General features: G+C 38.6%; 1 pseudogene; it reads left to right on the forward strand.

The window, feature by feature from the left end:
- Window positions 1-42790: 42790 nt before the first annotated feature.
- Window positions 42791-43361, forward strand: LOC142440174 (THO complex subunit 7 homolog pseudogene; annotated as a pseudogene).
- Window positions 43362-72089: the final 28728 nt, after the last annotated feature.

Raw genomic sequence — 72089 nt, forward strand, 5'->3', positions numbered from 1 at the left:
GGATTAGACCAGAACATGCACACTGCTACATATAAGTGCCCACAACGCAGGGAATCCAGGATACATCTAAATCCCTCAGGGCCAACAAAGAGAGTAGAGATACCAGGAGGACTAGGGGAGGGTGGGTGGGAAAAAAGGGGGAACCAATCACAAGAATTAAACTACAACCCCATCCAGGGGGACCAATGACGGAAAAGTGGGTAAGGGGCCACAGAGGAATATGTAAGATATGGAAAAATAATCTGCAACTTCATAAGGGTTCATATATCAGGGGCTCAAGTGAGAAGGGAATGCTTTGAAAATGATGATGATGGTGGCATATATGCAAAGGTGCTTGACATACTAGATGAATGTATGGATTGTGATCAGAGATGTAAGTGCCCCCAATAAAAGTATTTTTTAAAGCAGCATCTTTATATAAAATAGTAATTGTACCCCAAGAAAACATCCCAGACCAGTTCAAATCAAATCCATAAGTCCAATATTAGCCCATATGTCCAATACTAGTCTATAAATTCCTCTTTTTACTCACGCAGCCATGCATAATGCCGAATGCAGGAAGATCACAGGTGGAAAGGCTTGTGAAATCAGTGGCAGTAGAAGAAGCTCAGTGCTGGCAGGGGTCTCCATGTGTCTCCTCTAGCTCCCAGGGATCTATAGCTCCATGTCTTGTGAGGAGAAATGTCTCTCAGGGAGTGAGTATGTGTCCTGCCTCCAGAGAGCTATTTATCTCCTTAGCGCCTCCAAATGAGGTCATCAAGCTGCAACCTGATTGACAGGCTAAGTTCCACCCCTTCACTCTTAAATCTCAAATTGACAACAGATTAAGTTGCCACTTAATTTTGTTCTCTTTTGCCATCTACTTATACCATCATCAATTATTTAAAACGATTCTTTTCCCAATTGTTTAAAACATAATTTCTTTAGATACTAACTTTGCATAAGTAATTGTGTTCATTTCTTGATTTGTTTATTCTAGTCCATTTATCTCTTCATGCACCAATATTTTAGTGTTTCAAATTTTACAGACTTTATAGCAGATTTTTAAGAGCCCTTTTGGTGCAATGTGGCAGCTGCTAACTAAAAAGTTAGTAGTTAAAATTACCAGGAGTTCTGCAAGAGAATAATCTGGTGATCCACTCTCATAAAGATTTCAGTTTAGGAAATTATTTGGGACAAGTATATTCTATTGTTAATTGACTCTCCTGCACACTATAACAACATAGCACATTTTACAACTTAGTAATATAGCTCCTCTCTTTCCAAACATTTCCAGGCTAATCTTGCTTAGCAGTTACAAATGAACTGTATAATTAAATTGTCTAGCTAGGGGGAGGGGGATATTATTTTACTGAGATTACATTAAACTCATAAATTAACTGAAGAGTGAAATCAGAGTTTTATGATGGTGAGTCTTCCCACCTGAGAATATGAAGTTCATTAAATTGAATATTTATCTATTTACCTCTCAGAAGTGCTCTAAAGTTGTCTTGTAGAGCTGAATGGTATTATAGTCATATTTTACATAGTTTTTTTACTTTCTTTCTACTTATTGTAAATGGATTCTTTTCTGTTATTACATATCTTTGGAGCTTCCCTTTATGAAGGCATGTTCTTATCTAATTGCAGTAGCTACTAGATTTATTTGTTTTTCCTTTCTGTATATATTTAATAATTGTTTTATTGACATATAATTCACATGTCATGCATTTCAAAAGTTAGGTTATATTATAAATAGTTGCATAATCATCTCAACAATCAATTCCAGAACACAATAATCAGTTCCAGAACATTTTCTTCCTTCCTTCCTTTCTTCCTTCCTTCCTTCCTTCCTTCCTTCCTTCCTTCCTTCTTTCCTTCCTTCCTTCCTTCCTTCCTTCCTTCCTTCCTTCCTTCCTTCCTTCCTTCCTTCCTTCCAAAGCTCCCCATTACCTTCCAACCATCCCACACACATTCTCAGTAAGCCATTAACCTGGAGACTTTTTCTATAGGTCCAGCCATCCTGGATTTCATATGCTGGGAAACATTTTTTAATTAAAAAACAAGAGCAAATAACACAGAGGAAACCCCCAATTGAAAATAAAGCAGGAAAAGGTAAAAGTCACAATATATTTAAAATTCGCAAAAAGAAGATCAACAAACCGGTTTTAGGTTTTAATTTAAGTAGTTGTGCAACAATCTACTTTCCATTGCACTCTTCACACTAGCAAGGTAATTCACACACCTGAACCGTGGCCAAAGGGTATTCACCAGAAACTCAATCCATGTGTTATTTGTCCTGCACTTAAAAAAAAAAAATGAAGCAACGTTAAAATGGGTCAAAAAGGAGATCCAATAATAAGGTATTACCTTTTAACCTAACTACATCTGCCATCGTTGAGTTTTTAACACTCTCTGTCTGGTAGGAAGGTTATTTCCATCACTCTAGTATGGTCAGCGAGGATCCACTGGAGGTTTAACTTAGGTGGGGATCTTTCAAATGGATTTGGGGCTTCCACTGTCAACCATAGCCTTCTGCAAGCCAGGTGTTCACAATTTAAGCTCTGATATAATTTGCTCACTTGGATTTGAAACTTAGTAGTTATAATCCTTGGATCACACAGGCAGATAGGCTTCTTCCATGTGAACTTGGTTAGCACATCAGTTAGATGGCTCCTTAATAGAAAACAAGCCTTGATGTTATCAGATGCGATTCTTTTTGATAATTGGCACCATCTGATTCCTTACCACATGTTGCTGTAGCACTCATATCTTCAGTTAGCTCTACATAAGGGCATAGCTACATTTTTAAAAGTAATATTAACTGACAGTAAAATAACTGCCATCCATATCTTTTTTCTAACTTTATTGGGATCTCTCTGGTGTCCTTCTTACCAAATATTGCTTTTAAGGCTAAGTTGGTTAGAGAAGTGTGCTTTAATTTTAATTTTATTAATGTGTTTAACATTACTAGTTGCTATATTACTAATCTTTTTAGAGTTTATGTCTTTACTGAGGTCAATTTTCATAAGTTGTTTTCTTAAATTTACCTCTTAAGATATTCTTAAAATACAGTTGTGTGTGTCAGCTTCTCCTCGAAGTTTTTGTGGTTTCTGCTTTATGTTTAAATATTAAGAATGGATACAACTTTCTTATAAATGTAGCCTTCTCTAGTACTATAAAGTTCCCTCTTTTGTGTCTTTAACAATTTTAATTTTCTCCTGTCAGAAAACGACATCGTGACCCATTCTGTTCATTTGTGTTTGACTGATTCAGTCTTCTTTTTCATTTTCGTAGTGTCTCTGTTTTCAGAATGTCTATCTAGTATGTGTATTTCATTTAGGACGGTGCTGCATTTTAATTTGCTAACCAATCAGAGGATCCCTCCCCCACTTTAGTTGTTACTTTTTTATTCTCTTCAGTGTTATCGTTTGGTACACGAATCTACCTAGAATTTCATAGTGCCGTATATTTAATTTGCTCAATTTGTATTTGTTAGTATGTATTGGGAAGTGCTTATGACCATGCATTCTTATTTGAGTGCTCACCTGTATCCCTTTTTGGCTATACTTTTAAATAGTATTCTTAAACCTTTTGGGGGGTTCTATTCTATTGGTTTTCAACAATAAACAATCCTGAATAAGCTAGAAAGTTCGCTTTCCACTTCTCATCACTCGACCCTAGCATCTAATATGCAGAATACGCTTTCACTCCCAAAAAATAACTATAGGGAAGACAGCTAGCATAATTTTCATAATTGTCATATGCTCTGCACACTGCTCCTCCTATTGTTTATACTTTTACTATATCTATAATGATGTAAAAGAATAAAAATTATTAATAAGTATGGAATGCATTTTGCTAAACCCTTTACATAGATAAAATATTCTATTTCCAAAACATTATAGAGGAAGTTATTTTTATTTTTTATATTTATTATGTAGCTTTTATCGATGAGGAAACTTAAATAATTTGCCTAACATCATAGAGTTAGTAAGTGATACAACCAGGATTCCAATCTGATTCAATTCAAGTGTGACTTCAAAGCATAAATACAATTATGATGATAATTATAATAGTAATAAGATTAGTATCTATTGACCACTTACTACATGCCATTGTTCTAAGTGCTTTATGTTATTTAATTCATTATTTATATTTGTGAGAATATAATTAGATAATGTTAGTGTTCTCATAATCTTGAGGAGGGAACTGAGCATCAAAGATTTATTATAAAACCTAAAATGTCAAGTTATCCCTTGACAATGTTGAGCCTCACAGGAATACAAGTAAGATCTAACTGTAAGGGTTCCCCTGCTCTTAAAAGATATACCCCCACTACTAGAAAAACTTCCACGCCCAGATAATTGCTCCATAAGCAGCTTCACCTCACTCTGTCCTTTACACAGGCTTCATCTCCCTGCCAGCCTATGAAATTATTAAAGCAAGCTAATTATATCATTTCATGGGAATCAGAAAACAGCTCATCTTTAATAAACACAAAGCCTATTTTGCACAGAACCTGTTTGATCGTGTGAACCTAAGTTGCGTAGTGTCCTACTCCGTTGGGTGTAAACATATATGACTAACAAAATGCTGCCATTCTCATTTGTCCTGTCAAGTTTCAGGTGTTCAGCTACCTTACTATATAAAACAGCATATTCATCCTTCATCAGTGGGATGAATAGGAAGAAGTCATAACTGAGGCTCTAGACATTTTTGCACAATATTACACATCTAAGAAGTGTTAAAACTGTGATTTAAACTAAGCCAGATGGATTTGTAAACCTTTCCCCTAAACTGATTTGGGAGGGAATAATGAACAAAGCAAGGAGGTGTGCATTCCAGGGAAAAAGAGGCCATAATTGTCTAGATAGGGGTGTTAAAAAGACCAAGACAGACAGAAGGAATTGAGAGAATCATTGGAATGGCCGAACCTGACAGGAGAAAATTATGAAATATAGTTTAATATGCAATTTGAATACAAAACTGAAAGTTTGTAGGGCTTGTTATGGTGTTTTTAGTAAGTGGTTGGAGCATTTCAATGTTGATGAGAACAGCTCATAGGTTACCAGTTCCAGCTTAATTCCATTTTTGATGTGCGTAAGAAAATTATATTTCTGTAAGAAAGGCCAGATATGTGGGAGGTCCTAATATTTGTAAATTGGAGTTCATTTTCTGTGAGTTTAGATAGGAAAGTCATTCTTTTCTAACAATGTGGCTTTTGATTCTTTGGCTAATTCTGGTTGGCTAAGGATGCTCCCCTCTCTCCACACCTACTTCCCGAGAGAACATTGAGTGCCCAAGCGAAACACCAGCGTAGAAGAGAGAGTTCTCATGGAGAAAACGTGGAAGCAGAATGCTCCAGCTCCACGTGACAACACTAGGATGCTGTCAGCATGTGGTCCCTTGTTTTGTTTTGTAACTTTCTTTATGCAACATGTAAAAAAATGTAAGAGAGGACTAGCCTACAAGAGAACAACTGGGGAAAAGAAAATATGTTCTCCTTCATGGAATAGAATTCAAGATGACTTATTAAAAGGAGTAAGCAAATGTTTCAGCCTATGGGTGGTCTTAAGAGGCCCGGGTGGTTCTGTGGCTGGGTCTTGTGGTGCTAACCACAGGTCTGCAAGTTCAACCCAGCAGCTGCTCCCTGGGGCAAGATGAGACTTTCAGCCTCTAGAAGAACTAACAGCTTTCAAGACCCCGTGGAGCAGTTCTATTCTGTCCTATCATGTTTCTGTGAGTTGAAGGCAGCTCTATGGCAGAGGCAGCAGTGTGTGTGAGTATGTGTGTGTGAGTGTGTGTGTGTGTGTGTGTGTGTGTGTGTGTTTGATTGATTTTTCAAGGAGTGCAGGTTCTATTTCACTAAAGGTGAGGAACCATACACTCAATAAGGGATCAGGTAACATGGATTGTAATCCTGGAGCCCCTAGTAACCTGCTCAGTGATGTATGGAGAGTCACTTCTCTACTTTTGAAAATATCCAAATTTTCATTCCTTTGGGGGGGAAAAGGATTTATGTCTGATTCAGTATTCTTGCCCTCCTCCCAAGTGGGTAGCATTGCCAAACCTAAGAAAGTATCTTTAAGGTCAACCTCAGTTCTTCAGCTCAGTGAATCCCTTACAAGAAAGGAAACAGCATACAGCTGTCTGGGGAAGAAGAAAAGTTGGATCAAAGAGGGGAAAATTTTAACACATTGAATTACTGGGCATAGTACACACTATACATTCAATTAATTTATTTCTTATTTGGCTGCTTATTATAGACTCTTTATTGATAAACTGATTTCCCTTGAAGGGAGAATGAATCAAAGGTTAGTTTTAAAAATTAAAACTAGGGTATGCTCAGTTATCAACTCCGGTAAAGGTAGTGTGTCTCCCTACGTGATATGTAGCCACATTGAAGAAACAGGACGTGACAGAACTAGCTTGGGCCTACAGAAACCAGCTTATCTGTGATTAAGCAATCCTGATGGTGTAGTGAGTTGCATATTGGGCTGATTGGAACCGCCATGTTCTCCATGGGAGAAAGACAAAGTTTCTACTCCCATAAATAGTTACTGTCTCAGAAACCTACAGTAGGGTTCACTCTTTCCTAGAAGATCACTAAGAGTCTAAATCACCAAAATGTCAGTGAGAACTTTATAGGTGATACGTTTTCCTTTGGGAGACATAGATGAGTTGTCTTATTCCCAAGGTTCTATGGTGTCATGACCACCATTTGCCTGCTGGTTTCTTGTGCCGTGGTGGCTTGTGTGTTGTTGTTGTGATGCTGGAAGTGATGTCACTGGTATTTCAAATAAGAGCAGGGTCACCCAGAGTGAGCAGGTTTCAGAGGCGCTTGCAGACTAAGAACAAACTATAAAGAATGAACTTGCTCTCCACTTCAGAGAAATTATTTGCTGAAAGCCTATGCATAGTATCAAAACCATGTCAGATACCAAAGGCTTAAAAAATAGGAAAGAAATCATGAAAAATTCAAACATCTAGTTGCAATATTGAAAGATTCATTACATAAAACATTGATTGATGAAGAAAGCATCAAAAGAAGAAGGAAGAATACACAGAGTCACCGTACCAAATGGAGCTAGTTGGAATTGTGCCATTGCCGGAGGTAGCATATGAGCAAGAACCAATGGTGCTGAAGGAAGAGAGTCCAACTGCAAGGCTCCAGAAATCAACAAAATACCAATTGACATGTGTGAACAAACTGGCAACGCTACTGGAATCATCTATGCCAGCAAAGTTTGGACAGTTACTTTACCAGCTGACTGGAAGAGATCAATATTTGTACCCATTCCAAAAGGGAAAAAAAGTTGACCTAACAGTATCATTCATCACAGGGGAGTACAATTTTTCTGACAATTATGCAATGATAATTGTAGTCTTACATTGACCGAGAGCTGCCAGAGTGTCGGGCTGGATTCAGAAGAGGACATGGAACAAGGATCACCATTGCTGATGTCCACTGCATCTTGGACTAAACAGAGACTATCAATAAGATGTTTGCTTTTGTTTTACTGTCAATGCCAAGCCATTCAACTGTTTCAATCATTACAAATTATAGATAACCTTAAAAAGGATGGGGATTCCGGAACACTTCATTGTGCTTATGCAGAACTTATACATGTGAACAGAACAAGGGCATGCAGTATGGTTTACAATCAGGAAAGGTGTGTGTCTGGATTGTATCCTTTCCACAAACTCATTTGATCGGTATGCTGAGCAAATCCTCAGAGAAGATGTATTATATGAAAAAGAGTACGGAATTAAGATTGGAGGAAGGCTTATTAACAAGTGTGGTATGCAGATGACACAAGCTGACTTTCTGAAAATGAGCAGGACTTGAAGTAGTTGCTTCTGAAATTCAAGGATTGTAGTATGGATTACAATTCAATATAAAGAAGACCCAAATCCTCATGACCCTCACCAGTAGATAAATGGGGGAAATTGAACTAGTCAAAGGTTTCAGTTTGTTTAGATCCACAATCAAATCCCCTGAAGCCGCAGTTAAAAAGAGATCAAAGATCCATTTTATTGGGTAAATCTGTACAAGACCTCTTTACAGTGTTGAAATCAATCAATTTGTGAAGAGGTGGAGTCAATACTGTCAATCAGGTAGCAGCTTAATGACTTCATTTGGAGGCACAGAGAGATAAATAACTCACTAGAGGCCAGATACACTCAATCCCTGTGAAATATTCATGTTGACAAGTCACATGTAGCTATGCTGATAGAGCCAGAGCATGGAGCTGAAGGAGCCCCATGGAGACCCACACCAGTGCTGAGATGCTTCCACTACCACTGGATCCCATAATACTTTCTACCCACTGGCCTGTGATATTCCTGTATTTGGCATCAGTGCATAGCTGCGTGAGTCCAAAGAGGAATGTATAGACTGCTATTGACATATGGGGTAAAATCAAACTTAAGGACTTTATCTGGACTGGGATGTTTTCTTAATATATAATTGCTACTCAAAGGGGCAGTTCTATCTTGTCCCACAGGGTTACTCAGTTGGAACTGACTCATTGACAATGAATTCTGTTTTGGATTATCTGCTCAGCTATGCTTCTTGGCATTTTAAATATATCAGTATATAAAATAAGCAAGGAACCCTATTCTCACAGAGTTGAAATGATTGAGACTAAAAATAAAACATGCAATAAATATATCTAAATCTGCCAGAATGTTCCCAGCTCACTGCCATTGAGTTGATTTCAGGTTTGCAGGGTACATAGGTTTTCCCACGTTAGAGCATAGTAAATGCTGTCAATTAAGAAAAGGCTGTGTTAAAGGGGTTCTAGGGGAGGGGAATAAGATGGAATTTAGATAATTTGTAGCTGCTGCTACGGAATTTCCCTGTGACAATTAGAAGAGAGAGAGAGAGAATTGTGCAAAAAAAAAAAAATCTCTTCTCTTACAACTGTTGTCTTAATCTGGGGTCGACAAAGCCTAAAGCATGAGAATAGATACCCATTGCCTGAGAGAGATAAGCCCAGCAATCAGGAGTGGGAAGTATAAGATGGGAGAAGAAAATTTTAAAAGTAAAAAAATGTATGAATTATAGAGATTATTGATTTTAGGCAATAGGGGCTTAGTGCTTCCTTTGAGAAGCATACGGAATTGCTCTTGGAATTGTTCTGAACGTCTGTAGACTGGGGTAATTAGTCAAACCCTTCAGTTGAGTATTTTCTGCACATGCGCACATGCACTTACATCCTTTACTGTGCATGGATAAGTGGGCCCTGTGCCTTGGAAGAGAGCCCTGGGGCATAAAATGGCCAAGCACTTAAGGTGAGATACTTGGAAATCAAATGTGAACCAAGGGCTTGTGAGGAAAGATACCAAAGCCTTCTGCTATCTCCAACTTCCATCCAGGTTTATGACTCCATTTGACAAATCTAACAGGAAGTCAGAACAAAGTAATTTAGAAATTATACAGATCCCGAGTTCTAGAACTGATTTCACAGAGTGGAACTTTCAAGTGTACATTTGCAGCTGAGACTCAATAGATAAACTACTACCAGCACAAGGCCACCCAAGTGAAGATGTTGAGGAAGGATCTATAAATAAGGACCCCCCAAAAAAGTGAGTTAGACTGAGCTCTCTATATTGCTATGTGGACTAATTTGTCATTATATTCTTTTTTTGATATATAAACTTATCCTTTTATGTGTGTGTGTATGTGTGTGTGTGTGTATGTAGGGGAGGGTTCTGTTTCGTTAGAGAAACCTGTCTACCATTAAAATCTACATTCAGAATTATCAGAATGTAGATAGCTTCTAAATGAGAGGCAATTGGCAAAGAATCATGGGAAAACAGAATGATCAGAGTTTATGTATATGTATACCCCATAACTAAAAGGATAGAAAGAATGAACCAGCAAAGAATACTAAGGAATGTGTGAATCAAAAGAAAAACCAAGGGTAGATTGTGTCCTGTGATAAAATATGAAAGTTAATGAATTTAACCAAGTTATGTTTACCAAGGAGTCCCTGTATGTTATAGTTAACATGCTTGACGACTACTCAAAAATCAGGCATTACAAACACTATGGATCACAGTTTCCAAAACTCAAAGCCAAACTCACTGGCATCCAGCCAACTCTAGTTCATAGCAGGAGGGGTTAAAGGTGATTTAAGAGCAACTGAGTTTTGTCTTATTTTGGTGTTAACAAAGCCATAAGATTGGAGAAAGAAATCAAGGGAATAATTGTAATAATTGATATAAGGACTATGGTAAGAAGATAAGGTACACAGAGTGTGTTTGTCTGGGTAGCCTAGAGAAACACATACATAAACATACATATGTGTATAAGAGAGAGTTTAATATAAAGGGCAATTGCACATTAAGAAAATATCCCAACCCAGTACAGTCCAAGCCCATAAGTCCAATATTAGCCCATATGTCCGATACCAATATATAAAGTCCTCTTCAGACTCACAAAACACATGCAATGATGCTGACTGAATTCAGGACAACCACAGGCCAGTAGGTAGAAAGTCTTTGGATTCAGAGGCGTTTTAAGCATCTCAGCACTTGCATGAGTCTCCACATGGCTTCTCCAGCTTCAGGGCTACATCATAGTAGGTCCATGTGGCTTCTCCAGTTCCCAGGGCATAGCGCCATGTGTCTAGTCAGTGGAGCGTCTCCAAAGGGAGTGAAATCATGAGAAAGAGTCTCTCCAACCTCCAAGAAGGAAATACCAGAGTGTTCCCAGAATCGTCAGGGGAAGGCCATGCCCACTGAGGGCTCATTGCTATGACCTGATTGACAGACTAGACTCCACCCCTTCACTCTTAATCCTCTCAAGTCCCAAACTGACACCAGGTTATGTAACTACTACACTGAGAATTTGGTAACATACATAGATTAGAGGTCCTAGTAGGGGCAGAGGCAGTATGAGGGGAAGTGAGTTAGGAAGGGATAAGGACATGACTAGGAAGAGGAGGGATGAAATGGAAATAATGTAGGGTTTACAGCTATTGATCTTGAATTAAACTTGGAAGATCTGCCCCAGAAACCAACTCAGTGCATTTTTAATGTTTCTTTGACTTGAAGTTTAATAATAATTACCTCAATCTGCCTTAGGTTGACTTTGCCCACATTGACTTACCAAAAGTGAAACTTCTAACATACCTATTGGAAGTACATTAGATTGGAAGGTACAGAAGGCAGTCATATTTTTTTCTGTCCAGGGTCAAGCCTGAAGGGATTGCTTGCTGATTTCTACTTAATACCTCTTTTTGTCTCTGATGTCCTTGCACAATTGCCAAGGGAATTCTGTGGTTGCTATCTGAACCGTAATTTCAAAAAGAGGTTCAAAAATGTTTTCTTTGAAGAGGAAGTCAATTTCAAGGCTCCAAAAGGATAAGCATGCTGGTGCTTTTGCTAATTCTGGAACTTGAAGTTCTATTGCAAACTGGTGTTAAGTACGCTAAAGACTAAAAAGCAGATTTTACTGCCTCACTCTCCCACCCCCAATTCTTATTAAATCAGCCTCCTAGCTGGTTTCTCCTTCTGTTATGTCTTTCTTATTGCAAATCATAGAGATCAGATTTATTAAGGTGCAGTTCCACCACATGATTTCCTTCTGAAGCTTTTAATGACTTCCGGGGATTGAAGGATGAAATTAAATGTCTTAGTGTGTCGCTTAAAGTCATTTATTACCTAGAAATAGCTAATCACCTGCAATTCACACACACACACACACACACACACACACACACACACTTCTTTTTAAATCATTACTCACTTATCACTATCTAGATTTCAACCAAACTAACTACGTGACATATTCAAATGGTGGCCAAGATGTTTTGAAATTTGATGACTGCTCATATTTGTTGTTGTAGAGCAAAGTCATGGAGTAGGTGTTAGTGAAAGCAAAAGAGATTTATTCAAGGATAGAATGACTCATCAATCAGAAGGGCACAGACCTAGAAGAAATCCTTGACTATTTAAATTTCTTCTCGGGTTATCATGATGTTTACCTACTGGTCGAGCTGTTAAGAGTTTGGGCTTTTTTTACATTGAGTTGTAATCCATAATGACTGTAATCTTTCATCTTTATGAGTAAGTGCTTCAAACCTTCTTCACTTTCAGTAAGAAAGTTTGTACCACCTGCAGATCACAGGTTGTTAATAAACCTTCCTCCAACCCTATACTGCACTCTTTTTCACATAGCCCAGCCTCTCTGATGATTTGCTCAGCACACAGATTGAATAAGGATGGTGAGAGGATGCAAACCTGACGCACAGCTTTTCCTGATCTTCAACTATGTGCTTGTCTGTTGGCACAACTGTGTCTCGATCCATGAATAGGTTCTGTATGAACACAATGAAGTGCTTTGAAATTCCCGCTGTTCTCAAGGCTCTCCATAGCTTGTCATGGTCCACCCGATAATATGTCTGACAGCAAGAAATGTATAGAGTAAACTTCTAGTGGGTACACATTTAGGTACTAGCAGTAATGACAGCAATTGGAAACCATCAGCCACTCTACTGGAGAAAGATGAGGCTCTTTACTGCCGTAGAGAGTTAACCTGCCCTGTGGGATTGCTATGAATCAGAATTGATTGTGACAGAGTATTTGAGTTTATTTTGCTTAAAGTAAAAGCACAAAAAATTTTATTGACGGATAGAGTCATTTCAAAGACCTTTCTTCAATAACATAAATGACATCTATGCACATGGATTCCATGAAAAGGAATATAAAAGAATCAAATTGACTCCATCTGTGGAAGGAAATGATAGAGAAACTGCATATCATCAGCCAGAACAAGGCCAGTGGTCAACTGTAGAACAGACCATCAGTTGCTTAGATGAAAGTCAACTTAAAGCTGAAAAAATTTTAAAAGTCCATAAAATACAAATGTGAACTTTAGCATATACACCTGAATTTAGAGGCCTTTTCAAAATGCTCGTGGTCCAAATGAATTGTGCGATGACATCAAGAATATTATGCATTAAGAAAGCAAAAAGTCTAAGTGATCAAAATTAAGGGATATGAACAAGACACAAATGGATGTCAGAAGATATTCTGAAACTTGTTCTTGAATATAAAAAGACTAAAGTGACCAGAAGAAGAAAAAAATTAATAAACAATCCCAAAATATAGTTCTAAAACAAAGCATCTTTAACTCTGGGTGGCAGCTCCATACGTAGAGGTTAAAAAAAAAAGGCAACAGTCAAAGGCTTCTGAATGCACAATTACCAAAATATAATTTAGAATCAAATCTTAATGAGTCTGAAGTGCTTCTGGCAATGCTTGTCCCGGTTCTATGGACGGCTTCATTGCAGCCTTGATTCTGACATCCAATATGAGCAGTGGGCACTGTGCCTGTCCTCACATCACACAGCATCAAAGATCACTGCCAGAAACAGATCTGATCCTATTGTATGTTACATATGACAGTGTTTTTACTGTACATTCAAAGTTTTCTGTTCTTATGGAAGTATAACAATTTATCTATAGAAATTAAAGAAATTTTGTATTTTTCTAGTCATGACTCATCATGGAAGCATCAAATTAGTAGTTTGGTTATATTGCATTAGAATATAATCTGCTTTATCTCCTTTTTTACACAAATGTATTTAATTGCAATAAGTAAAGGCAATAGCCCTTTTGTAATTTTTCTCCACTATCATCACTGCACGTGTATGAAAGTGTGGATAATAATTGTTTTAATTAAGCACAAATGAATGTAATTCATAAACTAAAACTAACATTTATTTAAGAAATTATTATATAGCAATATTTGTATTTCAGGACAAAATATATTTGGGTTATGGATAAGTAGCTAAATTAAGACAGAAGAGGTAAAAATACTGGTGACAACGTGTCAGAGTCTTCACTACCAGGTTGTAGTGTGCTTCAATTGACAAGAAAAAGAAAATATGTTGAATAATGTTTGCAATATGGTTTTACTTCTAATAATGATGGTGATATGGAAAGACTTCTTCTGCTTATTTGTAATGAAATGTTACCTGCAGGGAGCATGAAACCAGTGAAACTAAAGTGACATCTTAATTCCAAGTATTCAATGTACTGGAACCAAAGGAATAGTTTGGATGATTTTTACGTGCTTCAAATAGAGAAAAAAGATGTTTTAAGAAATTTGTTACTGACCATGAAAAATATCTACATGCATCTTACAGAATTTATTTAATTTCCAAAACTTAAAATTCCTATGTGTTCAGAGAATATTGCAAGTTACCTACTGCTAAAATGTCAGAAAATACATATAAAATGGGAATGACATCTATAAAATTATTTAATTGAATGATACTGTTTCCAGAACTTTTTTTGAAATTAGTAATTCCCAATTTTCATAGCTTATTATCAGATTTAAGGGCAGCCTAAAATTTACAAGTCAAATGAAACAATGGATATTTCTAACAAGACACAGTTATTACATTATGTAAGATCTGTTTATGAAGTAAATATGCATATGAATATACAAAGAATATACGTATGTTTATGAAGTAAATGTACATACAATACACATAAAGAATGTTTTGCACTTTTTGGAAGAATACACAAGAAGGGAAGATATTTATATCTTAAAGTCCATGAACTTTTCACAAGGGAAGGTTTACAGTGGAGGAAAATGCATCGTAGGCTTTATAGACGGAGCTGGAGCAATCGTAGGTGAAGATGTTGGATAGGTAGTAAAAGTGAAAGGTGATGGCAATGAACATATCACTTTTGCTCAGTTCATGATCTATCTGGACGCTCCCTTAGCCAAATAAATAACTAAAGTTCAATCTTGTATGTCATCATAATGTCAAAATCATTCAATAGCTTTATATAGAACCATGCCATTAAAGTCATTTGTTTTCACACATTTGCAAAGACATAGGCACCATTATAAAGCTTTTTACTATGTGGAGAGGTAACGTGACTCTCCAGAGGGTAAAATTTAAACAGATTATTGAAACTGAAAGGAAAAGTTCTGATAGTTTTGTTGTGGGTTTGAATAAAAGAAGACCACTACAATGTCCAATTAGAATTATTGAAATCTTTATTTTTTTTATATCAAGCTAGCCCAGGCTGCTGTGAAATGTTCAAAGGGAATTTCTTTCCAGACTGAATATCCCCTCTTCCCTGGCCAAGCCTCTTCTATATTATTCAGGGAGGGTAGAATTCAGAAAGCAGAAGAAAAAGTAAGTTAAAATACATATAAATCTAAGTGCTATTGACAGAAGTAAAAGAAAAGAATATTTAGGAAAATTTTCAGGCGCTTTGTTTTATGACCCCATTCCTGGGTTTCATCTCTATCTTGCACTCCTACCAGGGGTGGGAAATGAGCACTCCCTTCCCTGAGAGAAAGACACAGCATCTCTTGAAAAGGAGAAAGGGTTAGTTTAAATAAGCACTGCTCTAAGGGCACTTAGAAACCTGCATTCCACTGGGATGTTAAAAGAGATGAACTCCAGCCAGGCAGAGGCTGGTCAGGGTGGTGGGGAGAATACCATCAGGGAAATGTGTTTTCCAGACAGTTCTGCTGAAAGGTGGTGATATGAGCTTGTCTATTTCAACTTTAACGGAGAAGAAATCTGATTTTTAAATTTTATTTTAAAATGACTTCTGTCTTTCAAAACTGTTATTTGTCAGATATCTTTTGAAAAACCCAGTGATTTAAACATGCTGTTTTAAGAAAAATATAGCATTTATTTTAAAAGATGAAATTGAAAATTTACTAAAATGTTAACACATAGAATAGATGGGAAAACAATTGTTTAGAAATGTTTACGGCTGAAGGTGATTATATAATTGAAAATAACCTTCCCAAAACTTTTTGTTATAATTGATCACCTAGAGTGCTTAAGTTACTGATTGATAAATACTTTCCTTCAAATTTTGATTCTGAAAAATTAGACTCTTGAATGATACTAAGTTGAATTAAAAGTTGTCAGTCCTATGTCATTAGAAGTTCAAGAAGAATTTGCTGATTGACACAAGCTTAAAACTTTAGTCTCCTAAAAGCATTAAATAATTTTGGCTTAAGTTTAGGACTGAATTTCCTATAATTTCTTAAATGTTCCTACACATACTTCCGAGATTGTGCACTACATATTTATTTAAAACATTATGCTCAGTATTGACAACTATAAAATAAAAATATCAATCAACTCTGAAAAACATTGAAGAACATATTGCAGTATCAAATATTCCACCAAAACTTAATTCTTTATGCAAAAATAAGCAAACACACCCATCTCATTAGTATAAAACTTTGCTTCTTACTCATAGCCACCAAGTTGATTCTGATTCATGAAGAGAGTAGAATGTTCTGTGTGTTTCCAAGACTATAAATATCAAAGGTCTCATCTTTCTGCAGAGGAAGGGCTGGTGGTTTCAAACTAACTCTTTATGATTCATTATTTGTAAATGTTTGATTTATATGCCTATTTTATAAAGCTCTATAGCCAGGGACATGTAAAAACTTCCTTGACAAAAAAAAAAGTACTGCAAAAAGAAAAGTTTAAGAAACCTGCTGGAGGACAAAAAGTACTATAATGAAAGATTGTAATTGTTTACAGAGCAGAAGGACACATCTTGCTCCCACAGAGTGGTTGGTAGATTTGGCTTATTCGAACTGCAGACATTGTGGTTAGCAACTCAGCATGTAGCCCACTACACAACCAAGGCTCTTGGAAAGATATCAGCAAAAACCAGGGCTTCAGGAATTAATGGAATACAAATGGAAATGTTTCAGAAACAATACAGAGCTGGAAGCATTAACCAGTCTTGTTCTAAAACTTTTGGAAAGCAGATATGTGGCCATCTGACTGGAAGAGATGCATATTTGTGCCCACACCTATGCAACAGAATGTGGAAATTATCAAGTAGTATCATTAATGTCACTGGCAAGTAACATTTTGTTAAAGATAATTCAAAATCAAGAGTACAAGGGGGTATAACCCCCAAACCAGAGCTGTACTGCGCTAAGCAGAGCTTTCATTGTATGAAGTGTCCTCCTAGGCAAGCATTGAGCAACTCACTTAGAGTTATTGCACCCAGTGGTAGCACCTGGGAATGTTCTCTCCGCTCACAGTGAAGTTTTTCATAAAGGCAGTTATAGTTGAACCTCATGTTTCTGATGGCAAATTTAAAAATGCAATGTATGGTTATGAAATTTTGTTTGCTTTTCTGGAAAAATGTCACAGAAAATGTTGTGATGTTGAACACAGCCTACAAGGACAGTGATATGGGAAAAACTCAAGTGTATGAGTGGTTTTCTGGTTTCAAAAAGGGTGAAATGCTGATTGATGACAAATCTCATTTTGGACATCTTCCCAAAAGATGAAAATGTTGACTCATAGGGCACTTGGAGTTCGAGCCACCTGATCAGACTGTTAATCAAGCTTTCTATTTAGAGGTTCCAAAAATATTCTTTAAAAGTGTGTGACAAAAAAGGCCTGACCTGTGGTAGACAAGGGACTGGTTTTTCTGCCACAACAATGCACCTGTTTATGCAGCCATCTCAGTGCACCAGTTCTGAGCAAGAAACAGCATGGTTCTCTTACCCCAAGCACCTGACTCATGTGACCTCATTTGGTGAAGATTCTTTTTGTTTCTGAGAATGAAAAGGGCCATAAAATGATGGCTATTTGAAGGCATAGAGGAGGTGGGGAAAATGAGGGAGATGCTGTTAGCTATCCAAAAAGATTAGTTTGAAAAATGTTTCCAAGAATGGAATCAGAGATTTGCCAAATGTATTAAGGGTAATGGAAAGTACTTGGAAGAGTATAAGGTTGCTTGTAAAAAACACATCGTTTTAAAAAAAGAAACCTCTGTTTTGGGGAGGGATACCCCTTTTATATGTATGTGTGTGTATATCAGGAAAAATATGGGGCTTTCTTTTAAATTAAACAGTTAAGTCTTGGAAAGCCACAGAGTCAGTTCTAACCTTATCTATAGGTTTGCTATGAGTCTAGCTGGTTTGCTAGTGTGTATATATATATAAAATAAACACATACTCACATAATATACACACTTACAAATATTGACATGGAGCTGCCAGAAATTCAAGTCCAATTCAGAAGAGGACAAGGAATAAGGGATATCCATTCTGATGTCAGATTGGTCTTGGCTGAAACAGGAGAATATCAAAAATGTTTACTTTGTTTCACTGACTATGAAAATATACTTAATTGTGAGAATCTTTACTTTGGATAACATTGTAAAGAATGGGAACTTCAGAACACTTCACTGCTCAAACCAAGAGCTATACACAGACCAATAGGCCATTCTTTAAACAAGGGGATACTGCCTGGCATAAACCAGGAGAGGTGTGTCAGATTCTATCTTTTCATTCTATGTATTCAATCAGTTTACAAAGAAACTGATTAGAGAAGTTGGACTCTATGCAGAATGCACCAACAGACTTGGAGACAAGGTCATTAACAACTTGTGATATGCAGACAGCACAACCTCGGCTACCGAGGGTGAAGAAACTTGAAGCATTTGCTTATGAAGCCTACTATAGCTTTCAGCATGCAGAAAACTGAAGATGTTTACAACCAGACCAAAATGCAGATATATTCCCTAATACATTTTAAAGCATTAGTTCATGCACAGAAAAGACTATTTCTTAAATAGCACACCAGTATACCTTGGCGTATTTTAAGGTAGCTTTCAAACATTTCTATGTAATGTCCTAGCATTTGAAATATGCATACAAAAGTATAAATTTATGTACTTATGCATAATTTTATAGCTAATATAAATCCAAGAATTTTCTAATAATATGCATCAGAAAATATATTATCATTTAAAATAAACAATATTAAAACAAACTAAATATCCTAATTAAAATAAGATTTAAAGTTATTTAATTTTAATTTATTACTCCAACATTTCAGCAGCGGTTTGGGAAATACAATTAAACATCTTTGAACAAGTCTCCTCACTGCAGGATTTTTAAAAAAAATTTTATTGGTGTATAATTCACATATCATACATTTCAATAGTTCAATCGCATCCAGAAGAGTTGTACAATCATCATCACAATCAGTTTTAGAGCGCTTCCTTCATTCTTGTGCTCATTGTTCTTAGCTCCCCATTTCGTGTTATTAACTGCTTACTTAACCCCTAACTCATATAGATTTCGTTTCCAATGAAACAAAACTCTGCCCCATAAGGTTTTCCCTGATGAATTTGAAAGTAGAATGGAAGATATTTCTTCCTAATCTAACTTTTAGTCTAAAATCTATGCTGAAACCTGCTTTGAATCACAGCAACAGTATCTTTGAGCAAGATGGCGGCCAAATAACGAACATGGGAGACTCCATCTAAATCAACAAAGGAGAGTAACTAAGAGGGATACTCTACCCTTCCAGGTCACCAGGGTAGCATCATAAAGATAAGTAGGCTCAGGTTTGCTAGATTTTAAAGAGCTGTAGGAATTTGGCTTACTATTGCAGTGGCAGGCTTAGGGCTTTACTTTAGCCCCACTACAGTTGCAGCCAGCTCAGGGTGGCTGTGGCCGATCCAAGAGGATTTGCCTCAGCACAGCAACAGCTGTGGCCGACTCAGGCGATGGTTAAATCTTCCCACTTCAACTGTAGGTCAGTAAAGGGCTCCTTTTCCTTTTCTTTCTTTTTCTTCTTTATCTTCCACCACAGGCATAACTGGCCCAGGGGCTTTGTTTTATGGCAGCCACAGGCACAGCTGGCTGAAGGATTCCTCTTCTTTTGTTTTCTATTATATTCCCCCCACTATAGTCACCAGCTTGGATGCTCCATGTGTCCGTGGAAACCCCTGCCCACACCCTGATGCCCATGCCACCACCATAGGCCATGCCACTATGGATCCCTGTGTAATGTATTTGCATGGCACCCCCTTGTGGCCCACAACTACCCAACCAGCATCTCCTAAGAGGGTCATCCATTTTGCCCTCCAAATAACAGAATTCCAGTTGGCTAGGGAGAGAGGGAAACCCCTGCAGGATAAAGAAGTAGCCTGATACACCAGCAGAGTTGGGTAAAGACAATCAGTAGAAACAGTACGACAAGCTTCCCAAAGAGAGAGCCCAGTGCTCATTGACTCTCCAGAAAATGGTGCCAAGCTCCTACAAAACAACACACATATAACATCCACAACAACCTCAATAAAAAAAAACAGGAGAAAGAAATTTCAATGTCACAGGAAGTCTTGAAAAGGATGATGTGCATAGAAGATGGAGATGTTGATCTACCATACACACACACACATATACACACAAATCTTTTGAATGCTGCTAGGATTCATAAAGGACATGAGGGAGCCAATAGAGAAAAAGTATGAAACTATAGAGGGGACAAAGACCATGTACCAAAGGGAAATACAAGAGTTAAGGATGAAGCAGGAAAAGGAAAAAACAAGCTAAGATCGTTTAATAGCATACTAGAAGAAGTGGAGAACCCAAAGCAATAACTAGCATAATTCTACAAACATGAGAGATAATCAAACAAGATAATCAAAGAAGCTGAAGAAAATCTGAGAATGAAGAGGGACATTTGAATAATTGGATTAGCAGAACAAGACACAACGAAGGGGTCAACTGCAAAAATGGTGAAGAATTCCTGGAAGAAAAAGTCCCCACCTTAATGAGTGAGAATCAGGTAACAATTCAGGAATCAGAGAAGGCCCCAACTACACTAAATCTCAGAACTAATTTACCAAGGCACATAATAGTTAAACTATGCAACTTTGAGGAAAAGGAGAAATTCATAACATCAACTAGGGTGTAAAAAAATAGCAGTCACATAGAAATGCCCTCAGATAAGAAGATACTCAGACCTATCTTGGACATCATGAAGAGGAGGAGAGTGTGGATCCATATCTTCTTGAATTTGAAAAAGAACAATTCCAACCCAAGGATTCTCTACCCCAACAAACTATCTATCAAGATATATGGAGAAGTAGGACTTTTCTAGGACAAGGAAAATTCACATAGTACAGTTACAGAAAACCAGCTCTAGAAAATATTTTTACCAATAAACTGTGGTGTAAAAAACAATATCGTCAAGCACAAATAGGAGACCTCCACATAGATTAACTCTACTCAGAGGTCAACACCTTGAACATGACCCTCCAAATAGTATTAGTTCAACAGTGAACAAAAGCCAAGAATGAACAATCCCACACACACACCCAACACACCGACAAGAAGGGAGGTATGTAAACAACAAACACAAAAGGTATGAGATTACATCACAGAGCCCACATGTGGATGTATTAACTCTTAATGTCAATGGTTTGAATTCACCTATTAAAAGACAGAAACAAGCAGACTGACTTAGAAAACATAACCCATTGATCTGCTGTTTACAAACGACAAACTCAAACTCACAGAAAAAATAGCCCGAGAACTAAAGGATAGAGAAAAACTACAGAACACTATTACAAGAAACCAAGAGTAACCTCTACAAATGGAAGAATATCCCATGCTCATGGATCTAAAGACTCAATATAGTGAAGATGTCAATCCTACCCAAGGCACTATATAAGTGTAATGTTATCCCAATACAAATACCAAGATCTTTCTTCAAGGGATTGGAAAAATTGACTACCAACTTTATATGGAGAGGGAGGAAGCCCAGAATTAGCTGAGAACTCCTGAAGAAAGACAAAGTCAGAGGGCTTCCTTTACCCAACTTTAACTTCTATTATGCAGCCATGGTGCTCAACAAAGCGTGGTACTGGTGTAAAGACAGATATTCAGACCAATGGGAAGAACAAAAATAAAAGCATCAGTATACAAACAGCCGATTTTCGATAAGGACCCTAAAAGTATCAAATGGGAAACAGATGCACTCTTCAATAAGTGGCCTGATAAAAATGGATATCTACCTGCAAAAAAAAAAATTAGAACCAAGAGCCTCACCTCACTCCATGCACAAGGATAAAGTCAGGTGGATCACAGACCTCTAGGTCAAAACCCACACTATTAGGGCCATCAATGAAGGAACTCAGACAAACCTAATAACTTTGTCAAAGGGAATACATCAGAAACAGGGAAAGACACGAACACAGAGAAAGTACAAATTGACAAGTGGGATATATTGAAGATAAAACACCTGTGTGAATGAAAAGACTTCACCAAGAGAGTAATGAGAGCCCATTGGCTGGGAAAACATCTTTTGCAATAACATATCAGACGAAGACCTTATTACTACATCTACAATACTCTGCTATATGACAAAATAACAATCTATAAAATATCAAGGGCTCATGAGGGAGGGAGAGCAGGGAGGGAGGGAAAAAAGAACGAAAAAAAAAAGAGGACCTGATGCAAAGGGCTTAAGTGGAGAGCAAATGCTTTGAAAATGATTAGGGCAAAGAATGTATGGATGTGCTTTATACAATTGATGTATGTATATGTATGGATTGTGATAAGAGTTGTATGAACCCCCTAATAAAATGTAAAAAAAACAAACAAAAAAATAGTCCATTGAGGAGATAGGCAAAAGACCTAACAGAAGTTTTATAAGGGCAGAAATCTGAATGGCCAACAAATATTTGTGAAAGCGTTTGAGATAATTAGCCATAAGGGAAATGCAAATCAAATCAACTATGAGATATCACCGAACACCCTCACACATAGCCCAATTCAAAAAATCAGAAAGGAACACTTGTTGGAGGGGGGTATGGTGAGATAGGAACTCTTATCTACTGTTGGTGGTCCTATCGGTATGTGTAGCCACTGTTGGAATCAATCTGGCAATAACTAAAACAAATGGAAATCGACCTTCCGTATGACCCAGCAATCTTCCTGCTGGGCATGTACCATGAAGAAATAAGAAACAGACCAAGACCAGGCATCTGTGCTCCAATGTTCATCATGGCATAGATCATCTCACGCCAATCACAAAGAATTGGAAATGACCTAAATTTTCATGAACTGACAAATGGATTAAAAAACTCTGGTATATAATACAAAGGCATACTATGCAGCCCTTAAAAGCAGTGATGAATATTTGAAGGACATCTCACAACTCACATGGGAAGAGTTGGAAGAAATAATGTTAACCAAATTTAGCCAAGCACAAAGGGACAAGTATAACTTGAGTCCACTGAGGTAAGCTCAAAAAGCATAATGGGCATAGAAGATAAGCGACTTTATATAAAATTCCCAGGTTGAGGTACCAGTACTCTGGCAGAAATCGGATTCAACCCAGGGATGCATATGGCATCTGTGTTAGTCCAGGTAGACTAGAGAAACAAAATGCATAGGTCCTCATATGTGTATAAGAAAGGGTTTTATGTAAAAGAGCAATTGCATATTCAGAAAACTTCCCACTGCAGTCCAGATCAAGTCCATAAGTATGATATTAGCCCATATGTCTCATACCAATCTATAAATTTCTCTTCAGACTCATAAACACATACAATGATGCTGAATGCAGGAAGATCACAGGCCAATGGGTGAAAACACTTGTGGATTTTGTGAAGGTGGAAGCATCTCAGCGCTGGCAGAGGTTTCCAGGTAACTCTTCTGGCTCCAGAACTCTGGCTGCACCAGCATAGCTCTACCAGACCTGCCATCAGTAATGTTTCACAGGGAATGTGCCTGTGTCCTGCCTCTAAGAGAGCTATTGATCTACAGTGCCTCCAAATGAGGTAATCAAGCTATGTGATTGACAGACTAAACTCAAACCCTTCACTCCTTATACTCTCAAATTGACCACAGATTATGTAACTACTACAGCATCCAAATAAACATGAGTGGGAAAACAGAAGGTGAGGGTAGTGGAGGAACAGGGCATTAATCCACCCATAGGGAGGTTACTATTCTTGTCTACACAGGAAAGGGAGAGAGGGACAAGACCTCATTCTGGTATGCCAAGCCTTGAGGGCAACATAATGGCAGGGAACAGCACACACTAAGAGAGAGGACTGCAGGGCTGGCCCCAAGCCAGTTTATGTAGACCTCTTCCCAGAAGAAGATACTACAGAGGAAGCCAGGAAGATATAGCTTGGGGAGAGTGGTGGGTCTGTCCAGACCATATGGCAACAAGCTAGGGGAAGAGAGAGATCAAGCTGGCCCACCAATCCCCGGGGATGACATTCCTGCTCATAGCAGCCAATGCACAGAGAGGACAATTGGGCTTTCCCCACCACAAGATACGGTGTCCCCTCACTGACCCACAGGCCTAGGGGTACAACACTGGTGACACAGTCCAGAAAGTGTACCTGGTCTGACCTGCAGCAGGACAGAACACAGAGGGAGTGCAACAGAGGATAAAAGGGAGCAAAGTAATGAAGTCCTCAAGGAATCCCCAAAACAGACTTTTGACTCAGGCGGCAGAGTTTGGCTCCTCATCAGACCAGATTGGAAATCATTCATAATGGTCAACAGACAGGCCTGGAACTCTTTATAGGCTTTTTCCCCTCCTCCTCTTTTTTTCTTTCTTCATCTTCCTATTGACAAGCCACATGGAGCTATGCTGATGGCAGCCAGAGCCTTGGACATGGAGGAGCCACGTGGAGACCCACGCCGGCACTAACATGCTTCCACCACCATTGGATCCACAAGACTTTCCACCCACTGGCCTGTGATTTTCCTACACTCAATGCTATTGCATGTGTTGCATGATTCTGAAGAAAAATTTACAGACTGATATCACACATAAGAGCTAATACCAGACTTATGGACTTGATCTGGACTGGGCTGGGATGTTTTCTTAATAGACAATTACTCTTTGACATAAAGCTCTTTCTTATACATATATGAGTCTCTCTGAATTTGTTTCTCTAGTCAACTCGGACTAACCCAGAGGGGTCCAAATGGAGACCCAAAGCCCATCTGTAGACAATTGGACATCCCTTCATAGAAGGGTCACAAAGAAGGAACAAGTCAGCCAGGATAAAAGATAGCACCGACGAAGTACACAACATTCCTCTAGTCTTTGAATGCTTCTTCTCCCCTACTACCATTACCTCAGTTCTGCCTTACAAATCCTGCAACCCCAAAGTAGATTCCTTGATACATATAAGACCTTTTGACACATGGAATCCAAGATAGATAAATCTCTCAGGAACAGTAGTGAAAGTAGTAGCAACACCTTGAATATAGGGGGAGGATAGAGGAAGGCAGAGAAAGGGGAAACTGATCACAGTGATAAATATATATCATACACACATACCCCAAGGGGTATGAATAACAATAATGTGGGTGAAGGGAGACAGCAGATGGGGTAAGAAATTAAAATAACAAAAATAATATATAACTGATGAAGGACTCACAAGAATGGGAGGGTAGGAAAGGGGAAAAAAGAGGAGCTGTTACCAAGGGCTCAAGTAGAAAGAAAATGTATTGAAAATGATGATGACATCATGGATGCATCAATGGGCTCAGGCATAGGAATAATTGTAAGGATGTCTTTGGACTGGGCAGCGTTTCATTCTGTTGTGCATAGTGTTGCTGAGTCTGAACCAACTCATTGGCATCAAAACCACAAATTGAAGATATGAATCTAAGCAACTCAGACAAAATTACACAATGAGACCAAATCACATCCCTCTTTGTAAACATCTAGCATTAAAGATGTACTTCTATAAGTTTCCATTGCATGAGAAAAATCCGTTTTTTCACTTCATGATGAAGTGTGTGACTTTGGAGGGTATGAGAGCATTAGTTGCATAAATGCTCAGTGTATGTTAGCTACATTATCATTTTTAAAATTCTAAACGGGATATCTAGATAATGAGATAAAATTGCAATTACAAATCATTATTAGTTTGATGAACAACATTCTCGAGATTTGTTAAAACCTCCTATAAATCCTGTGTTATTCCTTTATTGTTAACAGAATATGTCTTAACCGTGAGCATAAGTCTAAAGTTTCCATAATATAGTTTTTCATAAACAATAACATTGTTGTTATTAAATAAAAATGAAACATTTTAAAAGAGAAAATACAATTAATAGACATGTATACAAAAGAATGAGATTTTTTAAATCACCAAAAGGTGACTGAAGTCATTTTACTGCTTTTTAAACAGAAAAAGAAATGCTCCCGTGAGTTGAGTAATGTTTTAAAACATTTTTCTACATTCTACATTAAAGTTGGCATTTATACTTGAAAAAAAATAAAATGATGATGACAAAATATGTACAAGTATGTTTGATACAATTGATGTATGGGTTGTTACAAGCTCTGTAAGAGCCACCGATTTTATAAAAAAAATAAATAAAGGGAAAACAAGAAAGAATCACAGCAACACATGAACCTTCATTGACAGAAAGGTGATGGTTAGACCTTGGGTATGTTTGTGGGAAAATGAATTTGGCGTTCCCACATTGAAGGTGAGAATTTTATCTCTGAATCACCAATGTCCCTCACAGAGCCTTTCAGATGCTATTATGCTTTATTATTTTTTTTAGAGAAGAATTACAAGATTTTAAAAAAATCTTACCATAGTGAATGAAGGGGGAAGTGCAGAGTGGAGACCCAAAGCCCATTTGTCGGCCACTGGAGATCCCCTCACAGAGGGGTCTAGGGGAGGAAATGAGTCAGTCAGGGTGCGATGTAGCACCGATGAAGAATACAGCTTTCCTCCAGTTCCTAATGCTTCCTCCCCCTTTCCCCCCACCATGGTCCGAATTCTACCTTGCAAGTCTGGATAGAGCAGAGTTTGCACACTGGTGCAGATAGGAGCTGGAGGGACAGGGAATCCAGGGTAGATGATACCTTCAGGACCAGGGATGTGAGGGGCGATACTGGGAGGGTAGAGGGTGAGTGGGTTGGAAAGAGGGAACCGATTACAAGGATCTACATGTGATCTTCTCCCTGGGGGACGGACAACAGAAAAGGGGGTGAAGGGATGCACCAGAGAGGGCAAGATAAGACAAAATAATGATTAATAAATTATAAAGGGCTTATGAGGGAGTAGGGAGCGGGGAGGGAGGGGAAAAAAGAGAACTTGATGCAAAGGGTTTAAGTGGAGAGCAAATGCTTTGAAAATTATTAGGGCAAAGAATGTACAGATGTGCTTTATACAATCGATGTATGTATGGATTGTGATAAGAATTGTATGAGTCCCTAATAAAATGTTTTTAAAAATATTTAAATCCCCCCTCCCACCATAGCTCTTTTTTCTGGGAGCATGTATCAATCTATAACTTGAGGAATATTTATATCCTGTATAAAACCCTTTAGAGAATAAAGCTTTGTAAATACAAAGAAAGTATTGTCTAAGTAGTAGGTGGACAAGGAGCCATGGTGATCAGTGGTTAATAACTAGACTACTAAGCAAAAAGTTGGGGTTTTAAACTCAGCAACTCTGTAGGAGAAAAATGGACAGTCTGTTTCCATAATAATTTAGAACCTTTGAAAGCCAGTGAAGTAGTTCTACTTCGTCATATGGAATCACAACAAATTGGAGTTTACTCAAGAGCTTTGGGTTAGTAGGTGAACATTTTGGGGGCTAGGAGGCAGGACTCCTTAGCTTTCCCTTACTACTATGAAATAAAAACTTCACTGCCATGAACCAGATTCTGACTCTTCGTATCGCTATAGAACAGAATAAAACTGCCCTTTTGGATTTTTGAAGCTATAAATCTTTACAGGAGCAGAAAGCCTCACCATTCTCCAGCAGAGCAGCTGGTGAGTCCAAACTACCCCCTGTAGTGGTCAATTTACAATTCAACGTGTAGACTGTACTATCAGAGTTTCCTCCTAATGTCACTCTGCTTCTCTTTTGGGAAGTTATACCTCTCACCTGTGCTCAGTCTTATCAGATTAGTGAATTGAGATGCCTGATTTACCAAATGAAGTCAACTATGTTCTAAGAAATAATTAAGTAATGAGTCCTAAGGCAGCCATTCATTAAATACATATTGAAATTCTCTTCCATGCATCTTGAATGATATGTGTCAGCCTAGGAGAATTAAAAAAAAAATGCTCCATTCAAGTCATTAATGTGTTCAGTGAGTGATGTCAGGAAGCCTTGTTGAGAAAGGCAGCTAATTTAAGGACTTTCTTCTTATTATTACTATTAATTGGGATTAATACAGGCATCAAATCATTATATTCTTGATGTTTATTCTGTTGAAATCAAGGTTTAGCTTCCTGGTGGAGGTCATAAGCCTTAAATTTGGGCAATTGACTCCTCTCTCTGTGGTTTTAGACTTTTGAAGAACAAAAATACGTTGATTCCTGTATATATTCATGCCTTTTTCTCTTGCTCCATCATTGGTTGATGGTTGCCAATGACCTTAAAATAAATTATGTTAAGCTTAAATCAGCCAGATTAGTTTTCTGTTTATTATAATCCATAATTCTACCCTTAAAAAAGTTGTTTTCCCTAGGATCGATACTTATTAATTTAAAAAGTAGAACAGTAAAAGACATAGAGTAGAAAAATCAGAATTTTGAGACACATTGCTTTGCCATCATACCTATATCCAACATAATACACTGAATTTAAACTCTGTTTTTTGCTCTCTAAAAACAGATCTCTGAGTTCAACTGTTCTCCTTTGCCTGATGAAACAAGTAATTGAGTCGCCAAGTTCATGGGGATTTTGAATGAAAGAACTGTGTAAATAAAAACACCGGGTTCTAAGAACTGTCTATCTACATGACTTTAGAAAAAGAACATGATCGATCTTCAACAAGTGGGGGAAAAACCGAGGAGAAATTAATGTGAAGGCATCCATAGAACACAGCGGTCAGTGTATTCCTGATGCCAACTCATTCTTTGAAGAGTGACCACTCCAATGAGAAAGGCCTGGAGCAGAGGCTGTCTAAAAATACCTTAGAACACTTATTTGAATTTTTTGAAGCAGACCACCTGCTGTTTAACAAGTAATTATTTGTGCTTTTGCAATGAAAGGCAGTTACACTGTCAGCAGGGGAGGTCTCAATTATACCCCCATCTTGGTATTGAATATGAGGTTCCCCCTGGAAGCCAAGGAAAAAGAAAAAGAGGAAAAACATGTACAAATGCTTCATACCAGATGTTCGCTTTGAAATCTAATGGAGATCTCCTAATTATCATCCTTTCAATAATGAAGCTGTGGAGGACTATCATGTGGTTTCATAAGCAGGAGGCTGTGCAGGAAGTAACCAAGTGCCAGTTACATTTCTACAGTGAGCACACCATGGGGCATCCTGCAGTGGTGGACCAAAGATCTGGTGCCCTTGGACTCATCCCAATTCCTTGGATTTCACCACCACGCTGCTCGATAGGTTTCTACATTGGCACAGCTAGATGAGAAACTTGACCCCCAAAGCACATGTGATTTGATTTTGACATTTCCCATAGCGTGAGGAGCAAGACATTGCTCATGCTTTTTAAAGCCATCATATGAGCTTTCCATTTTAAGAAACAGCCTCTGAAGATAAATAAGGAAAAAATTCCCTTGCTGGTTCTGACTACACGCATAGTAGGGAATGAGACACACACTTCAAGTTAACATTCTCAAAGCAGGTTTCCCATTAAGATTTCAAAAAGCAGTTTTCTCAGGTTAAATACAAATGAATTTCAAAATGTGTATAACCTGAGGAGTAACAACCAGGTAATTTATCTTGATCTGATATAAGATACTTAATCTACAATATTTTTTATAGATAGAATATGTTTTGAAAATGATGATGCCGACATATGTACAAGTGTGTTTGATACAATTGATGTACGGATTGTTATAAGAGTGGTAAGAGTCCCCAATAAAATGATTGATTAAAAAAAAGAAGAAAAATTACATGCAGACTAGGAAATGATGCTGATTTCAAACCTGACATAGGTGACTTTTACAGTTTACCCATATCTTTGGGTTATTTGGAATTTTTTTTCTATACCTAAAATATTCAAAATGATCAAGGAATTATTTTCAATGTGGGGGTACTTTTGTTTTATTATTGTGTCTGTGTGTGTGTGTGTGTGTGAGAGAGAGAGAGAGAGAGAGAGAGAAAGAGAGAGAGAGAATGCCTCTATGAATGATACAAGTGGTTAAACCTCAAAATCACTAACTGAAAGTTTGGCAGTTTGAATCTACTCAGAACCACTTGAGAGAAGGCCTGATTATGAAAACAGGGTGGGACACGTGGCAGGGATCCGTCAGGACAATGTGATGCAGGCAGGAGGCCCTCCAGGGCAGGGGTTCTTTTCAGGATAACAAATGGGTTTACCATGAGTTGGAATTGACTCAGTGGCAACTGCCAGGTTATGGCATGTGTGCAATGGATGTTGAGGAGGGTGATGAAGATAAACAGAGAGGCACAGTAGCTGAATACTAAACACTGCAGACACAGGACTATGGTTCACTGATACAGCCTAACATCAAGATCTTGAGATGCCTATGGTTCATTGATACAGCCTAACATCAAGATCTTGAGATGAATATGGTTCATTGATACAGCCTAACATCAAGATCTTGAGGGATGAGCACCCACTGATTCTAAGATGTGTGTTCTGTTGATCAGACTTAACCATCATTAAGCAGAGAAAAATAATGTTACCAATGCCGAGCATTATAGAGGAGTTTTGCATGCAGTGTGGTTTGCAGTCAGGGAACAGGATGGTTTATGGACCAATTAGGAAGCTGTAGAAGAAGTCCCATGGATGAGATAATGGGGACAGAGACTGACCTGTGGGGAGAATGCAGTAGAGGCAAAAGGCACTCATCCAGTGCAGGAGTTTCCAAACATTTCCACACTGAGGTACTCTATAATGCCACAAGTTTTGTTTATTTCATATAATAGTATTGCCTTTTAAAGCATTTATTAATAAAGAAAAGACATTAAATCAAGAATAAAATCCATTTACTTCACTGTTATATGTTTAGGACATGATACAATATCTGACAACTAAAGAACATAATAAGCATTTGATAATTAATGTCATGATTAATACTGACATAAAATTAATCAATAAATATTGCATAATTATCTAGACAATTGGAACATATATTTGAAAATGGTAGCAAGGATACAAGTTAAATATATTATTTGACTTTTAAAGACAATGATTTCTGTGCAAATATTTTCAACTATTCTTTAAAATAACATCTCATTCTGTAGCTTTCCTCCCTAGAATCCACAACCCACATATTGGGAACCACATTTTGAGGGAGCAAATGACCAGGAAGTTATACTTAAGAGAATATAGTCTAGAATCTGACAGATTTTAGTCATTGCATCTTAAAAGGTAGTTCTTCAAGTAAGTTACATGATATTTTCTCAACTTCAATTGCCTTATCTATAAAATGGTGATAATAACTGTACCAACTGTTACGTTAAACACCAAATATCCTAATACTCAGGAAGTGCTTAGCAAAGTGGCTGACGTGTGTTAGGAATTCTTTAATGTTAACTGATAGTACTAATATCATTATTTTCTCTCCTCAGAGACTGAAGTTTAAACAAGAACTGATGAAAGTATCTCATTGAAGATCTCTCTCTCTTGGTTCTTCTCCACTTACCCAAACATGATGTCCTTTTTGGGGAAATTGTCTCTTCTGATAATATGGTCAAATTATGTGAGATGAAGTCTCACTATCCTCCTGTCTAAGGAGCATTCTGGTTGAACTTCTTCCAAGACAGATGTGTTTGTTGTTCTGGACTTTCAATATTCCTCTCCAGCATCATAATTCAAATGCATCAGTTCTTGTCTTCCTGTCCCCTATTCAAATTTCACATGCATATGGGTGATTGAAAATACCATAGTTTATAGCAGGCACATTTTAGTCTTTAAATTTATATCCTTGCTCTTCAGCTCTTTAAAACTGTTCGTGGCTTGAAGTTAAGCAAGCGGCCATCTAGCAAAGAAACAACAAGCCCACGTAGAAGAAACAGGCCTGTGCAACCGTGAAGTGTCAATGGGATCAGGTAAAAGGTATCAGAAGACCCAAAAGAAACAAACAAGAAAATATATTGCTGATAATGTGGGGGGTTAGAGCAGTGACCCAAAACTCATCTGTAGGCAATGGAACATCCTCTCTCAGAAGGGTCACAAGGAAGGAATGAGTTAACCAGGGTGCAGTATAGCACCAATGAAATACACAATATTCCTCTGGTTCCTTGAGGCTTCTTCAACCCCCATTATCATTCCCCCAGTCCTGCCTTTAACTTCGGGCTAGACTGGACATGTACACTGTTACAGATAAGAGCTCACAACACACAGAATCCAGGTCAGCTGAAACCCTCAGGAACAGAAATGGAAGTAGTGAAACCAGGAAGATAGGGAGAAGGTGGTGAGAGGAAGGAAGAGTGAAACGATTGCAATTTTCGACACTTACCACCACCACCAGAGGGACGAAGAACAGAAACCGTGGGGAAGGGAGATAGCAGTCAGTGTTAAGATATAATAGTAATAATAATTTATCAAAGGGTCATGTGTGAGACAGGGTTCTCTAGAGGAACACAACCAGCATGCTAATAATTATATATATTTATACAGATAGATAGATATATAACATAAGAAAAAAACAGTTAATTAAATTATAAAGCAGTACAAATGGCTCAGTGCAACTCACTTCCATGAGACAGCTAAAACACTGGCAGTCCTGCAAGTCTTGGGGTTGCTGGGTAGTCCTTTGTAGAGCAATTCAGGCTATCCGGGCACAGGCAGCAAACTGCAAGGCAGGTCACCAACAGTCAGCCAGAGGATAGGGTCAGACAGTCCCCAGCTCAAGAGATGTAAATTCCAGTAGTGTGGCGAAGCAGGTCTTGTAGGAGCCTCAAATTACAGTGACACCGTCCATGGATTAGGTGTCTCACAGGCAGTGAAGCTTGCAAATTGAAGCTAAGAGCAAGCAAGGCAGCCGCACACTGGTCTGATGAACAAAGAGCAAGAGACAAGAGAGGCGAAGATTGCCGAGCCCTTTATCTCTTCGCCCTTCAACTAATCCCACATGTGTTAATCAGCCAGTTTGGCACAATAAACGTTAACTATCTCAGGTCATCCGAGTGAAAGGAAGGGAAGGGGGTAAAAAGAACAGCTGATACCAAGGGCTCAAATAGAAAGTAAAGATTTATAAAATAATGATGGCAACATAGGTACAGATATGCTTGATACAATTGATATATGGATTGTTTTAAGAGCTGTAAGAGCCCACAATAAAATGCTCTTTAAAAGGGCGGAGGCGGGGCGCCATGTACTCCAGATTTACCCAATGCAATGCGGTCTTTTGATCTCTTGATTGCTGCTTCAGAGAACATGGATTGTGGATTCAAGTGTGATGAAATTCTTGAAATTTTCTATCTGTTTTCCTTTTATCATAATGATCCAGTTGTGAGGATTTGGGGTCTAGTAGTGAGAATTTTTGGCTTCTTTTCTATTAGTCGTAATTTATACTGAATGCTGGCAACCCTGAGTTTCATCAGCAAGTGGTTTAAGTTCTCACTTTCAGCAAGCAAGCTTGTGTCATCTGCTTTGAAAGGTTCTTAATGAGACAAAGGTTGGTAATGACACATTCTCCAATCCTGATAATACATTTTTCTTCACATAGTCCAGATTCTCAGATTATCTGCTCAATATAAAGATTGATTAAGTATGGTGAACAAATACAGCCCTGACACATAGTGTGCCCCTTTTCAGTTAAAACAACCATCGGTGGATCCATACACAAGTTCCACATAAGCACAATGAAGTATTCTGAAATTCCTATTCTTCTTAAGATTGTCCATAATTTGTATGACATACACAGAAAATGCTGTGGCATAGTCCATAAACCCAAATAAGCATGTTTCTGGTAGTCTCTGCTTTCAGCAAAGATCCAACTGACCCAGTAATGATGTCCCTCATAGATGTCTTTTTCTGAATTTCGCTTGAACTTCTGGAAGTTCCCTGTTGATATATTACTGTAATCATTCTTGAATTCATTGATTCTTAATCGCATGCTGCCATTTGAAATGGTTATATATCAACCGGTTATATATCTTTATGGCACAGTGACTCTGTATTCCTTGCATCATCTTTTGATGCTTCCAGTATTATTCAATATTTTGCCCATAGAAATATTCAGTACTGTATCTAAAGGCTTGATTTTTTCTTCAATTATTTCACCATAAGACATGCCGTGTCTGTTCTTTTTAATTTTCTAATTTCAACTCATTGCGTATTTCATTATAGTACTCTGTTTAGTCTTTTCGACTAGTATTAAATTTTTTCTGCTTAGCTTTTGTACTTCATCATTTCCTCCATATCCCTTAGCTACTCTATGATGACGAGCAAGTTTCAGAGTCTCTGCTGATATCCACTTTGATCTTTATTTCCCATATTTTAATTACTGTTTGCTTTCTTCCTGTATGAAGTTGTAGATGCCATCCCAAAGTCGTCAAGTGACCTTTCATTAGTGTTCAATGAACCAAATCTATGCTTAAGACGCTCTCATTATTCAGCAGGAATATACTCAGAATGGTAATTTTGTTCTCTTGAATTTGTTTTAACTTGCTTTAGTTTTAACCTTTATATATCTCTGGCTCTGTTGAGCCCCTCATTTCTTCTCACAGATGGGGTCAATTAGATTACTGAATAGTCCATCTGGTGATGCCTATATTTTGGTCACCATTAATACTATCGAAAAATGAAGAAGATATTGGTCCTGAAAAATTCTATCACACAATCTCTAGCTTTGCATCTATCAAGAAGGCTATATTTTCTGACTTTTTGTTTTTCTATTTTTTTCCAAGTTTCACATTCCAATCACCATTAACTATCAATGAATTTTGATTTAATGTTTGATTAATATTAGACTGAAAATGTTCATAGAATTCTTCATTTTTCATCACTAGCTTTATTTGAATAATTGTGTTAAGTAGACTTCTTTGTGGGCATATGATGTTATCCTATCACAGACAGCATTGTACTTCAAGATAGATATTAAAATATCCTTTTAATGATGAGTGGGATGTCATTCCTCTTTAATTTGCCATTCCTTGCCTACCAACCCATATGATTGCCTGATTCAAAATGGGCAACAACAGATAATTTCAGCTCACTAATACCCAAAGTATAATTGTTACACTTTCAGTTTCATTCTAGATGAATTCCAATTTTCCTAGATTCATGCTTTGTACATTCCTGGCTTTAATTACTAATTGATATTTTCAGCTGCTTCTTCTAATTTTGAGTTGTGCCACATAAGTAAATGAATGTCCTAAAATATTTGCTCCATTCACATCATATGGTCCACTCTATGTTGGGAAGGAAGTTCTCCCAAGTCATATTTTCAATTCTTTACAACGTGAGGAGCTCATCTTCCAGCACTATATTTGACAATGTTCGGCCTCTTTTCATACGCTAATTTCAATGGCTAATTTCTCAGAAGTGGACAACCAAATTCTGCTTCATACTATGTTCATAGTAAGAAAGCTTCTCTGAAACGTGTTCACCTTGACAATTTTACTGATATTTGAAATACTGTTGGCATAGCTTTCAATATCGCAGCAATAAACAAAAAGTCAAACAGTACAACAAACGTACAGACAAGAGGTAGAGACAACTCGAGACAACTCTTGTTTGACCTCTAATATTATGTAAATCATCCCTCACTTTGAAATGATTGAACAAAACTATATATCCAAAATAATACTTGCCACTCAGGATAAATAAACCAGAAGAGAGAATAACGGGATGACAGTTCTGGAGGGACATGGGAGAGGGGGATTTTGGGGAAAGGAAGTAGATTTTAACAAGCCCAGGGACAAGGGAACAGCAAGTGATCTAGAATCAGTGGCAAGGAGGGTGTAGGAGGTCTGGCAGGGATGGATCAAGGGCAATGTAACCAAGAAGATTTCCTGAAACCTAAATGAAGGCTGAACATGATAGTGGGACAAGAGGAAAATACAAAGAAATAGAGGAAAGAACTAGGAAGCAAAGGGTATTTATAGACATCTAAATACAGGCATATACCGATATAAATATATTTATATATGATGAGGGGGAAATAGATCTATGTACATATATTTATAGGTTTAGTATTAAGGAAACAGATGGACAGTGGGCCCCTTCTCAAGTACTCCCTCAACACAAGAGCAATTTGTTCTAACAGTTTGGTAGTCTGAGATGTTCACCTTCCTGGCACTATCACTGAAGACAACGGGTACACAAGCAAATGTGGCGAAGGAAGCTGATGGTTTCCAGCTTTTAAAAAGATATAGCATCTGGGGTCTTAAAGGAATGAAGATAAACAAGTGGGCATCTAGCTCAGATACAACAAAACCCACATGGAAGAAGCACACCAGCCTGTCCCAACACTAGGGCTGAAGACAAAGCGAGTTCATAAGCAAATGTAGTGAAGAAAACTGATGGTGCCTGGCTAGCAAAATATATAGAGTCTGGGGCCCTATAGACTTGAAGATAAACAAACTACCATCTAACTGAGAAACGACAAAACCCTCATGGAAGATGCACACCAGCCTGTGAGATCACAAGGCGTCAAAGGGATCGGGTAAGAGGCATCAAAGACACACAAAAAAATCATAGCATTGTGACTGAGGGGGAATGACAGGTTGGGACCCAGGAATCATCTGTGGGCAAATGGGCATTCCCTTGTAGAAGGGATGCGAGGAGGAGACGAACCAGTCAGGGTGCAGTATAGCAATGATGAAACATACAATTTTCCTCCAGTTCTTGAATGCTTCCTTCTCCCAACTATCATTATCCCAATTCTACATCACAAATTCAGCTGGAGTGGACGATGTGCACTGGTACAGATAGGCACTAGAAACACAGGGAATCCAGGGAAGATGAACTCCTCAGAACCAGTGATGAGAGTAGCAATACCAGGAGGTGGAGGGAAGGTGAGGGAGAAAGGGGGAACAGATTACCAGGATCTATATATAACCTCCTTCCTGGGGAATGGACAACAGAGAAGTGGGTGAACCCAGACATCGGACGGTATAAGGTCTGACAAAATAATAATAATTTATAAATTATCAAGAGTTCATGATGGAGAGGGGTCGGGAGGAAGGGGAAAAATGAGCTGATACCAAGGGCTGAAGTGGAAAGCAAATGTTTTGAAAATGATGAGGGAAACAAATGTACAAAAGTATTTGACACACTGGATGGATGTTTGGATTGTTATGTGTTGTACAAGCCCCCAATAAAATGATTAAAAAATAATAATCCCTTCCACTGATTCAATTCATTCATAGTGACCATCCCGAAGATCAGTTGGTGGATTCTAACTGCTGACCTTGGAATTAGCAATCCAATGCATGGCCCACAGAGTTACCTGGGGTCCTTAACCTCTCCCTCTGCCCAACAAATCCTTTATCACAATCGCCTTCACTTACCATACATAGTTTTAAAATAAGTAAAATGGCTACCCCCCACCTTGTATAAAATTAAGACTAAATAAAAAATCATATGCATCTGTTTCAACTTATGTGCAAATTTATCTGAAAACATGCTTATGAACAGATCTCATTCCTCTGGACTGACTATATTCTCTAGAGTAAATTATTTTAATATGTAGGTTCCCAAAGATGCTCCTTCAATTTGTAGGCTGCCTCTTTTATTAATACAAATGTTATATTATTTTCTGATTTTGTGATGGTTTTAGTATTTTCCAGGAGCCTTAATGGCACTGTCATGTGAAGCGCTAGATTGCTAACCACAAGGCAGTGTTAAAACCTACCAACTACTCTGTGGGAGAAAGATGAGGCTCACTTCACCCACAAATATTTACAATCTTGAAAACCCTACATGAATCTGAATTAACTCATTGACAGTGGGTTTGGTTTCAGAGAAGAGACTATTTTTACCATTGTAAAAGAAATATTTATTTTCTGTATTTTAAAAATATGCATAAACTTAATACACACACAAATAAAATTTTAAATACCTGCTTTGTACTATTTTCCATAGTCTATAGTATAACTATTTTCACCATGGCCCATATAGCTAGTTAACTGTGAAAATGCACTGAAAACAAATTGGTTATTTATAAGCATAATTGGCTTCCATCAGTCAGCATGAGCTTGCTGCTGCACACTACTAAAATATTCATATAGATGTTAACTGTTCCTTTTCACTAATAATATAGAGCATCATGTATGCAGTGCCCACACTCCTTCAGAATGTTGGCCCTTATACTTGCAGAGCAATGATGCCTGCTCTAGGCCTTTGGAATATTGCATGCACTCTACTACTTCTCTTATATGGTTTCCCACAAAAACACTACATTACCTGCACTACTTGTTGCTGTTGAGACATGAACATTATCTTTCTGCAAGAGAAGGGTAAAGTGTGATGCACAGAACCTCGGAATTTCAAAAATCAAAGTCATATATTTGGGACTGATAAAGTAAAATCCCTGCAAACACAGGAGAGATGAACATCTACTTTCCTTTTCATAAGCATACCCAATGGCAACCATAGAAAGGTAGGAACGGTAACAGTAACCTCTAATAAAGTAGACTTCAAAGCAAATACCATAATAAAAGATAAGAATGGACACTACAAAATAACTAAAGGATCAATATACCAGGAACATATAACTATCATTAACATCATCGCTCGCAAAAAAGGCTCTTGAAATTTATGAACCGTATCCATATGTAGCTGAAGAGCAACATCAAAAGTTCAACAACGTAGTAGGACGCTTCATTATACCACTCTCAAGGAAAGACACTCAATAAAGAATAGATGAACTGAACAACAACACCAGCCAAATTGACCTCCTAGAGCTCTAAAGGACATTGCAACCAACAACCAGAAAGGATTCATTCTTCTCAAGAGCACATTATAATACTCTAAAAATAGACCACATTCTAAGCCACAGAGCACGCCTTAACAAATTCAAATCCATTGAGAGGCAACAGCCACTCTTTCACATCAAAAGTCTTTAAAACTGGAAATCAGTAATAGAAACTCATGGAATATAAAGACAGAGACTGAACACCACATACTTAAAAAGACGATTGAATCACTTGTCTGTCAGTTTGTTGTACTGCAGTGTCTTGTGTGTTGCTGTGCTGCTGTCACAGCTATGTCACCTGTATTTCAAATGCCAGCAGGGTCACCCAGAGGGAACAGGTGTCAGCTGAGCTTCCAGACAGAACAGACAAAGAAGGACAGCTCCCCACTTCAGAGGAAAAAGTGGCTGAAAACCTTTGTCTTGCTTTTGCATGGCTCTGAAGCATCGTCAGATAGTGATGGTCACCGCAAAGGAAGCACAACACTGTCAGAATACTGCAGAAGGATGGGCCCCTCAGGTCGCAGGGCACTCAAAATGTGACTGAAGAGGAGATGATTTTTTGGAGGGGCGTTGACCACAGTGATTTGAGTCAGATGAAGTCTGTGAGAGTGGAGATATTGAGAATCTTCATTTGGTGATGAGGCATGACTGATGGTAAGGAGAAACAGCTGCTAAAATCTTCTAATGTTGTCACTTGAATGTGAAAAGTATGAATTTAGGAATATTGGAAATGATGTCAAAAATGAAATAGAACTCCTGAAGATCAATATACTGGGCATTAGTGAGCTGAAATGAACTGGTATTAGACAGTTTGGATCTGAAAATAATATAATTTACTATTCCAGGAATAACACAGTCAAGAGGAATGCTATCTGTGATTGGATTATACCTATTTGCCTTCAGGGAAATCCAATCAATGCAACTATTATTCTATTTTATATACCAACCACAAAAGCTAGTGACTACAAAATTGAAGAGTTCTACCAACAACTTCAGCTGGAAATTATTCAAACATGCAATCAAGATGCATTAATAGTTATTGGTGATTGAAATTCAAGTGTTGGAAACAAAGAGGAATGAATAGTAGTTGGAAAATATGGACCTTGTGATAGAAATGGAACTCTAGGTAGCACGACACAATTTGGCATAACCAAGACTCATTCACAGCAAATATCTTTTTTCAACAATACAAAAGCAACTATACACATGGACTACCCTAGATAGAATACACAGAAATCAAATTGACTGCATCTGTGGGAAGACGCAATGTAGGAGCTCAATACAAGCAGCTAAAACCCCACCTGGGCCAACTTTAGAACAGACTATCAATTGCTCATACATAAGTTCAATACAAAACTTGTGGGTGCAGGCATCTTCCCTGAGGGTTATCAGTTGCCAGACTACAGTGGGCTTGCTCCCTGCTGTTAAGGACAATGGACAGACCTGTAAGACATTGATTTGGTTCCTGTAAATGGAGTACATACCCTACTGATAATGATTCCTGTGGAGATCCAGAGAACAGGTCAAAGTTAAGCTGCCACCCTAAATCTAGGATCCGCTCATCTTGTCACCTGTATACCCCAATACCTCCTCTACCTATTGCGTGTATATCCTTCTCATTGCTATATAAACTATAGTGCACCCCCTTCCTGTGACATCTGTCTTTACCTGTAATTAGTGGGCTTACACACCCCCAAAGTTATAAAGCCTGGGTTAGCAATAGAGGCCTCTTTCGCTGGTCGCTCCCTCACTCTCCTCCTTTCCCATCCTTGCTCCCCTTTCCCCTTTCCCTCCTTCCCTTCCCCCTCTCTCCACATGGACCACTAAGCAGGGCTGAGGTGAGCATGTTACCATGAAATGTGTCTGACTCCATTATTGCAATATCTCTTTTATCCCTCATGCTCTCGATGATTTTATTATAATCTTTACTTATTATTGCTGTACAATTGCACCTACCAGACCCATGATGATGTTTGGCTCCCCCTGGCAAAAACTGATGAAAAGTAACCTTACAGGGCCATCAGAATGTCTATGGGTCATCAGATCTGGACCGAAGGTCAGATTACAGAATACAAAAGTGTTTCCTCTGGGAATGGACTCTTGAATGCCCATCTAGAGAAAAACCAACAGGAAGGTTAGGGTGCCCGGTGCTCTCTGGTCATAACCTGAAGTCCCAGCTTGTGCTGCCTCTACGGTGCTGTGAAACGTGGACCTCAGACAGATGCCTCTGTCTGTGGCGGTGGGTCTGGGGCCCAGTCTATGCCTGCAAAATGGGCCTCAACTGTTTCTAGATAGCAAGCAAGATGTTGCAGGCCACTGGCTCGGGTGACTTTACAGGGCCTATGGAGGGAATTACTGGCCTGAATAGTTCACCACAACCTCCGAAGGCAGGACCACTGCTTGGAGTGGCCTTACCATTGCCTTCAAAGGTGACCACGGGCTTTTGAGTGGCCTTTCTACAACCTTGGAAGGAGACGAGAGACCTGTCAATTGGCTCAGTTTACATTCAGCCACTCTAGGGAACTTGAAATCATTGGCTGGACACATACTGTTACAGCAAAACTGCACAAGGAATGTAAACGGCCTGGAGGCCAGAGACAGAAGGCAGGGAGACACTTGTGCTTAAAAGCCTTCCGAAAGAGCAGGTTTAGCAATTACTCAGTGGCCTTGCTTTCAAATGCCTTTTCCCAAGTTTGGCAAAAGGGAACACCAACCAGCAGGAGAACCAAAACAACAAGCTAGCAGAAAACCATGGCCAAACACCAAGACAAGACCAAGCTGCCTATTTGTTAGCAGGAGAAAACAGGTGTGGGGCATCCATGGGAAAGCAGAAGCCAAAAACCGTGGGAACTGAATGGGGCCAGCCACTAAGTACCCTCCTACCCACCACCCCACCAGTTGGTTGGAGCACAGGACACTATCTTGATGAGGTTGGTAGAAGACCATGCACTTCTTGGTCCGGTAACAAAATGGTGATGAAGATTGGGAGACACCATCTTTGTGAGGTCCGTGGAGTCACGTGTAGTTGCGCGTTCTGCTATCCTGCAAGAAATGGTCCATTCGGGCAGTATCTGAGGGGAGAAAGTGCAGGGAACCAGCATCCTGCAGAAAGACCAATGGCATTACACAACACAGCACTTCACGGATTCAGGCCAACAGCAGTTTGCTGGCAACAACATGGAGTGAAATACTGGAAAGCAAAAGAGCTAATGAGATGGGAGTTTCCCCAAAGTGTAGGCAGCAGTCTTCGGACTGCATCACAGGAAGGGAACCTTAGAGAAATATGGAGGCAAGGATTACACAGGAGAGCAGATAGGCAGACACGAGGCCAAACTTAGAAGTGGGAAACATATAGGAGAACAGGAAGGCAGACCCATGGTCGAGCAGAGGCAGTTACACAGCGGATGGGGGAGGAAGTAAGGGGCTCCAGCAGTCATGGGGTACACATGCCCTCTGGGAGCTGCCATAGAGTTGGGTACCAGCTGGCAACAGCTTCAAAAGGCAGAATTGAATCCCATAAAATCTGTGGATGCGTCTGAGAGGAGGAGGACTTTCCATTTCCCTCTGACGGAGGCTGGCATTTTCAAACTTCATGCCTGGCCATTTACGTCTGACACTTAGACAGCTCAACACAGCTGCCAGATCTGGGAAGTCGAAATGAAAGATGTAGTGAAAGAAGTTAGTAAGGCAGAGATCTGTACCCTCGCTAGGGACAGAACAGTTTCCCGAACTGCATTTACCTTAAAGGTGGTGTGATAGGTAGGTTTATTGTGCCAGCCTGGCCAATAGGAGCACGTAGGATTAATAAGGTGAAAGTTTTATTGGGGGCAAAGAGATAAATAGTTCGCTAAGGCCTGCCCCTCTCTCTTGCTCTCTGGTGATCAGACCAGCATGTAGCTTATTTAGATAGTTCTCTGTCTCAACTTGTGAGCTAACCTATCTGTGGGACAACCAACCCACAGATCATGTCTCTAGAGAGCTCTCTGTACTTCCGGGTGGACTAATTAGCAGTTATATTCTTTCTTGCTTTACAAGCCTATCAACGGTTATATATATATTCTCTACTCCTCACCCCTAACCCACATGGCTGATTGCCCAGCTGCATTGTGGGAGTTTGACCTCAACTGCTGCTCCAGAATGAGGTGTTGCCTCTGTACATGCCATGGGAGCTGAGACTGGAGACCAAACTTTATGAAAGTGTCTCCTCATTGTGGAAGATGGAAATAGAGATGATTGAAGAATTCATCTACCAGTGAAAGGTGCCATTAAACCGTGTAACTCAGGATGCCAAGAGCAAGGATATTGGCAGTGGCAAAGTGTGCTGGGCACGCTGTCACATATGAATTTTCAATGAGCAAAACCTTGCTGGTATGTGATATGACTCTCAGAGAAATGGAAAATTATGAAAAAACTGTACGAGGAAATAAAATGTAGCATCGTTGAAGCCCATAAAAATTGTTGAGTGCAAAAAGCAAATTCTTCAAGCAAAATGAATATGAAAATTTTGCCAGAAGTATGATGCTTTAGCAAAAGTAATCCAGCTTAATCCAAACAGGCATGAAACATTAAGGGAAATAGAGGCACTGGGTAAAGAATTAGAACATCTTTCACATATTAAAGAAAGTCTCTAAAATAAGCTGGAATTGAGGAGGACACAGTTTCACATTCTTCTTAGGACTATCTTCGAACTTCAGCAAGCACTGGCAAATGATGAAAAACTTCAGCAGCCCTAAATAACTGCAACACAACCAGAGCAGGACAGAAGCCAAGTCAGGCAGCCTGCCTGAGGACATGGCAGGAAGAAATGTCCTGACTGACCACTGCATCATTAGCATTTCTCACCTGATTTTAACCCGTTAACTTTCTTAATGAACCTTATAATCAGAACATTGTATGTCAGTTCTGTTTGGTCATTTCAATGAATGCTAAAAACCCAGCAGAAAAGTGCTTGTGGGAAGGTAGTGCACCATAGGAGGAATGGTTGCTGTTTGCGCAGGGTTAAGAAGGACTGACGGTGGAAGCACGTTTGCCTCTGCTTTGTGGCAATGTGCCTTAGGAGCTGAAGGTGGTGAGGTGTAACCCCACACCATTTCTTCAGTAATTAAAAAAATCATTTTATTGAGGGCCCGTGCAACTCATCAAAATCCATACATGTATCAATTGTGTAAAGCACATTTGTACATTCTTTCCCTCATCATTCTAAAAAAACCGGCTATCTACTGAAGCCTCTGGCATCAGCACCTTATTTTCCCCCTCCCTCGGTGCTCCCACCTCCCTCATGAACTCTTGATAATTTAAAATTATTATTTTGTCATATCTTACAATGTCCGACATGTCCCTTCACCCTCTTTCTGTTGTCCACCCCCCCAGGGAGGTGGTTATATGTAGATCCCTGTAATCAGTTCCCCTTTCCACCCCACTCTCCCTCCACCCTCAAGGTATGGCCACTTTCACCATTGGTCCTGAAGGGATCATCTGTCCTGGATTCTCTGTGTCCAGTTCCTCTCTGTACTAGTATACATCCTCTGGTCTAGGCAGATTTGTAAGGTAGAATTGGAATCATGATAGGGGACACAGGGTGGGATGGGGTGGTGAGTAAGCATTTAGGAGCTAGAGGAAAACTGTATGTTTCATCATTGCCAAAGTGCACCTGACTGGCTCGCTTCCTCCCTGAGACACTTCCATAAGGGCATGTCCAGTTGCTGACAGATGGGCTTTGGGTCCCTAGTAATGTGGGTCTTCAGTAATTTTAAAGTGAAGGAAGCTAAACCATATTAAGATACTTCTAAACACTGCACATTGTTTTTAGTCATTCAGTTCCCATTACAACTTATATTAAAAATACACCTATTTTTCCAATTTTATACAAAAGTGAAAAATAATACATATTTATCCAAATTTTGCAGTTTACACAGAGCTTTCAACCAGGGCATTGGTTTGAAGCTTCAAACTGAATTTTAACCACTCTACCCAGATTCTTCATTCAGTTAAATGTTTTTGGTTAACTTTAGTAAATCAAATCCTTTTGTCTACGCCTTGAATAGAACTTTATTATTATTTTAATCATTGTGATTGACTTCAAATAAGCAACAATCAAGTTTTAATGTTTCTTCAATAGGTTTCTCTGTTGTTCAGTGTGGAAAAGAATGTGTACTAACAAAATTTAGGTATTTTGAAGAAAAAATGTAAGAACAATTTTAAAATACTTAGAAGCATATTGTACTGCAAATAATTTGCACTAATTTGTGGCCGTACGTTATGTTTCTGTAGACAGAGCACATTGCTTTATGTTCCTTTTGAACAAGAGGCTATAACAATGCTGAGGATGTCACATTTTCTGGGTTATTAAATAATTAAAGCCCCCAACTTTTATTTCTAATGACCATAGTGAACGTTTACTGGATGTACGCTCATACTTTGTGCCATTTTATTCTTACCGCAGTCTTCTTAGAGGTTCATATTGTACCCATTTTCAGATAAGAAAAATATAGTATCACATACAATACATGGTGTGATATTGGTGTCAGAGGCTTAGATCTCTGATTTCTAAGTTGGCCATTTTTCTACTTTACTATTTTTTAACTCCAGATTAGAAATTTCTATTTTAATATATTTTATACATCTATTTGCTATATTCCTCATTGCATTCTCTCAGGCTTCCACTTTTTTCTTGTTTGTGAAAGTAATGAAGTAAACCTCAATAGAATGATACAATGATTTTAATTAATGGCACTGGGTGGTACGTGTGAAAATAGTTAAAATTGCAGAAAGATAGATAGATAGATAGATAGATAGATAGATAGATAGATAGATTAGACAGATAGGTAGACTAAATTATTGATGCTCAGACACACTGAATTAATTAGGTCCTTCTGTTCTCCCAGCACCCCACCTCACCGGCCCACCACCCCAGACTAAATTAGAACATTTTCATTCTGGAGGAAGGTCATAAAAAGCAGGAACAGAGCTTTCCAGATTAGAACACAGTGAGCCTAGGGTTGAATCCTATTATAATCCAACACCTTGGAAGAGAATGTCTTCCACAGTCAAGCTGTTCTGTCTTGGAGTAGCTGACTAAATTATTTGGAAATTGTTAAAAGAAAAACCAATTCCTATTTCCTGATAAACTAGGGTCAAAGATAGCTGCTGAACTTCATAAAATTTACCTGAAGACATACCTTGCAAAGTTATTTGCAAGGTGGGCATAATATGTTTGCTTCTTTAATGCATTAATCTCTATATAATGCACATATTTATTGAGTAATGTATGTTTGTTTCCTTAACAAGGAATTTCCATGAATCAACTAAATTTTTTAAATTTTAAATTAAAAACAGTATGAAGCAGCTATGAGTGAATGTTGTTCTTGTTGGTTGGTGTCCTGGAGTCTGCTCAGACTCATTGCACTTACGTAGGCCCTTCTCAGGGTCATCGCTAAGCTTGGGCCCATTGTTACAGCCATTGTGTCAACTCAAATCTTTGAGTCTGTCTATTTGGGGGGTGGGGGTGGGGTGGTGGTGACACTCTACTATAGCAAACCTGTTGTCCTTCTCTAGCGATTGGTCCTTCCTGGTTACATGCCACCTGATTGATCCCTGCCATGTGTATTTCTAAAGATTATTCTGACTACTTTTTCCAGGACAAATTTTTTTTCAGATCTAAAACTGATTTTCTAAAAATTGCTAATTGGGAATTAATACATGTATCTTTAAAAAATCATTTTATTAGGGGCTCATACAACTCATCACAATCCATACATACATCAATTTTGTAAAGCACATTTGTACATTCATTACCCTCATCATTCTCAAAACATTTGCTCCCCACCTAAACCCCTGGCATCAACTCCTCATTTTTTCCCTCCCTGCCTGCTGCCCCCACCCTCATGAACCCTTGATAATTTATAAAGTACTATTTTGTCATATCTTGCTCTGTCCACTGTCTCCCTTCACCCCACTTTCTGTTGCCCATACCCCAGGGAGGAGGTCACATGTAGATTCTTGTAATCGGTTCCCCCTTTCCAACATACCCTCCCTCTACCCTCCCAGTATCGCCACTCACACCACTGGTCCTAAAGGAAACATCGGTACTGGATTCCCTGTGTTTCCAGTTCCCACCTTTACCAGTGTACATCCTCTGGTCTAGCCATATTTGTAAGGTAGAATTGTAATCATGATAGTGAGGGAGGAGGAATCATTTAGGAACTAGAGGAAAGTTGCATGTTTCATTGTTATATCGCACCCTGACTGGCTCGTCTCCTCCCCACGACCCTTCCATTAGGAGATGTCCAGTGGCCTACAAATGGGCTGTGGTGCTCCACTCCACACTCCCCCACTCATTCAATATGATATGATTTTTTGTTTTGATGATGCCTGATACCTGATCCCTTTGACACCTCATGATTGCACAGGCTGGTGTGCTTCTTCCATGTGAGCTTTGTTGCTTCTGAGCTAGATGGGCGCTTGTTTACTTTCAAGCATTTAAGACACCAAATGCTATATCTTTTGATAGCCGGGCACCATCAGTCTAGTCTGTTGGGGCACCACGCCCTGACCCCAAAGTCCACGTTCAGCATTCCCTGGGGACCTTGCCGCTCCATTCCCTTGATGTTCTGTTGCACCCCCTTAGTATTTTGCCTCAGTGTGACAGGATGAGATCATGCACAATTCCTATACTGTGTCTCTGGTGTTGTCCCCTATAGGGCTATGGATCAGTGAGGGACACCATATCTCATAGTGGGGCCGGCCATGTGGTCTTCACTGTGGACTGGCTGCTCTAATTGGGAACATCGTCCTCAGGGTCTGGTGGGCTAGGATATGCTCCACTCTCTCCCCCTCCCTCTTCATTTGCTCCCATGTGTTCTGCTCAGATATGCCCCTCCCCTGGAGCTGCATATTCAATGCCGTACTTTGAAATAAATTCTTCTCGGGGGAGGGGCAGGTGTCCACATGATTGGGATTGGGGCTGGCCCCTCAGACCTCTCCACTGGTTCCCTCCTCCACCCCGCCATGTTGCATTCACATCTTGGAGCTCTGGGTTGAAGTCTGGTTCCTCTTCCCCTGTTGAGATATAAACAATACCCTCCCCTTGGGTGGGTTAGTGCCCTGTGCCCCTGATACCAAATTCTTTTTATTATTATGTTTTTCCTTTCCCCACCTCTTCCCCAGTTGTCCACCATATGTATCCCTGTATTTGGTCTGGTCCCTGCCATACTACCTGGCCGTCACCCGAGGAATATTTGTATACAGTAGTGCTCTCCCTATGCCCCTTTTGCATTTTTTTTTAAGTTTACCTCAGAGGACTGATGTTGTACTTGTCTTATTATGCTTGGCTTACTTCGCTGAGCATGATTTCCTCCATTTCTTCCCATGCAGCTATGTGCTTCATACGTTCATCACTGCTTTTTAGCAATGCGTAGTACTCCATTGTCTGTATGTACCAAAACTTTTTAATCCAATCATCAGTTGATGGAAATTTGGGTTACTTCCAATTCCTTGTAATTGTGAACTGTGCCACAGTGAACATTGGGGCACAGAAATCTGGTCTTGGTTTGTTTCTTGCCTCGTCTGGGTATATGCCTTGTAGGGGTATTGCTGGTTCATATAGTAACTCGATTTCCATCTGTTTTAAACATCACCACATCAATTTCCATAGTGGCTTTACGTACTTACAGGTCCACCAGCAGTGGATGAGAGTTCCAGTCTCCCCACAGCCTCTCCAACACTTGCTCCTTTCTGATTTTTTAATTTGGCTATCTTCGAGGTATTACGTGGCACCTCGTTGTTGTTTTAGTTTGCATTTCTCTATGGCTAAAGATCAGGAACATTTTCTCATATGTTTGTTGGCCATCCGGCTCTCTGCCCCTGTGAAACATCCGTTCAGGTCCTTTGCCCACCTACTCAGTGAGCAATTCATGTTTTCTTTTTGGAAGCTAGCCGAGTATTGTAGATTTTAGTAATGAGACCTTTGTTTGATGTGTCATTGCTAAAGATGTTTTCCCAGTGCATGCACTCTCTTATTACTCTCTTGGTGAATTCTTTCAATGTACACAGGTGTTTCATCTTCAGTATATCCCATTTGTCAATTTGTGCCTCCTCTGTGTTTGTGTCCTTCCCTATTTCTGATAGCCTATGTATTTCCTGTGCCAAAGTTCTCAAGTTGGTCCAAATTTCCTCATTGATGGCCCTAATAATTTGGGGTTTAGCTTCAAGGTCTGTGATCCACCTTGAGTTTATTCTTGTGCATGGAGTGAGATATAGGTCTTGCAGGTGAATATCCAATTTTTACAGCACCACTTGTTAAAGAGAGCATCTGCTTCCCATTGGATATTTTTGGACCCTTATCAAAGATTAGTTGTTTGTATGCTGATGATTTTATTTCTGGGTTTTCAGTTCTTTTCCATTCATCTGAGTATCTGTCATTGTACCAATACCATGTAGTTGTTACAACTGTGACTGTATCATATGTGCTAAAGTCAGGTAAAGTAAGCCCTTCCACTCTGTCCTTCTTCTTAAGGAGTTCTCTGCTAATTCTGGGCTCCTTTCCTCTCTATATGAAGTTGGTAATCAGTGTTTCTATTTCTTTGAACAAATATGAGGGTAATTGTATCAGGATTGCATTGAACTTATATAGTGCTTTTGGCAGAACTGACATCTCGACTATATTGAGTCTTCAAATACATAAGCATGGGATATGCTTCCATTTGTTGAGGTTGCTCTTAGTTTCTTGTAATAGTGTTCTGTAGTTTTCCCCAAATAGATCTTTTCTTCTTTTGTCAGGTGTATCCCTAGATATTTCAATTTGTGTTTGGCTATTGTGAAGTGTACCACCTTTTTTATCTCTTCTTCTGTGGTCCTATCTGATTTGCATAACAGTCTGATGGACTTCTGTTTGTTGATCTTGTATCATGCTACTATCCCAAACTCCTCTACTGCTTCTAGTACTCCCTTGTGGACCTTTTGGGATTTTACATATAGAAAATCATATCATCTTCAAATAACGATAGTTTCACCTCTTCATTCCCCAGATGAATACCTTTGATGTTTTTTCTTTGCCTTATGCTGCTAGCTAAATCCTCAGCATGATATTTAATAAGCATGGGGACAAGGGGCATCCTTGTCTTGTCCCCTTTTTTCAGTGGGATTGTATTAGTCTTTTCTCCATTGACTACTACATTGGCGGTGGGTTTTTCATATATAGCTTGTATTGTCATGAGGAATTTTCCTTCCATTACTATCTTCTCAAGTCTCTTAAACAGGAATTGGTGTTGGATGGTATCGAATGCTTTTTATTCATCTATCGATATTATCATGTGGTTCTTATAGTTTTTCATGTCTATGTGATAAATAATACCAATGGTGTTTCTTATGTTGAACCATCCCTGCATCCCTAGTATGAATCGTACTTGGTCATGGTGAATTATTTGTTTTATATATTTTGTATCCTGTTAGCTAGTATTTTGTTAAGGATTTTTGCATCAGTGTTCATTAAGGATATTGGTGTGTATTTCTCCATTCTTGTGGGATCCTTGCCAGGTTTTGGTATCAGAGTTATACTAGAAGGAGTTCCGGAGTTTACCATCTTTTTCTATGTTCTGGAATAATTTTTGTAGGATTGGTGTTAGTTCTTCCCTGAATGCTTGGTAGAATTCTCCAGTGAAGCCATCTGATCCAGGGGATGTTGTTGTTGGTAATCCCTTGATAACCTTGTCTATTTCTTCTATTGCTATGGGTCTGTTGAGAATCTTGACGTCCATCGAGGATAGCCAAGGGAGGGATTGATTTTCTAAACATTGGTCCATATCTTCCAAGTTGTGAATTCATTGGAGAACAATACTTCATTCTACTGTGTAAAAATGCTTTTGATATCATTAGGGTTGTTGTAATGTCCCCTCTTTCCTCCCTTATTCTTCCTAATGAAATTTGTTCCCTCCTTTCTTTGGTTAGGTTTGCCAGTGGTCTGTCGATTCTGTTTATCCTTTCAAATAACCAAATTGAGCAGCATTAATTTTTTCCATAGATTTCTTATTTTCTCTTTCCTGAATCTCAGCCCTGATTTTTATAATTTCTTTTCTTATTAGTGGAATTGTCCGGCTGACTCTGCATGTATTGCTATGAACCTTCCTATGAAGACTGCCTTTGCCGTGTCCCATAAGTTTTTTATGTCGTGTGCTCATTTGCATTGGTTTCTAGAAATTTCCTAATTTCATTTTTGATCTGTGCCAGTGCACAATCCTTTTTCAGTAGAGAGTTATTCATCCTCCAATTGTTTGCTCTTGTTGTCTTTGTCTTCCTTTTGTTGATTTCCAAGCTTATGGCACAGTGGTCAGAGAGAGGGGACTGCAAGATATCAATGTGCTTCAATTTATGTAGACTCACCTTATGCCCCAGCATGTGGTCTGTCTTTGAATATGTGCCATGTGGAAATGATAAGAATGTGAATGTTTTTGTATTTGGATGTGAAAAGCTCTGCAAATATCTATTAGGTTAAATTGTCTAATTGTAGTGTTTAGATCACTAGGCTCCTTTTTGAGTTTCTTTCTCAGAGAGTAGTGTACTGAGGTCACCCAGTATAATTTTTGAGGTTTTGATTTCTTTTTTCATCTTTTGGAGTGTTTGGTTGAGGTATTCAGCGGGTCTCTCATTTGAGGATTATATGTTTACAATGATTATTCATTCTTTGTCTCTCATTCCCCTGAGAATTATATAGTGTCCTTCATTATCTCTTTTTATGGTTTGTACTTTGAGGTCAACTTTATCCGATATTAGGATTGCGGACCTCCTCCTTTTTTTAAATCGATGTTTGCTTCGTATACCTTTCTCCAGCCTTTGATTCTAAGCCTATTTTTGTCTGTAGCCTTGAGATGTGTCTCCTGTAGGCAGCAGATTGATGGGTTGTGTTTTCTCAGGGTTATCTCCATCTTCAGACTCTGTCATATCATCTTACACGTTTTGTGTTGGGTGTTTTCCTACTTTCCGTTCTCATTGGTGTGTTTTGTGTGTGTGTGTATCATTCTTGACTTCTCTCCATCCTTAAGTCAATGCTATTGTGGGGTCTGTTTTTTCTTTGTTGCCCTGTGTGTGAGGTTGTTCTATGTGGTGGTCTCTCATTTATGCTTGCTGAGTGTTGTTCTTCTGCCCTTATTGGGTCGACAAGGATATTCTCTAGGGCTGAGTTTCTTCTAACATATTCTTTGAGTTTTTTCTTGTCTGGTCAGACTCTTACTTCTCCATCTATCTAGATCAATAATTTGGCTGGGTTGAGTATTCCTGGGTTCACGTTGTTCTCCTTCAAATTTTGGTATCTGTTACTCCATCCACTCTCTCCTCTTCTTCAGAGTTTCTGCTGATAGGTCTGAGCATATTCTTATTTGGGAACCTTTATATGTGGTTGTTTGTATTTCCCTAGCTACTCTCATGATTTTCTCCGTTTCCTCAAAGTTGGATAGTTTACCTATTATGTGCCTTGGTGACTTATTCTTGGGATTTAGTCTAGCTGGTGTTCTTTCAGCATCCTGAATGGTTGCCTGGTTTTCATTCATTATGCTCAGGAAGTATTCCTCCAAGAATTCTCTCACTGTTGTTGCAGATGACTTCTTTGTTTTGTCTTTCTCTGGTAAGCCAATAATTCTAATGTTGTTCCACTTCATAACATCAGACATAGCTTTTAGGTTTTCTTCAGCTTCTCTGATGATCTTATTAGATTTTTGTTTGTGTTTGTTAAAGTCTACTTGGCTGTCCTCCAAGTTACTGATGTGATTCTCTGCTTCCTTCAGTCAATTCTTGAGGTCTGTGTTTCTGCTACTTATTTTTGTTATCTCCCTAAGCTCCCGAGTTTCCCTTTGGTGTATGGCCTTTAACTCCTCTATCATTTCATCCTTTTTTCTGTATTGTTTCCCTCATATCCTGAATGACTCTAAGTAGTATTCTGAACATTTCTTTCTCTGGCTGCTCAATGTCTGTTTCTTCAATGCATATCAGTATGTTGGGGACATCTTCTGGCATTGCCTTTGTTTCTCCTGTTTTTCGTTGAGGTCATTGGGGCTGATGGTTTTGTGTGTTGTTTTAGAGGAGTCACGTGCCATTTTCCAGGGAGTCGAAGAGCACTGGCTCTCTCTAGGAGACTTATAGGAATGCTTCTCCAAACTGCCTACAGCTAATTTCACGATGGAATTAACCTACTTTATCCTCCTGTGGCTTCCCTATCAGGGAAGTACCCCCAGAAGACTGGTGGGTTGACTGCTTGGGTGTTACAGAGGTTGGGCAGAGGTTTCTGGAGTTGCTTGGAATGTTGGCGAGTGTTTTCCGAGCTTCCTTGGGCCCCTAGGCACACAGGCAGGAATTCCCTGGTAAGATATTTGGTGGAGTATCCCCTGGTGGAGGTTGGCAGGGATTACCCAAGCCTCCGGCTAGCTGCACAGGGTAGAGCTAACCTAGCTGGCTGTTGCATAGGTGTAAATGCCCTTAGCTAAGGGGAGTAGTCTGGAGGTCAGTAGTGAAGTGTAAGAGAACAGGAAAGAGACAAAGAGGAGAACAAAATTAAAAAGTAAGCCCGCTGAGACTGTGTGGGGATATAGAGAAGAAAGGGGAACAAAAGGAACAATGTAGCTGAGTCCCAAACCCTGCCCATGGAACTGTAAGGATTTAGTCCCTGCCCTAAGGCAGTGGGGGCAAACTGAGGCTGTGTTGAAATTCAGCCCCCTCTCCGGCTCTGGCAGAGACAGGTGCGGGGCTAAGATCAAGCCCTAGCAGGCCTCCACTCTGGTAAGTCCAAAGCCTACAGTCCCCCAAAACCTAGTGTGTCTGTGCCTACTTATCTTTATGATGCAATTCCTGCATTCCAGCAGTGTTGAATTTTCCTTTAAGCAACATTCTTGGGCTGAGTTCTGCAGAGTCCCTCTGGTATGCCTTACATATATCTTTTCATAGTTCTGTTACATCTAGCAGTATTGTACATTTGCTGCCACACTCAATTTCCAAACATTTTTTTTCTACATGGACTACTTGACATGGTCTACCTTTCCTTCTGCCACCACCACTGTATCCGCCTTTTCCCCCAATCCCTCATTCTACTTTCTATCTCTATAGGGTTTTCAATCCTGGGTTTCACATACTGATAAATGAGAAAATATATAACACAACATCAATAGGGTGGCCCTAATGACCTAATTCCTCTGAGATACCTCCAATTATGTACAAACAAAAACCAAACAATCGAAACTGAAAATACAGAAAAGTTTGTAAACCAGATCAGGTCCAGGATGCATCATAGAGGCATCTGCTGACAAAGTTTTAACTGTTCAAATCAAATGTATGCCTTTGATCTATGCTCAACTCTCTAATGCACTCTGTTTAGTAACCCCTTTCCTCTTTTCCCTGAAATGTGGATAAATGGAATTCACTGGAGGCTTATTTTCTATGTAGTTCTATTTATATTTCTAAAGCACATTCTGACTGTACTTTTTCCCAGGATTAAGAAATTTTGTTTTCTTAATCTAAAGGTGTAATTCTTACTGAAGGTTATAGTTTCTGATTGTCATCAGTAATTGCTTTAAGTCCTCTTCACTTTCAAGAAACAAGATTGCGTTAGCCTTCCTCCAATTCTGACGTCATGCTCTTCTTCATAAAAGTCTATTTTCTTCTAGTATAAGCCCAGAACTCATATTGTATATGTATGGTGAAAGTCAAACCTAAGGCATATCTGTATTGATTTTAAGCTATCCAGTATCCCTAATTCTGTTTGAATGACTGACTCTTGATGTAAGTACATGAGCACAATTAATGCTCTGGAATTACATGCTTTGCAATGTTATCTGTAATTTGCTGTGATCCACGCGGATGTATGTCTTTGCATAGTCAATAAATTGCAGGTAAGCCTATTTTCAGTATTCTCAGGTTTCTGCCAAGATCAGTCTGAATGTTCACAAATATAGATTTATTTCCATTGGTGAGCCTGCCTTCTAAATTTCTTGGCATTTAAAGTGAGTGCTTCTGGTGTTATACTGTTTGTTGAAATAGCTCGACTGGTATTTTATTACTTCCTGGAGACTTGTTGTTTTTTAAAATACTTTTATTGGAGGCTCTTACATCTCTTATCACAATCCATACATTCCTCCAGTGTATCAAGCACATTTGCACATATGCCACTATCATCATTTTCAAAGCATTCTCTTCCCATTTGAGCCCCTGATATCAGCTCCCCATTTCTTTCCCCTGCTTCCCCCGTCCACCCTACATCATGAACCCTTGATAAGTTATATATTATTTGTTCCATATCTTACATCATCCTGTCACTCCTCACCACTTTTCCATTATTCATCTCCCTGTGAAGGGGTTCTAGATTGATCCTTGTGATCAATTCTTCAGTTCTCCCCCAACCCTCCCCTAATTCTCTCGGTATCTCTACTCTCCTTTTTGGCCCTGGGGGGTTTAAATGTATCCTGGATTCCCTGTGTTGCAGGCTCTTATCTGTAGCAGTGTGCATATTCTGGACTAATCTGATTTGTAAGGGAGAATTGAGGTAAGAGAGTGGGGTGAAGGAAGAACCAAAGAACTGGAGGAAAGTTGTGCATTTCATTGGTGCTATACTGTACCCTGACTCGCTCATCTCTTCTCTGTGACCTCTCTGAGAGGGGATGGCCAATTGTCTACAGATTGGGTCTCCCATCCATGCTCCCCCCCCCCATTCACCTTGGGCATGGTTTTATTCTGAGTCTTAGATGCCTGATACTTGATCCCATCGACACCTCATGATTATCAATGCCTTCATTGTAGTTTGGAATTCTTTCTCAATGTCATCAATTATTGATCATGTTACCTCCTAAAATTGTTGAATCTCATATGTTACCTCCTAAAATTGTTGAATGTCAAGCAATTTGTTTTGGTACAGTGACTCTGCTTATTCCTTCCTTCTTCTTTTGTGCTCCTCACACCAGTCAATATTGTGCCCAAATGATCCATCAATATTTCTCCCTGAAACTTGAATTGTTTGCTTCAGTTCTTTCAGAGAGAAATTTTGAGCATGTTCTTCCCTTTTGGTTTTCTATGAAAAGTTTCACAGCATTGCAGCTTTTATTATACTTTATTATTTGGGGCCGCCATTTTTAATCTTCAGTTCAATAGCTCTTTACTTAAACATTTCTTCCCTTTGATTTAGCTCTTCTGTGTTCAAGCACAAGTTTTGAATTCTTCCCTGACATCCATTTTGAACTTTTCTTTCTTTCCTGTCATTATCATTTGCTTTCTTTGAACTAATGGTTTTTTGATGTTATCCAAATTTGCCTCATCTTCAGGCATATAAATTTTAAGCAAGTTAAATCTAATTTTGAAGTGGTCTTTAAGGAAAGATATGTAATTTTCATAGAGTTCAACTTCAATTTCACTTCAGCTTCAATTTTACTTCTCAATGAGTTTGTTTCACAGTCAACTCTTGGCTTTGTTGTAATTGATGAGTGTGCCAAGATACTATTATTAATCCAAATTATCCCAATTGTACAGACAGGAAAATTGCAAATTCTATAGTCAAAGAGTTTCTGAGCTAAAAATAGAAATTTCAAGAAATGAATTTATCCCCAATTTCAACATCATAAGCATAGACATAATAACATTAGATGTAATAGAATGTTCAAGACTAGTCTAGTGTATCCCCAATACCAGCATGTTTTATCATAAAATAAAAAATGATGTAAAATGCAATAAGGAGTCAAATTGTACGGGGTAAAAAGAGGTACTGCAGGCGTTCAGGAAGACAGCGATTTGGCAGGGGTTAGAAGTGATTTCATGTTGACTATGGTATAAACCAGCGATGTGCCAGTTGCTAACTGGGATGTTATAAGTTTAGAGGTCATAATCTTAACCATCCCCTCTCCTTTGAGACATCTTGGAAGAAAGGCCTGTTTATCTTTTTTGAAAAAATCAGTTACTGAAAACTCTAACACTATCTGGGGTTGCCATGAGTGAGTATTGACTCAAGGGTAACTTAAAAATATATCTATATAATATAAAAGCTAATATATATATAACTTATGTATTGTTAGGCCCTGCTAGGAGTATATAAAAGGGTGCTGGGAAGCATTCCAGTTGTGGAAAAGCACAAACTCTTTATTTCTATTTCTTCTTTTAGAACATGGTTTGTTCCAATTTGATCTTTCTAGTGATTTCAACTTGCTCAGGTCTTAATTAACAAAGATACAACATAATTCCACACATGCCTTCTGAGCAGAGTCCAGGGAGCAAAATTAAGAGATCCAAGAGGATAAAAGGCATACATTTGCCAGTTTCTAAAGTGATATTGTAAGTGTGTGGCTAGGTGGATGAAAACTCATTATTTTCCTATTACTGGACTTCTGGGATCAATTAATACAATATTTCACAGACACCCTAGAGACAGGAAGGTATCTGCAATTGATTAGGCATCTATTCTTTTCAACCATCATTCCTAAAGTTTGATAGCTAAACTCAACAAAGGCAACCCCAGATTAAAAATGAGATCTATTCCTAAGTGTGTCTTTAAATGAAATCTGTAGGTAAATCAGAACAGGTGCACGCTGTTCATATTTCACCTTATTGCAGTGTAAGAGAGGATCTCTGTGGCAAAATGGATTAAGCATACAACTGCTCACCACATCACTATGGGAGAAAGATGGGGCTTTCTGTGCTCATAAAGATCTACAAATTTGGGAAACCCTATATGAGACAAGTCTACTCAGCCCTATTTTATTTCTATGATTCTCAATCAACTCTACTGTAGTGGGTGTAATTTGAGTTATTTAGTGTCATCAAAGGCTGGAAACCTTTTCAATGATTCGAAAGCTGCATGAGAATCAATTAATTGTGTCTTAGAATTTGCTTAAAGTAGGGAGAACTTGGTTTGAACCTTTCAAAGCAAGAGTGAATTTACATAATACCAAAGGACAATAGGAATTTTCCTTAACTTGTAAAATGTCTTTAACATTTGTAAACCAAGAATTTTCAAACCATACAGATGAATAGTACACTGGACCCATACATTTTACCTTCTAGACTATGCCAGTTTTTGCAGTCTTCAATTAGCATGAATAAAAACTAACATTTATAGCTGTGTTCTGGGTATTTCTTGAGTGCTTTACACACATCATTTCTTTTATTTTCACAAACATATTAAAAATGTTAATGATTTGCATTTACATATAAGAAAACTGAAACTTACACATGTTATACAAATTATCTAAAAAATGCCACAAGAAATTAACAGTCTAGAAATAGTCCATTTCTAGTAATCTCAGTGTATTAACTGCCACTTCCTCAATAAAGCCTTTCTTTATCTCCAAACCCACCAAATATTTCCCTGAGGTGACCACCAATGCAATTCTATTTCCACTAAATAACAGTAATCATACTTAACCTTGAAATATGCAGATCAGTTAACATATTTACAAAGACAGCCATACACTGAATGTTCAGAGTTGAAAGGCACAATGCCTGCAATTGTGTAGCTCACAGAAGACAAGATAGACAGATCTTAAGGAAAGTTAAAGCTATGCAATATTTTTGTTTTTCAGTTTGCTGTGCTGTGGTAGCTTGTGTATTTTTTAACCATTTAATTGGGGCTCATACAACTCATCACAAACCATGCATACATCATTTGTATAAAGCACATTTGTACATTCATTACGCTCATCATTCTCAAAACATTTGCTCTCCACATAAGCCCCTGGCTTCAGCTCCTCATTTCCCCCCCCTCCTACTCCCCTCTGCCTCATAAACCCTTAATAATTTATAAATTATTATTTCATCATATCTTACACTGTCCAACATCTCCCTTCACTCACTTTTCTGTTGTCCATCCCCCAGGGAGGAGGTTATATGTAGATCCTTATAATTGGTTCTCCCTCTCTACCCGACCCTTTCAGTATCGCCTCTCTCACCACTAGTCCTGAAATGATCATCTGTCCTGGATTCCCTGTGTTTCCAGTTCCTATGTACATCCTCTGGTCTAGCTATATTTGTAAGGCAGAATTGGGATAATGACAGTGGGTGGGGAGGAAGCATTTAGGAACTAGAGGAAAGTTGTATGCTTCATTGTTTCTACATTGCACTTTGACTGGCTTGTCTCCTCCTCACGACCCTGGCCTAAGGGGATGTCCAGTTGCCTACAGGTGGGCCTTGAGGCCCCACCCACAGTCTCCTTCATTCACAATGAGAAGATAGTTTTGTTCTTTAATGCCTGATACTTTTTACCTTCAACACTTAGTGATCACACAGGCTGATGTGCTTCTTCCATGTGGACTTTGTTGCTTCTGAGCTAGATGGCCATTAGTTTACCTTCAAGCCTTCAAGACCCCAGAAGCTATATCTTTTGATAGCCAGGCGCCATCCACTTTCTTCACCACATGTGCTTATTCACCTGCTTTCTCTTCAGCGATCATGTGAGGAAGGTGATCATCATAGAATACCAGTTTAATAGAGCAAAGTATTCTTGCATTGAGGGAGTACTTGAGTAGAGGCCCAATGTCCATCTGCTATCTTAATACTAAACCTATAAATATATCCACATAAATTTATTTCCCAAGCCTCGTATATAAATATATTTACATATATACATGTCTTTATGTAGACCTCTATAAATGCTCTTTGCCTCCTAGCTCTTTCCTCTCTTTCCTTTTACTTTCCTCTTTGCCCCATTATCATGCTCAGCCTACATTTGGGCTTCAGTAATTCCTCTTGGTTACATTACCCTTGATCATGCCCTACCAGGCCTCCTACTACCTACTTACCACTGATTTGGATCACTAGTTTTTCCTTTGTCCCTAGGTTTGTTAACACTTCCTTTCCCCCCACCTCTCCCTCTCCCATGTCCTCCCGGAACTGTTGGTCTCATTGTTTTTTCATCCAGCCTTTCTTATTTAGACAGACCTGTGGAGATAATAACATGCACAAAAACAAGACAGAGCAAAACCAATAAACAAAACAGCAGCGACAACAGCAACAACAAGCCAATGACAAACAAAACAAAACAAAACCCAACAATAAGAAAGAAAAGTTTGCATTTAGTTCAAGGGCTGTTTGTTGGCCTTTAGGAGTGTTTTTCGGTCGAGTCCAATGGGGTGCCACGCTCTGGCCCCAAAGTCTAATTTTGGTACTCCCTGAGCACATTGTTGCTCTGTTCCCCTTGATCTTCTGTTGCATACCCTTAGTGTTTTGCCTCAGTGTGGTGGATCAGATTGGGTGCAATTCCCACACTGTGTCTCCAGTGTTGTCCCCTGTAGGGCTATGGGTCAGTGAGGGATGTCGTGTCTCATAGTGGGACTGGCCATATTGTCTTCTCTGTTGATTGTCTGCTCTGAGTGGGAATATAGTCATCAAGGCTTAGTGGGGCAGGATGCGCTCCACTCTCTCTTCCTCCCCATTCATTTGCTGCCATGTGCTCTGATCAGACATGTCCCTCTCCCTGAGCAGTAGCTTCAACGCTGTCCTCTGAAATAAATTCTTCTGGGGGCAGGGGCAGCTGACCACATAGTTGGGATTGGGGCTGGCCCCTCTCAGCTCACAGTAGACAAGATAGACAGATCTTAAGGAAGGCTAAAGACCTACAATATTTACACCACCATCTGCGTGTCAATTTATTTACTTTATTTGCCTACATGTTGCTATGGTTCAGGAAACTATGCCATAATGTTTCTAGTAGGGTCACTCAGAGTAGACAAATTTTAATGTGTAGCTGCCACATTAAGATAGACTAGGAAGAAAGCCCGAGAAACTTCCTTCCAGAAATTAGTTAGTGAAAAGAATATAAAATCACAACTGAATATTTATTGTCTCATGTAGTGCTATGGGATGAGCTCTGAATGGGAAGGCACTCAAAATACTCAGTGACTACAGCAATAGATTTAAACCTACAGATGATTACGATGCTAGTGCATGCTTACTCATCATTTTGTTTCATTGTACAGAGAGTGATCATAGGGCGAGGATGGCTCAACAGCAGCTAAGAAAACAGCTCCAACATCTCACACAGACATAGAAAAAAGACCAAATTCACAGCCATCAAATCAATTATAACTCTTAGTGAACTTATAGAACAGAGTAGAACTACTCCTTTGGTTTTAGAAGCTTTAACTCTTCTTTTTGTTTGTTTTTCACAAAATCACTGACTCACACTTCACATATTATACAATTCAATAGTCCAATCATATTTGTAAGAGTTGTGTAACCATCACCACAATCAATTCCAGAACATTTGTTTTTCCTTGTATTTATTGTTGTTAGTTCCACATTTTTATACCATCCTCCCCTGCCATGTCCCTTTGAAACTATTAATCCCATTGTCTCTATGGTTTACCTAATCTGGTAATTTTCATACAGAGAAAATCATAAAAATCAAGGCAGAATACAAACAAATGGCTCAACAATGTCAAAATGAAGCAAAGAAAAACAAATCTAAAGCAAAGCATAAAATATTTAGAACTGGAGAACTTATACATTAGGACAAGTAATAGATTAATGAAAAAATGTCACATTTTGGCCCATGTGCAATCGCAGTAATCTACCCTGCAATGTACTCTGTCTGGTAACAGGACCTCTCCAACCTCTGGTTCATAGTCAGAGGGAATTCACCAGAGGTTTGATCCGCCTGAGTGATGCTGCGTATAGCCTTTGGGATTTCACTGTCATCTGCAATCTTCTACAAAGGTTTTCAGAATTTAAGCTCTTGGTTTCGATTTTATTATTCACAATTCTTGGATTACACATGTTGGTGTGTTTCTTCCACGTGGATTTATTCAATGCCTCACTGAGATAATTTCTTATTTTAAGACAAGAATTTAAGACTCCAGACACTATTGTTTCTGATAGGCACTGTCTGCATTTGTCAGAACATTATTCTATAATACCCATATATTTAGTGATCACATCATGGGGGTAGGTATTGAGAAGGGCCATGTCATGGGGCTGCAATGGAGTGTGTGTCAAAAACAATCCATATATCTGTGGTATATATATCTCTATATCTATATTTCACTTTAAAATTATCATTATTATTTTGTTAAATGACAAATTATTCCCTAAAGGAAAAGAAAAATACAGGAAATCATTTTAAAAACTTCTATCCAAAAAAAGTCCAGGACCACAGGGAAATTCTACCAGGCATTCAGAGAAGGGCTGTCACCAATTCTACACAAATTACTTTAGAATATGGAAGACAAAAAGCTCCCAAATTCACTTTATGGTGTAAGCATAAAACTGATATCAAAACCTTGGGAAAATGTTGCAGTCCAGCTGCAGCAAGGTCCAGGGGTCCCTCAAGGTGGGTCACGGCGTCGGCGAGTGGGAGACAGAAACCACATGACTCAAAGGTTGCAGGTGACTGTTCCAATTTTATTCATGCAAAGCTTCAACTTATATATTCTTTTTCTTGGCTTAAAGCTTATGGCCTGAGGTCATACATCAGGAAATTCTCAGGCCACAAGACCATGACAAGTTACATAAATCACATCATGATTCTGGGTAAACATTAGTACATCTTGAAACCAAAACTTTCTCAACTACAATGGTGATAGACATAAACCTTCTAACAATAACTGAGCACACTTCATCCAACTAGGGCGCATTTTTCTAACTATGAAATCAATAAAGCATTAATACATTTCATTATCAAAAACTACTCGACAGGCTTTGGCTGTTCTTTCTCTTCTTTCTTAGGCTGTTCCTCTAGGGCTTTCATTTCTTGTTATTTCTTTTCCACTAAGTTCACGTAAATTAAACTCCCCAAAGTCTTTCTGTACCAAGGTATGAGTTGCGTCACAATAGGTAGCTTTGCTTCAGTGGACTTCAAACATCATGGAGGCCCTCCTCTTGCTAACCGTTCCATAAAACTTAAACTACTAAAAGGAACATGTACACCTTCTTTGTTAACTATTCTTATGCCATTCTTATTATAAACCCTCGTATAAATAAATCAGGGTCAGGAACTCTATTTCACTTTGGGAGGGGGATACCATATTCTCCCCCCTATGCAGTAACCAATATAAGGAGGGGGAAAAGAAGAGGATGATAAACTTTTTAGAATCTTGCACAAAAGCTTCCAAACGAGCCTCTGAGATTTCTGTGGGCTTCGGTTGAAATAGCTCAGCCTGCCCAGGATCTAACATAAATTCCTTAAGGGGGCTTTCTGGCTTCCAGTTTCTAGTGTTATTATACGATACACTTTGCACGTTCAGGACATGGATCTTTCAAAGCCATAGGAAGAGGAGTAACCTCAACTTCTGGGGAATATTCCTCAGTTGACATCAGTTGTTTCCTAAAAGAGGATGTGATCAAAATGATCAGGAACCAGAGAGCAGCTACAATGATCAATAATGATATCAGGCAATTATTCCAAAGGGTTCACGGAAGAGACCTTCCTTGGATGGAGCCTTATTTGAATGCTCCTTCTCCATGCGCTGACTTTGTCAAGGCCCATGGTTGGAAGTGGTCTTGGCAGGTAAACTACACAAATATAGAAAATTACAGACAAATATATTTTATTAGCATAGATGCAGAAATTCTTTAAAAATTCTAGTCAGTAGAATCCAAAATTATATCAAAGAATGATATATCATGATGAAGTAGGATTCATAACAGAGACACAAGATAGGTTCAATAAAAAAATCAATGTAATCCAACACAAAAACAAAATAAAACAAAAAATAGGAACCACATCGCCTGAAACATTTACTCTGTAAACAGAAACCAGACAAGGATGCTCCTTATCTCTATACTTCTTGAACATTATTCTGCAAGGCTTAGCCAGAAGCATTAGATAACATCAAAGGAACACCATTTGGTAAAATACCACCATTTTCAGATATGTAATCTGATATGCAGAAAGCCTAAGAGACTCCACAAAAACACTTTTGGAAACAAGTGAGATATTTGGCAATATGGCAGAACACACAATTAACACAAAAAACTCATTGAGAGACCTGTATGAGAATGAAGAAAACTCTGCAATATATATCAAAACAATAATATCAATAATAATAGGCTCACAAAAATGAAATACTTAGGATAAAACAAACCAGAGAAACAAAAGAACGATACAAAGAAAACTAGAGAACACTATTACAACAAACCAAAATAGACCTATAAAATGGAAGAATAGCCTTTGTTCACAGACAGGAAGGCTTGATGCCATAAAAATATCAATAAAAAAAGCTATCTATAAATTCAATACAATTCCAATTTCATTTTTGAAGAAATGGAAAAATGAATTACTAACTTCATATTACAAGGAAGAGGCTCAGGGTAAGCAAGAAACTCTTTTAGAAGAAGAATGAAGTAGTAGGCTTCCCACACCAGACCTCAAAACCTATCACACAGCCACAGTAGCCAAAATAGCCTGGTACTGGTACCAGGATAGGTTCACAGACCAATGGAACAATAGAGAGAAAACACAGGATAAATTCATCCACCTACAGGTAACTTAATTTCAACAAAGGACTAAGAAATATTAAACGAGAAAGGAAAGTCTCTTAAATAAATAATCTGGCAAAATTGGATCTCCATCTGCATAAGGATGAAGCAGGTTTTATACATAATCCTATGTTAAACAACAACAAAAAAATATCAGGATGGATCAGGGACCTCAGTGGTAATCCCAGAGCTGTACATATCATCAATGAAAAAAGGGGGCATGCACAGCAGAAGACAAAAATAGATGGCTGACACCTACTAAAAACAAGACACGTATCTGCATCAGACTTCATCAAAAGTATGCATGAGACTCTTTTGACTTCATCAAGAGTACAAACAGAGCCCACTGGCTCCAAAAAGCAAACTATAACAATGATATAATGGGTAAGGGACAAATCTCTTAAGCCTATAGAACAGTGCCGTACCTCAATAGAAAAAAATAAACAATCCAATAAAAAATGGAACAAATATGAATAGATAGTTCACCAAAAATGAAATTCAAATGGTTAACAAACACGTAAAAATGTTCATGATCCCTATCCATAGTGTACATGCAAAACAATGATGAAAGGCCATCTTATATGGACGACAGCCCATTTAAGAAAAAAAGAAAGAAAAGAACAACCAGCAAATACTAGAGAGCGCAGGGAGACTGACACTCAAACCACTACGGATGAGTCTGGAAATAAGCACCAACACTGGAAAGCAATAAGGTCATACCTCAGACCGTTGGGAAGAGAAATTCCTTATAATCCAGCAATGTCTGTCTTAGGCATATGCCTTCAAGAAGTAAGAGACATAACAAGAGCAGGCATAAGTACTCCCATGTTCATCACAGCACTGTTCATAATACCACGCATTTGGGAGCAGTCCAAAACCCATCAATAGAAGATTGCATAAAGAAACTTTGTTATATTCACAAAATGGAATACTGTATGTCTGCAAAAACCATGTGTGGTAGTGACATAATTTTGTGTTAACTTGAAGATATAAAGGTGTAGGCGTGGAGTCTAGCCTATCAATCAGGTCAGAACCTGATGGTGCCTCCTTGTGGGTGTGACTTTCTCACATGAGTTCACTTTGTTTCAGCAGGAAATGGGAAAGACTAAATATGTCTTACCCTTCATCAGTGTCCCACAGTTACCCCGACTTAATAGACTCCTATAATGTTGTTTTTAAAGAGACTGAAATACTTCATTTGACTTAAAGCTGAAACTAAGGAGCTCTGCTCTCATAGTGGGTCATGAATTGAGCTGCTAACTGCAATGTCAGCAGTTTGAAACCACCAGCCGCTCTGTGAGAAAGATAAAGTTTCTACTTCAGAGAGATACTGTCATGGAAACTCACGCGGGCAGCTCTACTGTGTTCAATAGGATCACTATGAGTCCGAATCAGCTAGATGGCAGTGAGTTTTTATATATGCACATATTCTTTATATACTAGTATTTTAAATTTTATACCATTAGCTAGAATGAGGATATTAGTTTCCTGTATGCTACTCATAATAATTTTCAAGAATCTGGTAATCTGGTAATTCTTCCTCTAAAGAAGACAAGGGATTATACACATACACATTAAGATATATGGATGGATTTTGAGCACAAACTTAAATGTAAGCCCTAATCTAAAAACAATTCATTTTTATTATGTGGCCCTGCTCTATTATTTCCCTCATGGAATGGTCATTAAAGATATGGCTGATAGAGGAAAGTGTTGTGAAGAAATCAGATGATGCCCAGCTATCAGATAGAATAGAGTCTGGAGTCTTAAAGGCTTGTCTTAAGCAAACAGCCAAATCTAAATGAGGAGCCATCGAAAGCCACATGGAAAAACACACCAGCCTCTGTGATTCAAGGATTTAAAGTCACAAAACCCAAGATCAGAGAAAGGAATTTAAAGATGTTAAATTCTGAACACCCTGTTGTAGAAGGCTAAGGATGACAGTGAAAACCCAAAATTTATTTGCATAGTCCCCATGGATTAAGGCTTTATTGAATTTCATCAGATAATTTAGCAGGGATGTGAACAGCCTTGTCTATAAACAGAGTGAAATGGAAACTGCATCAGTGCAGATAGAGTTTAGTATAACTCTACCATTGACCCACTTTTAACTTTTCCTAGATTTACTACTTTTTACTTTCTTTTGAAATGAGATTTTTCTATGTTGTAGTTTATTGCTGTTGCTGGTTTTCTTATTTTTCTCCATAGTGTATACTCTTCTTTATATGAAATCCAGAATATGTAAGACTACATAGACAGTAACTACATCAATGGTTCCTTGAGATTATGACAGGAAGTTGGGAGGATAAGATATGCTGATAATAATGGGTGCAAGAATGAAGAAAATGTTGAACAAAAAAGAAAGAAAGAGAGAGAAATTTTGGTTCATAGAAACAATGGCATAAAATATATCATTAAAAATATTGATGACATGGATGGACTTGGAGAACATTATGCTGAGTGAAGTTAATGAATCTCACAAGGACAAACAGTGTATGAGATCACTACTATGAGGAAAAATATCAATACAGGCTCTGTCATCTGTTCTCAGGCCATATATGAATCAACAAAGGTCTCCCAAACAACACAGTGATATGTCTGTCTATTGTACATGAACCATTTGTCTATTAATTGCATCACTTAAGAGTCACTTATTCAGAAGAGCCTCATCTCAGTGGGGTAAAATTTTCATTTAGCAAAGACAGGGAGAGGTCCAAACAGCTCTTGGCAAATTGCATTTCCATACAGGCACCTTACCAGAAACTCCTGAACACTGGTGTTTAGTGACCTTCCATGGAAATGTATGACCAGAGGAAGGGGGCTTCATCTGCCTCAAAAAACAGGGATTTCACTTCTGTTAGTGGGTAAACTAGGGAGGTGCAGTCCGACCCAGAAAAAATGCTTAACATTCCTTGTATAGACTCCCAATAGAATAATCCACCCTGTATTACACTGTAAAACATGCATTCTTGACCAAACTTTCTTTATGGCCTTGGCGGCTCCATCAAAGTTCTATAAGCTATGGATTCTAGATTTAATTTTCTGAAGTGGTATAGAATTCTTCATAAGACACGTCAAAAGGTTCCAATGGAGAAACTCCACTATATGTACCAGTCTTTCTATAAACATACCTGTTGACGATTAAAGGAACTCCTTTGGATTTGGAGCTGAAATGACATACACCGAGAAGAAGCAGATTGTTGCTCTACCAATGCTGAAATCAAAGTCCAAAAAGATTTGAACTTTGGTTCAAATCTCTGGCTTTCAAGGTTGCCAATTAATTGGCAATTTATGAACAAAATTATTTTCTGTTTTCACAACTGTGGGATATATCTCAGCCCTGCAAGCATAATTTTGCCTTAGTAAATGAGCACTATAGAAAAATTTGCCTTATATCTAATCCCCATTGTTTTCTTAAGCAGCATCCAGTCACTTAAGTTTTTAATGCAAACAACTGAATGCTCTGTGTATTTTAGTCCAATCACTTTTATATTATGTGTTGGCTTTCCCTTTTCTCACTATTATCTTAAATTATGGGATAATAGTTAGATTAATGGTAATATTATTATTACAGTCATCAAATGTCTACTGCAGGCTATGTATTTTATTATCTAAGAAAGTAATAATGCTGCCTTTACTGTAGACTAGGCATACACAGAACCCTTAGATATAGGAATAGATTTTGAACTCACACCTGACTGTCAGCCCTAATCTAAGAACAACTAGTTCTTACTTTTTGGCTCTGAGTGACACATGTCTTAATTAAGAAATCACTGAAGGTATGAGTGCAATAGCAGTGTGGTGAAGATATCAGATGGTGCTAGCTATCAGAAAGAATAGTGTCTGGGATCTTAAAGGTTTATCTTAAAATAAACAGCCATCTAACTGAAATGTCAACTTAGTCTAATCAGAAGGAGCATGCTTGTGGCCCAAGAATTATAAATAATAAAACCCTAAACTGAGATAGGAATTGCAATAGACCTTATACTCTGAACACTCAGTTTTCAGAAGACTATGTATGACAAGATAGCTCCCCAAGACATTTGTAGAGTCCCCATTTGAATTAAGCCTTTACTGAACTCCCTCAGACCATTGGCCAGGCATATAAAGAGTTTTGTCTTCAAACAGAGTTCATCAAAAGTATATTATTACAAACATTAGGTTAAAATTCAACAAGTTTCCTTTGTTTTTCCATTTTTGACCAATTTATAACTTGTTCTAATTTTTAATATTTTTTGCTTTCCCTTGGATTCAGGTTTTTAATGAGTTTTATTTTGTTATTAAGGTTGGGGTTTCTATTAAAAGATTTATTTTCTGTGAAATACAGAATTGATAAAGCTATAGAGACAGTAACTAGATTATTAGCTCCTTACGGTTGTGATGGAGAATACTAGGAAGAAATAGGGAACTAATAATAATGAGTACAAGAATAAAGAAAACTACCTAAAACTGATTGTGATACTGATTGTACAATTATTTTGAATATACTTAAATCACTGAACTGCTTGGCACACAAATTATATGTCAATAAAATAATTAAAGAGAAGTAAAGTAGGCTTGTGAACACATTCTTTCAAGCAATTTAGGTGTAATAGAAATGAGAGAGACATTGATAAATAGAGTTGATGATCTTATTTCATCGTCTTTGTTTTTAAGAAATGAAACATCCAAGTAAGTATATATAATTTTGGTATGAAGAAACCAGCAGTAACAGAAAGACTAAAGGAAAAATGAGAGCCTATCCTGTAGAAAAAATATCTGAGGGTGTCCTTGTGTATAAATCTGGGAGACAGATCAATAGGCTAATTTTTTTACTTTGGCAAAAATGCCCAGCTATTTCCTTGGGCTTACAGTTTGTCAGAAAACAGGCTGATGAACTGTTTTTAAGCATCATCTCTATTCAGGTACCAATTGAAAGCATGGCTATGGATTTCTCCGTCTATCAGTTTTCCCACCGAGAATAATCACAAAACTTAATAAAATTTCCCCACAAAAAAGCTTTTCAAGTGTACACCTGGTTAACCAGGCAGCCTGAACTCGAAGTGGTACAACATGGGAAAAATGGGAAACTCTCCAGGAAGCACTCAACATGCCATTCCCTGTTCCCTTTCTCCTCCGTCCATGGACATCTTTGAAGGAGGAGAACCAGAAAGGAGTTATATCACGCAAATGAAGCCAAAGGAACATTGCCATAGAATTGATGACAACTCATAGCAACCCTATAGGAGTGAATAGGCTGCCTTGTATGTTTCTGAGACTGTAATTATTTACAAGCACAGAAATGCCTGTATTTCTTCCACAAAGCAACTGGTAATGACCACTCGATCTCCTCCACATGCAAAGAAAGGTGGAGAAAAACATGAATATTCAAATGACTGGCAAGCACATGAATTTAGCTCAATCTCATTATTTATTAAGGCAATGCACACTAAAATTACAGCGTGATATTACTACACATCCACCAGAAAGGCCCCAAATAGCAAGTACTGGTGGGGAGATGGGGCAACTGGAACACTTACACATTGCTTAGAATACAATCACATTGGCCGACTGGCATTATATATGTAAATTAAAAATTGCATACCCTATTACTCTCCTAAACATTTTTTAACAAATATTTAACTATGTGCACCAGAGTATGTAAGATGATTTAAAACAGCATTAAAGCTAATAGGCAAAACTTGAAAAAGTTCAAATACAAATGTCCATCAGCAGTAGGCTAGATAGATAAACTGTGGCATATTTACACAATGGACCCAGGAATGAAAATCAAGTTACTATTAGTAAACCCCAAAGCATGGCTGAATCTCAAAATAGTTTTTTGTGTGTGGAATATTCAGAGTAATGTTTATGTAATAACATGGAAACGATGATCTGCAGAGGTTTTACTCAGAAGCTAAAGAAGTGTACAATGAACAGAGTCTGATCATCACCATCATCAGTGTGCTTTTAGAGGTGCATGTCATCTTATTATCTTCTTACTACTAAGTGAAAGTGAATAAATTGGTTGCAGAGAAAGTTTACGGAGAAAGTTTGGTTTCCATTTAATAATTTCTATGCATTTTATTTCATTACATTAGTGGCAATCCCCTTGTGTTAGGCTGGGTTGACCAGAGAAACTCATTTAAATGTAAGAGAGCACTTTATATCAAGAAGTAATTACATATCAAGCAACCAGCCCAGCCCAGTCCACATCAAGTCCACAAGTTTGATACTAGTCCATAAATCTCTCTTCAGACTCACACAACCTCACTAATAATGCAGAATGGTGGGAGATCATAGGCCAGTGGGTGCAAAGTCATTTAGATCCAATGGCAGCAGACGCATCTCCAGGCCTCTGGCTGCCATCAGCATGGCTCACAGTGGCTCTTCAATCTGGAGAGGAGAGGCTCCCAGGACCCTCCTTATGAGAAGGCCACACCCACAAGGAGGTACCTAGACTCAACCCCTTCACTCCATGTATCAAGTTGACACGTGATTCCTTAACTACAACACCCCTCAGTGTAACTGCACCTTCCCCACGTTCTCCATGGGGTCTTCATTTCCATTAGTCCTTCTTTCCTTTCTTTCCCTGCCTTCTGACGGCTGTTGTTGGGGGCAAATACTGCCCTTTTGGGTTCTTATGGTTGACTTTTCTGATGAGTACTTTTTCTTTTTTGTAGTTTTTTAAAAAAATCATTTTATTAGGACTCATACAACTCTTATCACAATCCATACATACATCGATTGTGTAAAGCACATCTGTGCATTCATTGCCCTCATCATTCTCAAAACATTTGCTCTCCACCTAAGCCCCTGGCCTCAGGTCCTCATTTTTCCCCTCCTTCCCTGCTCCCCCCTCCCTCATTCCCATGATAGTTTATAAGTTATTATTTTGTCATATCTTTCCCTGTCTGATGTCTCCCTTCGCACACTTCTCAGTTGTCCATCCCCCAGGGAGGAGGTCACATGTAGATCCTTGTAATCAGTTCCCTCTTTCCAACCCACTCTCCCTCTGCCCTCCCAGTATCGCCACTCTCACCCCTGATCCTGAAGGGATCATCTGTTCTGGGTTCCCTGTGTTTCCAGGTCCTATCTGTACCAGTGTACAGAGGAGTTCTTTTTCATCGGTGTCATTGTTCGCTTTACAGGCCCATGTACGGCTTGGCTGAATTGCAATCCGCTCATGGCAGGGTGGGCTATAACTATGCAGCAATTCCATCAACACTCTTCTTTTTCAATTCTAACTTGAAGCTGTGAGAAACTATTTTAATTCTATTTCACAGCTACACACACAAAGCAAAAGTCTATCAGGGAAAGATGTAAGATGACTGTCTCCGAGTCACAAAATGAGTGTCAGAGACAGTACTAGCAGCTAGAATTATTCAGTATTCAAGGCCATTTTTTAATCTACTGCACAATGTACTAATGAGCCCGGAAGCACAGAGTTGACACTTGGCTGCTCGCTAAGAGGTTGATGGTCCAAACCCATTTAGTCACTCAGCAGGAGAAAGACCTGGTGGCCTTCTTCTGTAGAGATTACAGCCAAGAAGAAACCACAGCAGGGCATTTCTACTCTGTCACATGGAGTTTCTGTGAGTCAAGACCAACTTGATGGGACCTAATAGCCACTCCTGATAGGAGACCTCTCTCACGAGTGGAGTTTCTGATCAGCGCAGATTCCAATCATCAGTACTGTCCTATGAGATTTGCTTTTGCTTCTAATAGTTTGTATGGAGACAGATCATTTTAATAAATCAGGGTTAAGTTCATTCAGTGAGAGAGTGTTGTCTTTTTGGAAGGCTTTTCTACTTAGTTTATTCTTACTATTGAAGTCCCAGTTGAAAAATAGCAGTATTTACCAGGGGAGCGCCTCTTAGTGGACTGTGCACTACAAGGTCTCGCCTCAAAATTCCCTTCAATTACTAAAGTTCATTTCAATGTTTCAGTGTTTTGATTTCAGTTTTAAATCGGGAACCATCTGAAGGAGAAAACAAATCTAAGTGCTGAGTTCACGTCTCCAAGTTCTTCTCGCTGGAACATTAGCTGCTTATCAT

The sequence above is a fragment of the Tenrec ecaudatus genome, chromosome 2 (assembly GCF_050624435.1).
Source record: "Tenrec ecaudatus isolate mTenEca1 chromosome 2, mTenEca1.hap1, whole genome shotgun sequence".
Lineage (NCBI taxonomy): Eukaryota > Metazoa > Chordata > Mammalia > Afrosoricida > Tenrecidae > Tenrec > Tenrec ecaudatus.